At 40.5% G+C, this 60,948-nt stretch overlaps 3 protein-coding genes across 4 annotated transcripts; 2 read left to right on the plus strand and 1 right to left on the minus strand.

Moving 5' to 3' along the window:
- The first annotated feature begins 362 nt into the window (after positions 1–362).
- Positions 363–8,486, plus strand: bcas2 (BCAS2 pre-mRNA processing factor). Its single transcript, XM_061735042.1, has 7 exons — positions 363–538; positions 4,926–5,018; positions 5,786–5,856; positions 7,239–7,400; positions 7,493–7,543; positions 7,630–7,710; positions 7,792–8,486. Exons 1-7 carry the CDS (start codon positions 446–448, stop codon positions 7,916–7,918), a joined length of 678 nt encoding a protein of 225 aa, XP_061591026.1. The 5' UTR covers positions 363–445; the 3' UTR covers positions 7,919–8,486.
- A 4,102-nt stretch (positions 8,487–12,588) lies between these two features.
- Positions 12,589–19,252, minus strand: otud3 (OTU deubiquitinase 3). Of its 2 annotated transcripts, none has more exons than XM_061735045.1 (8): positions 19,123–19,252; positions 17,143–17,442; positions 15,963–16,111; positions 15,334–15,446; positions 15,092–15,214; positions 14,453–14,585; positions 14,101–14,288; positions 12,589–13,265 (listed from the first exon to the last, which is right to left on the minus strand). In XM_061735045.1, the coding sequence occupies exons 2-8, from the start codon at positions 17,346–17,348 to the stop codon at positions 13,104–13,106; spliced, it is 1,074 nt and encodes a 357-aa protein (XP_061591029.1). In that variant the 5' UTR covers positions 17,349–17,442; positions 19,123–19,252; the 3' UTR covers positions 12,589–13,103. The 2 variants fall into 2 exon arrangements, with proteins under 2 accessions (XP_061591029.1, XP_061591027.1); XM_061735043.1 differs by having other exon boundaries at positions 19,103–19,227.
- Positions 19,253–30,321: 11,069 nt separating this feature from the next.
- Positions 30,322–59,746, plus strand: tmem240a (transmembrane protein 240a). The gene is made up of 4 exons (XM_061735046.1): positions 30,322–30,598; positions 30,981–31,087; positions 36,382–36,590; positions 59,202–59,746. Exons 1-4 carry the CDS (start codon positions 30,542–30,544, stop codon positions 59,354–59,356), a joined length of 528 nt encoding a protein of 175 aa, XP_061591030.1. The 5' UTR covers positions 30,322–30,541; the 3' UTR covers positions 59,357–59,746.
- The last annotated feature ends 1,202 nt before the right edge of the window (positions 59,747–60,948 follow it).

The following is a 60,948-nucleotide window of genomic DNA, read 5'->3' on the forward strand; positions in this document are numbered from 1 at the left end:
TTATTGTCTTTTACCCCTCCCCTATATGTGTGTACTGCAACAAATAAGTTTCCCCACTGAGGGAGAAAATAAAGGATATTCTATTCTATTCTATTCTATTCTAAACGCTACATTACATAAGAGCAGGATATTTATGTCTACATGATTGTAAAATTTAAAAAAAGATGAGGTTCTAGTGCTTTGTTTTTTAAATACAATCGTCAGATTGAAACAAAAAGTTTAAGAAAGCAAAAGCTGTAACCACACTAGCCATAACAGATTTTTTTATGCTGCAGTTTTACTCCTGTACAGTAGGGGGCGCAAACGACAGTGACACGTCATTGTTAAGGGTTTATTTTGAAAGTTGTTACCGGAAGTGCTTCCTTTAGTTAGCCGGCCAGGTTCTGTAGCACATGAGAGAGACGAAAATTAACAGCTAAGAAGTTGTTGAGAATTTATTTGAATAATGGCCGGAACGGCTTCAGTGGCTGGTGAAGTGTTCGTGGATGCGTTGCCGTATTTTGACCAAGGTTACGATGCAACAGGGGTCCGAGAAGCGGTGAGTAAAGGAGCCTTTCTGGTGGAGTTGCGTTAGCGCCTCACGCTTCATAGCACTGACACTTTGACACGTTTTAATTTAAGTTTTTATTGGATAATACAAATAGTCTGTATTCGTATAGTGGCTTTTTAATTGTTTTAATAGCGAGAGTGGAGTGGAGAGTGGATCCCTCATTTTTTTTAAATATAAATGCATTAATTCACCTTATTTTATTCTGAAATTCAGTAATCGATCAAATATTTATTTATATATATGGGTCAATGACGAATAAGGATTTTCAACAGGTCAATTTTAAAATAATACAAAAATATCTATTGCAGTAGTTCAAACATTAAGAATGTTGTGTACACATAAATTGATCTAAAAATTTTAAATTAAGTGATTTCAGAGTTTTTTGTCAAGATGAATTGGCACTAGCCTTAAAAAAGGTCATGTGGTGCAACCATTATTCATATTAAAATAAATTAATTTCCTTAACATCTTTTTTTTTTACAAGTTTTTAGTATTATACAAAAATGGTTGTTTTTTTAATGGTCGCGCCACATGATATTTCATAAAATGGACATCATCAGTCAAACTTTGTTTGTATATTATGATGGAAATATAAATACAAATGTGTTGCAATCTTACACACTACAAGACACTTCAGAAATCATGCCAGATAGGGCAGAAGATTGATTAAAAACATTTAGATCACGGCATTGCTTTCTTTACCAAAATGCAATGTAAATTTGTGACTCATTGTGGTGGAAAAAATATTTAAAATACCTCTGTATGTTTTCAACAACCAGGTGACTATATTATCTGAGTAAGACTTAAATAACACCCAAGAAATACAGACTCGTGACTGGCTGGATTTCAGTGACTTGTTATCCCCATTGCATGCAGAAGGTCAAATTTGCATCTCAGGAGACTAATGGAGGAATGACATTGAGAATTGACAACGCAGTGGTTTTATCAGAGCAGATATAAATGCTGTAGTCAAAACAATTTGTGATTCTCATAACAAATCCTTGCAGCTGCAGAGGACAGCTGAATCCACAATGGTCAAACCCAATAGTTTGTCTCTTAACAGGAACTGAATGTACTCGCAATGAATTCTGAAATGAAACAGAGTAAATGAATTGAAATAACAAAAATCTATTACATTCAAAGTACCCACACTCAAAAATGAAAACTTTAAAGGAGCTTGAGGCCGGATTGTGGCAGGATTTATGAAAAAAATCAGTATACATTTTAAGTTTTCTAGTAATAATGTCAGATGAAGCGTTCCTAACCCAAAAGAATGAGCCCTCTAGTGTATCTCTCCTTTGCCTTGAACAGGCTGTGTGCTGCAAAATGTGCTGCAATTCGGTCCCGAATTTCCCGCGCTGGGCTGCGGATGTGACGTCACATGACGCTGCATGCACGTTCTCCCCGTTCTCCCGTGCCGGCTTCACTGTTGGCTGCAGTACCCCCAACGGCCGTCGTGGTGAAGGGTGGCGCTAGAGAGTCTCATTTCTTAAAAGGAGCCTCAAGCTCCTTTAAGTTACTTGAAAAGGTTGCATCAAGGTGTTTCACACATCTGTATTTTTTATCAAATATTTTACTATATGACTTTGCGTTAAGTAGAAATAATCGTAACAAGAACTTAATGCAGATTTTTAAAAAATTGTACGTTTTATTTTTTCAAGCCCACGTTTTGTTGAAATACCATCTGAATGTATGGAAATCTAAAAGCAAAATCCCTGATGTGAAGTGAGACTCATAAATGAGCACTTGTAGCAGGCAAGCTAAACTGAAAAAAGCTGCAACTGGGTCTATAGACTGCAAGAATCACAAGCACCCACCAGATGGATGACACCCACTAATCTCTAAAATATTGACTTTCCTTTTTGAGTGATATTTGAGATGCCTTAAAATGTACATGTTTTCCATGTTTTGGGTTCACTTCCACTTCCTTGTGTCCTTGTGTCACTTTTTGATTATAGTAGAAAGTTCCCGGTAGGTGTAACATCATTTTTTGCTCTAATGGCCCTTTTCCACTAGTATCTCCTTAGCACGCTTCTACCCGCCACGCCCCCGTCTTGCGCTTTTCCACTACGGGCTGAGACGGGTGGAGCCGTGCCAAGCAGATACTTTTTCTGTAACCATTCTGCCGAGGTTCTAACCGGGCTGAGCTGGCACTATATCTGACGTCATCACAATACACGCCACTGATTGGTCGGGGGTGGGGCCGTCACAGAACATACACAACATATGACCAGACTAAGTGTAATTAAAAGCCCGTCAAAATAAGTTGCTCTTAAGCTTCTTTTTAAAAGATTCAATTAATTTAAGGCAACGTAAAGAAGCGGACATGTTCCACAACCTAGGGACCACTGCCCTGAAAACAGTTGCGTCTAGTCTTAAAGTGAGTGCATGGCACCACCAGCAGCTTTTGATCAGATGACCTGAGACTGAGAGGTGGTGGAGATCTAAAAAGTCTGAGGTGTATGCAGCAGCTTGATCACAGAAGGCTCTGAAAGTGGCAATGAAAATGTTTAAATGGATTCTAAAATGTACCGGTAACCATTGCAAAGAGATTAAAACGGGGGTTATGTGTTGGTCTCTTTCTTGTTTGTTAGGAGTCTTGCGGCAGCATTACGGACTGCTTGTAGATGGTTAAGTTAAAAAGGCTATTACAAGAGTTTTAGCGAGAAATAAAAGCATGAGCAATCATCTCCAGCTCTGAATTAGAAGGTAATTTCTAAAGTTTGGCAATATCTAAGCTGAAAGAAGCAGTTTGTAATTAATTATCTCGAATGACGTTCCAAGGATACAGCAGAGTCAAAAATAACACCAGGGCTTCTGAGGCTTTGCTGACTTTGACGAGCCAAACGCACCGAGGTGCTACTTTATTTCAGAGATTCTCCTTTCAGGGGCAATAATTAGGGTTTCTGTCTTCTCTGCATTTAGTTTCAAGTAGCTGTCACTTGGGATGGGCGGTATGGACTAAAAAAATGTATAACGATAATTTCTGGCATTTGTCCCAAAAATTTGAAAACCAATTCAACTCCACCTTTTTAACTATAAATCTATCACCACATTCAGTCTTTGGAGCCCCCAAAACACTGCTCTAAAAGAATACTAAATGCTACTAAACTGCACCAATTAAATTGAATTAATAACAACCAATTAAATTAGTACACCTGTACTGCAAAACTGTAATGACTCAAATGAAACAAGTTTGAAATGTAAGAATTCAACATTTATTCAAACTGTGTGGCTTAAACAGTGGGAATAACAGTGCAAACAGCAAAAGTACCATTGTCCTTCAAGTTTTCTTAGCTTATAAAATCACAAAGTAGAAAAAAATTCAACCTGATAAATAAAGAAACAGGACAAATAAATAAAAGTTCACTGAAAATAAAATGCTATCAGTGATGATCTCTTCTAATATAAATAAAATGTGCAAATTAACCTGTGGTTGGAACATGCCACAAATTAGATACTATTGCAATTTTTTTTCGTAATAGTAAAACTTTATATCAAAATGTAACAACCATTTCCTTCTGTTTTTGCAGACTCTGCACATAATAGACAATGTTTGCTCCTCGTCAATCTTTTTAAATCCAAACCAGTTCCAGATAACGGAGCTGGAGCCTCGTTTAACAGCGAGCTCCTCGCTCTCAGATCCGCCTTCCTCCACAAAAACGTCATCAACAAGAATTTATCGTTTTTACCGCGAATTTACAAATTTTTACCGTCGGGAATTTTTTTGACGGTATATCGTGAACGGTAAAATATCGCCCATTCCTAGCTGTCACACATCCACTGTTTGATGCTGGTCAAACACTTCATCAAAGATGACAACTTATCAAATTCTGAAGGTTCAAAAGATCAGTAAAGCTGTCATCAGTATAGAAATAAGAAATATCAGGATATTGCCTAATTATCAGACCTAAAGGAAGAATGTATCAATGGAACAGGATAGGACCCAGATCTGAACCTTGAGGTACCCCACATGACCGGCTTGTGGATTCTGACATGGTCTGGTATCCAAAGACACTGAAACTTCTCCCAGAAAGGTACGGATGAACCCAGTCTAAATCCAGACCAGATAGATAAAGGAGCCTGTTAATAAAAATATCATGATCGACGGTGTCAAAGCCAGATGTTAAATCCAGTAAAACCAGCACCAGCTGCCATCATGATGTTGCCAGAGACTTTGAGTAAAGCTGTTTGTGTGAAATGCTGCTTACGGAAACCAGACTGAAACCTGTCGAAACACTCTGAAACCTGTCGAAACACACATGCTTTTCTAAAAGAAAAACAGTTGAGTTGCTCTGCTACAATTTTCTCTAGAATTCTTGACACAAACAGGAGTTTTGAAACAGGCCTGTAATAATCAATGTTGTCCCTTCAGGCTGCGGCATTGGTCGAGGAGGAGACCAGAAGGTACCGACCTACAAAAAACTATCTGAGTTACCTTCCCACGCCCGACTTCTCTACTTTTGAAGTAAGAAACTCTTTAGATGTCTAATCCCCTGTTCACACTGGAGTGGTATTAACTCAGGACCTGCCGTAATTTAGAAATCACATCTCTGCATCAGTGTCATGTGCAGCACATTCATACAGGATAAGTAAAGTCTGTATTTTACAGTATATTACGTTCATTAAATCCTGTCAAGGCCTTTTGTTTTTTGTTACATAATCCCTTTTAATTAACACTAACTTTGACTATTGAATTAGAAGTGTCTGATTGGATAGTCGACAGCTTGACTTCAGTGAAAACACGTCAAATACTGACTGTTGACTAAACCTGAAATGAACGTGTAGGCTTGGGTACTTCAGTTGCCATGGTGATATTCTAATGCAGCTACGTGTGTCGGTACTCTTTTGTTCTAGTCTTCATGTTTTATGTCTCTGTCTGAAGCTTAATGTTGACCAATTACTTTTAGTTTTGCTTGTCAAAAATATAATATCTTTAGACTGTAAGTGGCTACAGACCTTTTATGATATAACTCTATCACAACTGCCATAATTACTTTGGGAAAGAGGCAGAAGAGGCAGCGGGAGGACTTTTTTTTTTTTAATTCCTACCTGCAAATCTGTGTTACTGAGATTTACATTTGCACAGTATTGAATTATCCCCTGACCTGAAACGTTGTCTGTCATTATTACAAAGGTACTGCAGGTCCCCAGGTATCTTTGGTCCAGTGTGACTGACTGTGGTTTCAGACAGATACTGAAATAACAGCCCTTCCTTTTTCTCTGTACCTTCAGACGGATATCATGAGGAATGAGTTTGAGCGGTTGGCAGCTCGTCAGCCCATGGACCTCCTGAGCATGAAGAGGTAATCCCCGCTCATCGCAGGAGCTTAGAAGAAGTCAGGAATAATCTTGAAAGCTATGATGTTCATTTGTTTTATTTGGGCTTATGATTAACACCCTGCTGACAAATGAGGTACAATAATACTTTTAGATTGATTTTGGGTCATGCATCTTGTTGTGTATCGTCGTCTTGAACCACCTGTGAGGTCATTAAAGTGCTGTTATTGTAGTTTTTACGAATGTTTTCTACTGTAAAGATTGTGTTTTCAAACAGAACAAAAAGGAGTGGTTATAAAATCAGTCTCCAGATAATTGTCAGGGTTTTCCGCACAATTTTTATACACGGTCCGAATACTCCTCACCGGTAACTCTCAAAACAAAAAAGTAAAAAGAGACGAGAAAGAGCAACCGGTTCCATATTTGATGAATCATCATTTCCGTTGGCCTCTGAACTTGTCAACTCTGTTATCAACATCAGCAGATGCTGAACAATGTATGTACCACACCAAGAACATGATATAGACTTACACAAGACGGAGTCACATTCGCCTGCAGCTTGGTTGTGGTTGTAGTTGAAGTGAAGGTGCAGCTGTAGCCGGCAGATATGTGACGTCACAGATCTGTGGGTTCTGGCCTTTCTAAGATTTGAGCCAATAAAGCAGCTTTTTCATTACTGAAATTCAATCCAGGATTGATGAAGAATCAGATTGATGAGGAGAATCAGTCAGTATTGATTACAGTCTTATGAAGTCCAGTCTCTACCAGAGTTATTCCCTCTTAACGTACACACACACACACACACACACACACACACACACACACACCAGACCACCATTATGACACTCTGTGCAGATGTCCAAGTGAAAACAGTGTGTTGCAATAACGCTGACTCGTCTGCTCTCCGTAGAACCTGTGACTTGTTTGGATCAATACACCCAGTTTATGTTATCATTTATATCGTTCTAATGTTATAAAAATAATATTAACACAGTTCGGTGCTAACCAATACACAGTTGATGAGTATTTGTTGCTTATCTACGAGTAAATCAACCCAAATCTTCTTGTCATCATCTTGAGCTTCAATCACAAAATGGGCAAATGATGTTAAGAAGTTTTCCAATCGTTTTTTTTAATGATTGATCAACCTTTTTGCTCTTTTTTTTTTTTTTTTTTTTTTTGAAGGTCAGTATGTCTTTTTTTTTTTTTTTTTTACATCTGAACTATTAAAACTGAAGTTCAGGACTCATGCATGTATACGACTTCTGATGAATCCAAATGCAATTGACAGAAAAATGTGACAAATGTTTACACTCGGTTGCCCCGGCAAAGCTAGTGTTTGTGGAGAGGCGCGTAAAAAGGTGTATGCAGTCTTTTTCACTTTGGTTCTGGTGTCATGTTTCTGCAGATACGAGCTGCCGGCTCCGACATCGGGGCAGAAGAACGACATCACGGCCTGGCAGGAGTGTGTGAACAACTCCATGGCCCAGCTGGAGCACCAGGCCGTCCGCATCGAGAACCTGGAGCTCATGTCTCAATACGGATCCAACGCTTGGAAAGTCTACAACGAGTACGGGCAGTCTCCTTCTCCCAGAGGAGTTAACTCTGTATAACGTGATCCTAAAGACTAACTGGCAACTCTTTTATCTTCTTCTTTTTTAGCAACCTGGCCTTCATGATTGAGATGGCTCAGAAAGAACTTCAGAAATTCAGGTGACATTTTACCTGATTAAAAAATGCTGTCTAACCTGCTTTTACTTGATTCACTGGTTTGTAAATTTGTTCACTTTGATTCCCAGGAAGAAAATCCAGGATTTGAACTGGCAGCGTAAGAACGATCAGCTGGGAGCCGGAGCCAAACTGCGAGAGCTGGAGTCCAAGTATGTTTGGGAAATCTCGCATGTATGTACTTCACTTAACTCGAGGAAGAAGGCTGATGGATGAACGTTTTCTCTTCACAGCTGGGTGTCGCTGGTCAGCAAGAACTACGAGATCGAGCGCGCCATCGTGCAGCTGGAAAACGAAGTTGCTCAGCTGAAGCAGCAACAGGGCGACGAGAACAAGGAGAACATCCGGCAGGACTTTTAGAGGAGCCTCGTCCTCACGGCCGTCGGGATGAGAATCCTCCGTAAGACTTTTGTCTGTTTGGACTAAGAAAGGAGGAAAACCGTGTCCACACCAAACCTTACACCTGCTGCACCAACCACGACGGACCATGCTAGATTTCTGGTAACCTATTTTCAAGGATTGATTGAGATTTTGTACTTTTTTCTCGATGATGGAAGACATTTATCAACTTCTTTTAGGCTGAACATTATTAAACATTAAAACACATTCACTCATTTCAGCAGTTTTTTTCCTGCTGTGACGTCACTGCAGAAGCTGTTGACAATGTTTTTTCTTCTTTTTAAGTCCTTTTTTTGTGCTGCTGACACATTGGCGATGGTGTTTAATATTTCATAAACGATTCTAATGATGTTGGAACGCAAATGTCGGTTAAGTTAAAAAAAAAAAGTCATTTAAATTTTTTGGTTTGTCGTTAAATTACACACAACAAATGAGTGTAGTTTCGTCAAGCCTGTTAAAGACTAATTTCTCTTTTTTTGTTTGACATTTTTGTTGTTTTGTAATGTTTCAATAAAGTAAACTTTTCATATTTTTCTCCTTTTGTGTGAGAAATGTTTTCATCTTGGAGAATGAAACGCTCCGGTCTTTATTCATCAGGATTATTGTTTTATAGTTCTGAGTTTGTGTTTAACGTACAGCAACAGGAGTCCTGAGACCACGTTGCGTCTGGAAGCCTCCACCCTCAAGTTATATTTCAGTTTGTCAGTATGTGGTGTTTTCATTCCTCCCAGGATCTGGAGGTGGTCCGTGGACGTTGGTGTAGAGGCTCATTCATACTGACCGTGGTAGAAATTCTCAAAAGTCAACTGGACTTCCTTCTTTTGGTTCTTGAAGGATTTCTTACTGCTCATAAACTGTTGATCAGTTCAACTTCTAGAAGTCTGGTTCTGGTCTCTTGTTCTCGTCGCCGTCATCGAGAATTTCGTTGCAGCGGGAGTCTCCAAAAATCTCCCAAAAGCCGAAGTTCAGTGAGGAGAGTTTCATTACATGACAAGGAACAAACTCTTACCCCCTTTCCACCAAACCAGTTCCGCGACTGGTTCTGGGCGTTGGTTTTAATAACTCTGCCCCCTCCACTTACTTAAGCGGTTCTTTCCTCTAGCCCAGCAAAGAGTTGGTGCTACCTTGGAACCGTTTTTTTCTGGCCCGGAGCCAGTTCTTTGTCAGTGGAAACAGAAAGCCCGGTTCCAGAACCAGCCCTGGAACCAGTTTGGTGGAAAAGAGTAGACTTAATGAACAAATACTGACTTTCAGTCTGCTGTCGGCCTTCACCCAGCACTGGTTTTTATTTATTTACGGGTCTGTTTTGGGTAAACTACCCCATTTCTGTGTGGCCTCATATCTCCAGCCCGGAGTGGAAACAACTCTAATCAACTTCTCTTCAGACTCTCCAAAATCCCCTCACAACTCCGTTTCCTGCACTCCAGCTTCAGCTTTGTTAACGACACAATCTGCAAAATTCACTAAGCTTTATTTCCCTGAATGAGTTCAAAACTCTTACAAACTGTTAAAAAAGCATAACTGTTATCCTTAAACCGGCCTTTAATCATTTTATGATGATTCAGCTGTTCAGTTCGCTCTTTCTTTTTGTCCTGGTGAATCTAAATGATTTTTATGGCGCCTTAATCGTACAGAAGGACTTTAGTATTCTGTGCCGGTGTGCCTCTTGGCTAGGTCTCCCTTGAGAAACATTTTATCTTGAGGGACCCCCTAGTAAAATAAAGGTTGAATGAATAAAGCAAGTTCTGTTACACAAATACACTTCGGTTAAACACATCTTGCTCTGCCCAGCAGCCAGTAGGACATAACAGCATCATGACCTTTTATTCTGGTCTAGATTTTCCCAGTGAGGTCTTAACGACGTCTTGATTAAATCTCATCTGGGTCTTGATGGAGTCGTAGAGGAGCCGGCTCTGATTAACCTGATGAGTATTCTGGTGGTGGTGGTTGTCATGGCATCACATCTACTCATTGCAGGCTGAAACGGGAGCCATCTGATGAGCTTCCTGGTGAAGGCCTTTATTAATAGTCCCATCTGATTATTCTAGACTTAATGAAAAGAAACGTGGTCTCAGGCAACATCCTACATATTTCCTACAGGTAGAGGTTTTTTTTTTTTTCCCTGCATCCCCGTCTGTCTTTATTGCCATTTTAAGTTTATACACTACACCACCACCGTGCCTGACAGTTGATGTGAGGTGTTTCTGCTGATATCTTTGATTTTCATTAAAAAAAATAGTGTTTACAGCTGAAAATCTCCACATCGGTCTCATCTGTCCTCAGGATGCTATGTTTTGTAGTTTTTTTTTTTTCAGATATAACTTTGAAAAGCTAAGTCATGCTCCTTGAGCTGTGTTTCTAGGTTCTGTTTTTCAAAAGACATGCATCAAATATATCCTTTTTCTTCCATGAAGCCCCTTTATGTAGCAATACCACTTCTGACCACACGGGGGCATGTGACCATAAGGTACAACTTTTCCATTGCCTTTTGAACACAAATAGTTTTAGCCAATCATGTGCCAGCAAATGCATTTAGGCATGAAGACATGGTCAAGACAGCAGCTACAATCCAAATCAGGAAAGGGAATACAAATGGGATTTAAGCAATTTTGAGCTGGCATGGCTATTGATGCCAGATGGGCTGGTCTGATTATACTGGATCAGCACGTTTAACCACCTCTAGGTGTGGCAGGAGCAAAGGCGGGGAATACAGAGTTGCGTGGAGGTTTTGTTAGCACAACAATGGCACCCTGGAGATTTTACCCAGAGAATTTCAAGCACCTCAGATATAAAACACAGTTTCATTCATGCCTGGCAGTGTTCCTAACATCAAGGGTCAATTTATTATTCTGATATTACACCTAGCCATAAAGTTTTATTCCATCCATTTTTCCATAACCGTTTAATCCTGTGCAGGGCCACGAGTAAAGTTTTATTCATACTAAAAACAATACACAACTAACATCACTAAAAAGTTACTTTCTGGGTAGAAGCCTATCACTATGAGGTAATGAGCAAACGGACCAACCCAAGATAGCAGTCGCTTACAACAGACTCATTACAAGACACACCAGAACCACAACATGCAGGGCAAATTAAATCCCACCATCAGCCGGGGTCCTACGCCCCTCAATCCCGCACCCTGTCCCTGCAGGGAATACAAGAACACAGGTCACAATTATATCGGCTCAAGGATCAATAATAAAAGTTTAAAATGCACACAGTCCAGCACCAGCACCAACCCCCCCCCCCCCCCCCCCCCCCCCCCCCTGCAAAAAGGAGAAAAAATATCCAGGGAGCAGCAGTTGTCTGGGTGAAAATTGGCTTGTTGATGTTGGAGGTATAAGGGCCGACTGATTCTACAACAGTAACTCAAACAATCACTTGTTACAACCAAAGTGTGCAGAATATATCTCTGGTTGGACGATACGGGGAACCTTGAGGCGGATGGGCTCCAGCAGCAGAAGACCACACCGGGTGCCACTCTGGTCATGATGAGTCTCAGTTTCATCTGTGGTTTTCAGAGCATGGTCCATCCTGTCTCGTCTTTACGGTTGGTGGTGGTGTAACCGTGTGGGGGATGTTTTCTTGACACACTCTGGGCCCCCAAGTAAAAACTAAATATTGCTCCAACTCTTCAGTACTTTCATTGACCACGTTATACTTGCTACTGATGCTGAGTCCAGCAGGATAACACACCATGTCTTGAACATGACAATAAGCTCAACAGGTCTCAGTCCAATAGAGCACCGTTGGGATGTGGTGGGACGAGAAATTCACATCCTGGATGCAAAGTTGACAATTCTGCAGCTGATATGATGCCGTCATGTGAATATGGATCAAACAGTCAACATGCTTTATTCCACTGTAAACGTTTGCCGGCAGCTCTGGAGATTTTTTGGCGGGGATCTGTTGAAGGAGCTGGTAGCCAAAGCTAACTTTGATTGACATAGCATGGGCGTGTCCCCATCGGCTTCCTGACCAACATGGCTGCTCACCGCACCAATAACAAAAGGGCTTCAAAACCGCTCTTCAGAGTCCAGTGGGTCACGTGACCGAGTACTTAGACCACTGTTTTTAAATCTATGAATGTTTCTAATGATGTGGCTGAGTGCTGAAATCACCAGACGATACCATGCTGAATGTCTTGTAATACCACTTTGTCCCACTAGAGGTGCACTTCATTGTGTCTTATGTGACCAGCAGACGTATTAACTTTCCTGTGCTATGTTGCCCCCGTGTGGTCAAAGGTGGTATTACTACATAGAGTGGCTTCAAGATAAATGTGGCCAGTATGAAATTGTCCCTTAAATTCATACATTTTATAGAGCAACAACAGCAACAAGGCAAATATTCTTCCAACTGGATTCAGTTGATCTGCACACATCCTATAATGATTCTGAATATCCGAGTTTGGAATATTATTTCATAATTTTATACTTTTGGAAATGTGTCAAATTCCCAAATTTGTGCAACATTTGAATAAGGCAATGAAATGATTTTTTTTAAATAAAAATGAAGCAACACAAAAGTGTCCATAAACTGTATTGAATTTATGTACTATCTTGAGTAGCACACGCTCATAAACATATCATCCTGGATAGTCTAATATATTATCTGGCTCACACAAATAACAGTAACTAATCATTTATTATGTCTTGCTGCACATGAGATTCACAATAACTGCTTTCCTGTTTTTGACCACAAACTGAGTGACCTGAATATCTGCCACGTCAACTTAACATGTGACAAACCAAAAGGCTTAAGTTCACAAGACATGTGCATGGTTGATCATGAAAAAAAGGAAACAAAAACCAAAAACAGATGTCTAGTATAGCAAACTAGATGAAAAGCATAGACAAAACAGGTCTGAGAACATTCTACATATACAAACCAAAGATCGATCCCAGATTAAAACCCAAGAGCAACGCTGAAAGTCGTGCTCCGTCACTCTGCAGCTGCAGCTTTCATACATCTCACTCACACAAGTTCGCAGGCACCTTTATACTGTTTGGAAATAAACTATAGGGCTTTCTTTAGGAAAAAATTATCCATTGTGATAGAATCACTGATTTAATGTGCAAAACGTTTGAGGGTAGCTACTGGTAGCTGAAGTAGCAGTGTGGCTCTTTGGCCAGACCCCAGTTTATATGCTGAGAGTGTTCAGCGCTGGCACCAACGTCACGGCCTCTGGCAGGTTCTTGTTCTGGTCCTGGCCTTTGCTCTGGAGGAACTTCTGTCGATGCCGCTCCTCCTGACGTTTTTTCTTCTCTTGTCGCTGCTGTTCTTTCCTCTGCTTGTTGGAAACCTGGGGAGAAACGATTATTATCATCATTGTTTGTAATTATTCTGCATTGTTATTACCCTCTTTCAAAAAAGTAAGAAATCTGTGTTTTAATTGAATACAATGATTAAACATCCACTGGATTATAATTTATGTAGATTGACAAGTAGTAGTAACCAGTACTCGAGTTGAGGGGGGATGAGGGGGGATGGCATCCCCCCTGAACTAAAAACGGTCAAAATCATCCCCCCTGTAAAACTGGCATCCCCCCTTTCCATCCCTTATGTCATTTCATCAATGAATGTGGTTTTACTGCTATTTCAACATTTAGAGTCATCACCAGAAAAATAACACCAGAAAAATAACTTATTTGACCATTTTCACCTGTTTCAAGTAAATTTTCACTTGAAATAAGTAGAAAAATCTTATTTTTTCTTATTTCAAGTGAAAATGTATTTGAAACAGGTGAAAATTGTTGTTTTTTCCAGTGATGAGTCTTGTTCTAAGTGTAATAAGATTTTTTTTACTAAAATGAGACATTTTAACTAGAAATAGGACAAATATTCTTATTTTGAGTTTTTGCAGTGATCCATTTTACTTATCCTGTGCAGGACAGAATCATATTGATAAGTTCAGAAAACAGAAGGCTGCATTTAACTGCTGCCATGTCATTCCTGCAGTATTTCTGCAGGTGTTTTGGTCAGTGCTATTATTTGTAATATATTATATTATTTGTAATCAGCACAAATTATCTGTCCCCATATTATAAAATCCACCATCCCCCCTGATTTTATTTTTTTTACAACTCGAGTACTGGTAGTAACCTAAAGCAGGTTAATTTACACTAGTTTGGCTCTACCTTGGATTTATGAACATTGCTTCCCTCTGCTGGCTTGTTGTGTTCACTGGAGTCTGAGGCTGCAGCTCTGCAGGCTGAGCAGGATTCGGAGGCGCACTGACCCTGGCAGGGTTCACCGAGCAGAGAGCCAACGAGCCATTCAGCATTTATTGTTGCAGCACTAAGCTGGAGCAGGTTTTCCTCATCACCTGAGGCAGGAAGCACACACAGCGAGCACGTTAGGTGAATCACTTACTGTTCAAATAACAGTCCACTTATTTACAGCCTGACATGTAAAGTATACAAGCTTATCAGAAAACTCCTGACAATCTTGTTTTCGCAGCAGCTAAAGGAGTAAAGTTCATGTTCTGACCCTGGATTCCTCGACTCTTGATGGAGCTCAGGATCACGGTTTCATCTTCAGAAGCTGCTGGAGAAGGTTTTTTCTGTCTGTCCCTCTGGCCGTCCCCGAACTCACGCTGATGGCCGTGTGAACTTTGCAGATTCTGAGAACAGCAAAGATAAACCCCCCCCCAAAAAAACAGCTGAAACAACTGCGCAGTTGATCACCCAGTGAAAATTAGACGTGAAGTGTTCTTGATATCTAGAGAAGTACAGAAGATATATGTCAAGTATCTTTAGGCACTTTCAGAGACGTTGGTTAATTTCTCTTAAAGCAGCACAAACAAACATTTGTAGTTTTTAGCTCAGCTAATCTCCCATAAGTGCAGAAGTCAAGTAACTTTTACGACACCACATTTCTTTGGCTTCTCTTCCACCATTACTTCTTTAGTCTGTTAACTGCCTTTACCATTATGCCCACAGTAGCTCTGCGAGTTAGTTTCATTATATAAAAGACATGGTGGCATAAACCAAAGCACAATTTTTGCTGATAGTGGGGAGAGACAGCCAGGGCTAGACAACACTAGTAATAAACATAAACATTCCTTCAAATGAAATTTTGTGCTGCTTTAAATGTTAGTTTATTAAATGCCCATAGTATATTATTTACCTCTATGCGGAGGTGAGCAGGACTCTCTGAGTTATCGCCAGTTCGCCTCACACTGTCATAATGATCTCCATAGCGATAGGCAATGTGCAGCTCTCGGCACACCTGCTTCTCTGCACCGTTTATCTGCAGAAAAAAGCACAACAAAGAAAAACGGTTTGGCTACAGAGACTCTGGATATCACATGGTTAACAGCAGATGATGTAATTTCATGCAAAAACCACCACTTGTGGCTCGGAGCTTACCTCCCACAGCGGTGTGTTCAGCTGATGGATGACCACCTTCACCTGTTGACTGCGAGCAAAAGCTACAATGGCGTCATTGCCAGCGAATGTCCCAGACTGGGAAAGGTTGGCCACTGAGAGAGGAGAGAGCAAGAGAAAGTGTTTTTAAAACCCTTTTATGATAAATAAATAGTATATAATCTAAAACACTAATTTATTCATCACTTTTTCTAAGTGGAATACATCAGGTATTTATAAAGGTGTAAATATGTAATTATAATTAAATGTGCATGGTTGAAATCAATTAAGAATCAACATTGGTGTGATATATTGCAAAGTGTCACCCTTTGTTAGAAAAAATAACTTTTCCTAAGAAGCCAGGGAAGGCGTGATTAAAAAAGTGAAACATTAATTGGGAACAACTGACAAGGATATATTAATCCATCTCAAAGGCAAACACAAACACCACCAGGGATCAATTATTGTTGCAGGTCAAAGTTGCATTCTATTAAAAACAAAAAATAGAGATCTTACCCCTTTTAGGTAAAATCATAGGATGATTAGCTCTCAAATCACAGTTATTTAAAAAAAATATATATATATTCTCTATGTGGAGTTAGACAGTTTTGCCGAAGCAGGATTCTTCTTACAGTGCTGTGCAAAGGGAACATCATCCTCAACAAAGGGTTCAAAGTCTTGTCGATGAGACATCATATACTGGACCGTCTCCTGGCGAAGTCGCAGGTGACCACGAGAGTGACCCTCCAACTGGTCACCGAGAGCTCTGAACAGGCAGTTCCTGGAGGAGACAAATCACATCACATTATTGCCGATTGTAGAAGGGAATTAATGTTAAGTTTCTCAGAAATTCATTTTCAAAATGTCAAAATCACAGGCCTACTGGTGCCTCTAATAGAATTGCTGGCAGGCAGACATCTGGGGTTTATCCAATTAGAAAATCCTAAACCTTGTGTCTAAAGAAACTAACTATATGGCTACTAATAGTGTGTGTGTGTGTGTGTGTGTGTGTGTGTGTGTGTGTGTGTGTGTGTGTGTGTGTGTGTGTGTGTGTGTGTGTGTGTGTGTGTGTGTGTGTGTGTGTGTGTGTGTGTATGTCTTGGTCATCCATCAGTGGGTGAGTTTGAATGTTTACAGCCAAGATTTGTATTTTCCAATGTCCCTGATCATCATGGCAATTCAAATATTAAATAAATAAAATATGTCATTTCAAAATAATGATTCATGTCAATGTGTGGAATATATTTGATGCCAAGTGAAATATTTTCTCTGAATTACTTTTTAAAGCCCAAACAACTCAACTGGAGCCAGGTTTTTGGGATTATTACATGCAGCACGAACTCAGGGAGAAAAAAGCCATTAACCAGGAACACAGTGTTAGGGAAAGTAAGAAAGTAGTTACAAGCCACAAGGTTTCTTAATCACAGGTTAGTTTAGGACTCAGATGCGTAGGATGCACAATATTCACATTAAAAGAATAAAGTGCTGCTCAAAGCTTGGTAAGCATGCAGATACATTGGAATTCTTATGTAGCTGTGGTTAAGGTGTTTTTGGATTCCCGCTCAGGGAAGAAGGCGTGAAGACACTAGTCAATGTCACACAATCAGCGTGAGGATTAAAAATAGCAATCAGTACAAATTTCTGACATACATATGCGCTCTCACAGGCACACACACAAACATGTACACATCTACACTGTAAACAGAAACTCAACTTTCACACTGTATCTTAGGATGCAGCTGCATCTTTTCAGTGTTCAATATAGTGTTCAGGAAATAAAGCAAGAAAAACAACAAATTGTCCCGCTCTTACCCATCTCCAGGGACCTCTCTCAGCTTGAGCCCCAGTGCCTGGAGCTGATTGGAGAAACTAACGAACTCTGCGCCTTCATCACCCTCCTGTGGGCGGTTCTTGCGGTCTTTGGCAATGGCCCTGCGTGCTGCCCGGTCATCCCTCTTGCGTTCCACTTCACCTTTTTTATTGCTTCGCACAGGTTTCGCTGTCTGTTTCCTTGACATGTTGGCTGCAATTGTGTCTTCAGGCTCACAACGCCAATGTCTATCTTTTGGAAGTGAGCTGGCACTTTCTTAAACACTGCTACTCATGTGAAACCTGTTTATAAAGACCAAAAAACAGTAGCATTTTTAAAGAACATAAAATACATGTCAACCAGTCCTAACTTAATATGTAAATAAATACATTAACAACCAACTATAGTTTCTCTACTGTCTCATTTTGGACTTAAAAAATATTGAAATTCTGGTTTTAATTTTTCTTCCAAATTTCCTTTGTCAAGTTAGCAGAGGGGAAGCCCCCCCACTCCCCTTAAAAAACATTTTTTATGTTAATTTTAATAAGTTTGGACTGTTGGACAGTTATGTTATGCCAATGTGTATTTGAAGAAAAATGGCAAGAGCTTTCTGTGAACTGAACTTTACTAAAACTGTGCATCGCTGGATGCAAAATAGTGCCCACAATTACAAGAACTGTATATGGAGCGCTTTCTTTACCAAATGAACTATGGGACTCCATCCAACAGTTTGCATAAGTATTTTCAAAACCAAAAAGGATGCATCATGATGCTGCATCTACGAAACGACATTAGCAACTCCTGATGGTGGAAATAAGTTGAATTGGATTTGAAAAATCATACATAAGAGCAACAATCTAGATAAAGAGCAAACAACTACATAAACAGGATTTGCAGAAAATACAATGAACGATAACTTGTATTGCGTAGATGTATAAATTATATAAACTGTATAAATGTTTAAAAGTATTCATTGTATAAAGATTTGCAGAGCTACAGAACATAAGCACCACCTGATGGCCATAAACATGTACTGATTTCTCCATTAATTTTCTATGGGCATAAAATATTCGTATATGTACAGGACTGTCTCAGAAAATTAGAATATTGTGATTTTCTGTAATGCAATTACAAAAACCAAAGTGTCATACATTCTGGATTCATTACAAATCAACTGAAATATTGCAAGCCTTTTATTATTTTAATATTGCTGATCATGGCTTACAGCTTAAGAAAACTCAAATATCCTATCTCAAAAAATTAGAGTTTTCTGGGAATCTTAATCTTAAACTGTAAACCATAATCAGCAATATTAAATTAATAAAAGGCTTGCAATATTTCAGTTGATTTGTAATGAATCCAGAATGTAACTGAATCCTGAATGAGCTGAATTTTTTAATACCTGAAAACATGAGAAGGAAGGAGAAGTGTGATGCCAAAAAGTAGCTAAATAAAAATATAATCTGGTGTGAAAAGCTGTGTAATAAAGCAATTTACAACACAAGTTCTTAAAAAACAATTTTTTCTTCATATAATTTTTAACACAACAGTTACAAAAAAAAAAAACGTATTTAAAAAGGTGCAGGGTAACACTTATCCACCCTTTATTTTGTGAGATAATATTTAATTTAGATAAATATAATTCTTACCTAACACGATTTTTTTTTCTCAAAAAGTTGGCAAAACATGACATTTTAACCCAAAATCATTTTAAAGGGCAGATTAAACCAGCTGGGACTTTAATTTGTTACAGATCCTGAAACAGAGTTTAATATTAGAGGAACAAACATTCCCTGGACATTTATTAAACTCTCTCAACATAACCGATACAAACATTATAATAACATATAAAAGCCTAAATGTGTGTGTTAGCCGCCGTGTTAGCATTTAGCTAAAGTAACGAAAACGGGCTAAGCGAGCTCCACTGATGGTATTTTAGACATGTGAAGAGGAAATGTGTACCTTAATGCAATGATACACACCTTAAGGAGACACCAGTTGACGAAGTATATAAAATATGACCTTGTTTCGGTCCAGAAAACGACTGTAATGATTAGTTTGCCGTTATTGTTTACAACCGAATTTCCGGATACGTATGTACGTCAGTCTACGTCATCACGTACGTACGGAAGAGGGAAGGGGCCATAATCGGCTGCGTCCGAAATCGCATACTTCCACCCTAATGAGTATGCAAATGAGTATGTGAGATATTTTAGTGCGTCCGAAACATTAGAACGTACTCAATGCTCTATCCATACTCATTCTGGAGATTTTTTTTAGTGTGCATTAATGGACACCAGAGGTGTCAAGTAACGAAGTACAAATACTTCGTTACCTTACTTAAGTAGAAATTTTGGTTATCTATACTTCACTGGAGTAATTATTTTTCAGAGGACTTTTTACTTTTACTCCTTACATTTTCACGCAATTATCTGTACTTTTTACTCCTTACATTTTAAAAACAGCCTCGTTACTCTATTTCATTTCGGCCTTTAAAAAAAAACTATCCAGTTAAATTGCTCCATCCGGATAGAGTGAATTTGGTTGTGGTTGTTTCAGATGTTCTTGTCCAGTTTTGTTCTTACATCCGTTGCCCTCAGATTCCTGCAACTAAACTTGGATGTACATTCCAATAAAGGTTAGGATAAATGATAACATGCCTTTGAAGTATGTTTTTGCACCATTACAATACTTATAGGCAACTAGTCATCATATCTCCAGCTCTCTGAAACACATGTTAATGCTCAATAGTACACATATATGGTTCTTTAATATATTTGCATTATACTAAGATGCATTCATTTTCAATAGCTTTTGTCCTTAATGGCTTTTTTCCCCCTTACATTACTTTTACTTTTATACTTTAAGTAGTTTTGAAACCAGTACTTTTATACTTTTACTTCAGTAAAAAACTTGTGTTGATACTTCAACTTCAACAGGAGTATTTTTAAACTCTAGTATCTATACTTCTACCTGAGTAATGAATGTGAATACTTTTGACACCTCTGATGGACACAAGCCGAGCAGAAACTTCCCACAATGCAATGCAGCGGCGTTTGGTTTCTAGTGATACGTATATGTCATAAGGATAATATTAAGTATAATAATATTATTATATAGTATTAATATTATAATATTCGTATATAATAATATTATATAATGTAATCTTGTTTCGGCCAGAATAAATGGGAAAGAGCGGAGCGCTGCTACCACTGCTGTGACAGGTTACCATGGTAACAACCACCCCCCCCTCCCTCCCTACGGCAGGAAGAGACGTGTGCGCTCTTAATAGTACGTCCGAATTAATGCACACTACTGATATTTATTCAAAAGTGTGCCGAACTTAAGTATACTTTTTAGTATATACTTTTTAGTCTGGCATTTCGGACGCACCGATACTCATTTTGCATACTCATTAGGGTGGAAGTACCGGTATGTGATTTCGGACGCAGCCATAGACATATCAGAGACGTTCCCTGAATTCCAATCTCCGCCCTAAACCCTCAAGCCCTGAACCCTCCCAGACTTAAGTGACATCAGCTGGAAGTGATCAAGTGTGAGAGAATGCAAGGGCTCCAAATGGTAGAAATAAGAATGGGACAGCACTTAGCAGAAACCGGAAACACGTCAGATCAAAATGTTACGTACCGGTATTATAAGTTTGGGAATGATCATCCTACGGATGTTTGAAAACAAAGTGGTAGCCTATATAAAGGAGCATACAATTCAACAAAGAACACAATTTAAATATGCGCATAGTACAATATGTATTTCCTTGTTAATGTAGTGTCTTTCTTTCAATCTACCCATACCAGCGCATCCAGTATGCCAGGCTCAATCGTCGAGTAATTTCATTTTTGTAAGAGCGTGTAAACTGATGGTATCCTGAGTTCAATATTCCAGCTCTGTTATGACCATCTAATATTACTTTCCATTTTGAGCATGATGTCATTTCATTTTTGTAAGAAAGCGTATAAATTGATGGTCACCTGAGCTACATATTTCAGTTATATTATTACTATTTACTGCAACGTTTTTCTTCAACTTGCTGAAATTGTTTAAATTTTGTGGTCATGAATAAATGAATAACCAAATTACTGCCTGACTTGTTTGTGTTGGATCTAAAACTATCTTGCTAGTATTTACATGTATGCATTTCTGTTAACATAGGAAATCTTAATTCAAACACTGTACTCAGATTAAAGAAAAGCAATTCTTGTTTATTCAACACCAGGTCAACTGAGGATTTGTCTAATATAAAATGAAAACAAAAGAAATTGAACCTCAAATTATGAATAAAAAATGATGAAAAAAACTACATGTTGTCCACCATCTTCCCAAAAATGTCAATTAACTTAGATAACTGGTCATCCCTCTTCTTTTAACAACAGTTAAAAGTTCAAGTTAAAACACGCACAGTTCGGTGCGTGTCACCGCGTACCCTACGCCGTAGGGTCTGCGTTGGTGTAACGCGGAACCATAAATCAGCCTTTTATTTTTTTTTTAAAGATTTTTTTGGGCTCTAGTGGCGCTTTATTCAAGCTGCAGATAGGAAAGGGGTAGAGAGAGAGATCGGGGAAGACATGCAGCAAAGGTGCGCAGGCCGGGATTCGAACCTGCAACCGCTGCAGGAGGAGTGTAGCCTCAGTATATGAGCCGCTGCTTAACCCACTGCGCCACCGAGCGGCCCTGCTCGAGGGTTCATGGGAATTTGTCTACTTGGGAACCAGTTCATGGGAACCAGTCTACTTGTGTTTTGTGGATCTGGAGAAGGCATTTGACCGTGTCCCTCGTGCCATTCCGTGGGGGGTGCTGAGTGAGTATGGAGTCCGGGGCCCTCTATTAAGGGCTGTCCGGTCTCTGTATGATCGGAGCAGGAGTCTGGTTCTTATTGCCGGCAGTAGATCAGACTTGATCCCGGTGCATGTTGGACTCCGGCAGGGCTGCCCTTTGTCACCGGTCCTGTTCATAATTTTTATGGACAGGATTTCTAGGCGCAGCCAGGGGCCGGAGGGGATCCGGTTTGGGAACCTCAGGATTTCATCTCTGCTTTTTGCGGATGATGTTGTCCTGTTGGCTTCATCAGACCGGGACCTTCAGCATGTGCTGGGGCGGTTTGCGGCCGGGTGCGACGCGGCAGGGATGAGAATCAGCACCTCCAAAACCGAGGCCATGGTTCTCCATCGGGAAAGGGTGGCGTGCCTTCTCCGGGTGGGTGGAGAAGTCCTGCCTCAGGTGGAGGAGTTCAAGTATCTTGGGGTCTTGTTCACGAGTGAGGGAAAGATGGAGCGTGAGATTGACAGAAGGATCGGTGCAGCGTCCGCAGTTAAGCGGTCGATGTACCGCATAACTGGATGTTATGTTATGTTATGTGATGTTACTCGATGGACTGTCGTGGTGAAGAAGGAGCTGAGTCGAAAGGCGAAGCTCTCGATTTACCGGTCAATCTAGGCACCTACCCTCACCTATGGTCATGAACTTTGGGTAGTGACCGAAAGGACAAGATCGGGGATACAAGCGGCCGAGATGAGTTACCTCCGCAGGGTGGCTGGACGCTCCCTTAGAGATAGGGTGAGGAGTTCGGTCACCCGGGAGGAGCTCGGAGTCGAGCCGCTGCTCCTCCACATTGAGAGGAGTCAGCTGAGGTGGCTTGGGCATCTGTATCGGATCCTCCTGGACGCCTCCCTAGGGAGGTGTTCCAGGCATGTCCCTCCAGGAGGAGACCCAGGACACGCTGGAGAGACTATGTCTCTCGGCTGGCCTGGGAATGCCTCGGACTCCCCTCGGAGGAGCTGGAGGAAGTGCCTGGGGTAAAGGAAGTCTGGGCATCCCTGCTGAGGCTGCTGCCCCCGCGACCCGGGAACGGATAAGCGGAAGAAGATGGATGGATGGATGGATGGATGGATGGATGGATGGATGGATGGATGGATGGATGGATGGATGGATGGATGGATGGATGGAGAAATAAAGAAATGGAGAACAAAATATATCAATTATCCAGTAAGCCTCAAGACAAAAGAAGTTCATTTCAAAATTCTAAACAATATTTATCCATCCAATGAACTGCTGAGGAAGAGATTTTGGTATTGACCACAATAGCTGCAGCTTCTGTGATTCTGAAATTGAAACTACTGATCACTTGTTTTTTGATTGCCTGTACACTGTAACATTCTGGGAGGATCTGCAAGACTGGCTGTCAACAAAAATTCCACCACTCAATCCTCTCACAAGGGAGAACATGTTTGGTATTACTGTAACATGAAGGACAATAAGTGTGACCTGATATTGAACAATCTAATTCTCCTTGCGAAATTTTTCATCCACATATTTAAATGGAAGAAAATGAAACCCCTCTTCTCTGTGTTTAAAAAAGACCTTGTGGCAATCATCTCAATGCTTTGAAAATATTGAGGAAAAAAACTGCATTGTCCATCCTCAGAGCATACAGTATGAAGAATTAAAAATATTTGAGGACCCCATATGTGATATTATTTCTTATCATTTATTTATTTGATTTATTTACTTATTTATTATTTATGTTAATTATAATTCACAATATTTTGTTTGTTATCTTCTATGGGCCTTGTGTAATTAAGTTAATTGTCATGGTTTCTATGCATTATTGTATGTAAACGATACATTTTCAATAAAAATAGAGAGAGCAAAGAGAGCATCTGTCTGTCTGTCTGTCTGTCTGTCGGTCTGTCTGTCTGTCTGTCTGTCTGTCTGTCTGTCTGTCTGTCTGTCTGTCTGTCTGTCTGTCTGTCTGTCTGTCTGTCTGTCTGTCTGTCTGTCTGTCTGTCTGTCTGTCTGCCTGCCTGCCTGCCTGCCTGCCTGTCTGCCTACTGTAGTCTACTAAAGTCTAATAAAGTCAAATCATACAACGTACTGTGACAAAGGAGAAAGTAACAGGTTGAGTTATACATTTTAAAGGAATCTTTCTTCTTGAAACCACCCCACTTTCTGCTACTGTTTTGTTGATCTACTCACCAACCAACCCTTAATGATGACCCCACACAATTGATGAATAAAATGTAGGATACAAGTGGGCTGAAAAGCAATTAATCACAGTTTTTTCTGCGTCAAAATTACTTGCATACATTTAGTATAAAAACAAATAAATAAGAACCCTCAAGTTATATAATAACTGCATCGGAAAGCAAATCGAAGCAGTTCTGCAACTTTAGTTGCTAAAACTTTATGAGGCAAAAAGAAAGAAGACATATGTCTGCTGATGGTGTGTGTGAACAGATGTAATGGCCTGAAGGCTACCCACGAGTTTGTGCTTGTGCAGAAATCAGCATCAGTCACCTGGGTGGAAGAAAAGAGCAGTCAGCCAAGGGTGACTAAAAAGCAGCATATCATATAATATACAGTATGTGCATATATAACACGCTTGTGTGCATGCATGCTTGCATGTGTGATCAGATCGGTAGGATAAAGAAGAATGAAGATTCATAAAAAGAATTAATGTGACGACGAACTTGTATTATTATGAGCATACAAAGAAGAGACTATAAACAAAGCTCTATACAACTGCACAGTCAAATGAAAAAGAGGGTTCCCCCTCCTATGATGTTTTATGTATCACGACTAATTTACTTATTTTGAAAAACAATCTGGTCCTTAATAGCTCTTAAATTAGGTAACTTCAACCTCCAATGAAGAACAGTAAATGAAATATTAGACCATGTCATTAGCTAATAAACGAAAACACAGGTAAAATTCAGAAGCTTTGTGTAAAAAAAAAAACAACTAAACATGCGTCACTGCCAGGTGAAAAAAGAAATCAAAAGCACTCGACTGACTGAATGTTGCAAGTGTGACTATCGTTTGAGTTAACGCAATGCCAAGTGAGAAAAACACAAGATCTTAGAGAAGCTACTGTTCCTTCACACCAATACAAGACAGGTTAATGCAAATGATGTGGAGTTAATTGTTCAGGAAAAACCTGCTAAACCTCTTTAACACGTTCTTACCAACTAAATGAATCTCCGGACTGAAAACTGAGTATCCAAGTTACCAAGAATAAGACTTGAGAGATGATTTAGGTTTTGGTAGATTTAATTGAACAGTTTCATGCAAAATGGTCAGAACATACATCAGGCATCTCAATGCAGAATGACAATGAAACAGAGGAATGAACTGATATTAAAACAAAGAGGATGATACATTCTAGTAGACAAAACATTGGTGTTCCCGCTGCTAATCTTTGTTTGGGAAGAGTAGTAGTTTGCACCTGTAGACGGTCTAGGCTATATTATGAAGCACTCAGCAGTTTTGTTTTCATCAAGTATGGAAAGCACTTTTTCCCATCACAGCAATTATCTACAAATGGAAGAGATTGCTTATAAGTAGAAAATATTCAACATCGTGACTGATCTTCTTAAATGTGGACAACCCAGCAAGTCAAACACAAGGTAAAACAATACAATGTTTAGACCAAGCTGGAAAAACCCACAGAACACACATGCTACCAAAGAAAAAAATGTCACCATCTCTCAATCTGGCCCTCTTTGAATAATAACAATGAAAAATAAACATTTATATTCGGAAAGACATTTATTTTTGGTAAAGATTATTGAATTAATGTTTCGTAAAAAAAAAAAAGTTGACAATGTTAACATTATTCACTATTTGTCACTATTTATTTCCGATTCACTGTCAGTATCTTTGAGAACTCATGTGGGTTTCATTGCTTAAAAACATCACAAAACATTTTTTAAACCAAACATGGCAACATTTGCACAAATTTGTCAATGATGTGAAAAAAACACTCAGAAATTGTTCACAGGAACAGTCCAGCATCCACAAGTTAGCTTTGACTAAAAGCTTCTGAAATCATTTAATATTATAGTGACTTTTATTCAAGCAGAGGATATAATCGGCTGGTAAAGTGAACATTTTCTTTTGTGAAGTGGCTCTGGTACACTTGCCATTTCCACCGGTACAGAATGTACCAATCGCAAGAGGGTTGGTGTGAGTTTTATGTGACGACTCATACAGGAATGTCAAAGAGACACTATTCTAAACAACTAGGATGACTGCAGAATTGCTAATAACACTCTGAAACAAATAACTTTCACTGCAAAACCAACAATTTTTCCACCTGCATTCCTACACCACATTCTGTTTAGTCTGGTTGTTTCCCTCTTTCCACAACAGCCTTCTCTCTGATTGGTTGTATTCATGTCCAATGGCCTGTCGTTGTTACGGCAAAGTCATATCCATAGGAACCAAACTAATTCTTCCCATCAAAGAGGAAATAAAATTGGTGTGCCGCATAGCTCACTTGGTTGAGCAGCTTTATCACATGCAGAGGCCAACTGAAGTTTCCTTTACCTGATTTTAAGACCTTACCAGGGCCAGCTCACTCTGCTTTAGCTACAGTATATTCATTTTTACTCCCTCAGAAAAATGTAATATTGGTACATTTCCCAAGGTGTAGCTACTCTCTGCCAACACCAGTGAACAGCCAGGCAGCAGCTATTGAGATAGTAAACTCTTATAGGTACGTGGGTGTTCATCTCAACAATAATCTGCACTGGTCTGACAACACCACTGCACTTTATAAGAAAGCCAGAGCAGACTACCTGCTAAGGACACACATAAATTGTTTACAGGACAGACAGTCCAGCTTCCACGAATTAGCAGTAATAGTTGACTTAAAGCTATTGTACAAGCTTGTGAAATCGACTTTTGGATAGCATAGGAACACTCCTTAGGACCTTTTTTTTTGACTCTATCATCTTTTATAGCATGTGCTGAGGCAATAGCATCTCAGCTGGCATTTGGAAAAGGCTGGACAAACTATTAAAGAAGGCCAGCTCTGAACTCGAGATGAGGATGTTGACTAGATTCAGGTGGTGAGAGAGAGGAGGATGTTAGTCAAGCTGGCATCCTCGATGGAAAATGACTCTCATCCCATGCAGGAGGTTCTCACAGCGCTGTGCAGTTCCTTAGGCGACAGACTCTTTCACCCCAAGTGTGTGGAGAAGAGATATTGCAGTTCTTTCCTTCCTGCTGGGATCAGACTGTCCCACCAGCACAATCATACCAAACACACACACACACACACACACACACACACACACACACACACACACACACACACACACACACACACACACACACACACACACACACACACACCGCACACATACATGGTCACACCGCCACGTCATAAATGACTAATGTGCAATGTCCCTACTTGGGCAATACAAAATAGATTTTAGAGATTTTTATATATTAATATATATGTATTGCTTTGAAGTAAACACAGGCAATTTTTAGAATAATCTTCTGTCACATAAAACCTTTGCATAATTAAATTCAGACGAAATAATATTTATAAAACTCTACGATCTTCATAGAGTTATCATCAGATTTCATCTTGTTATAGAAAGTTCAATTTTTTTGTGATTTTCTGATACAGAACAGAATGTGACCATATAAAATGACAATTAAAGAATCACAAAATGCTCCTATATTGATCATGCAGAGCTGAAAATGAAACCCAGCTTGATTAATGGTGCAAACATGGGTACAACAAGGGTGTTATTGGCTTGTTTTCCCTTTTTTTTCGTTTATTTGTACCGCTAATTGATATATTTTTTCAGTTGTCAGAGTGATGACAGGCTGATCACATATACAGCTGACAAAAATACTTTCCAGTCTTACATTAGCTGCTACATTGCGTATTGTTGTGATCAATCTTTCAGTTTCTTTTTACAATTGAATGTTCAGTTCATCCCTATTTTATACAATGTAAATGTTAATTGCAGGCTAGTGTGCTGCTGCCCTGGTTGACAGTGTTCTTTCACATGACAGGTTGAAATGAAGTAACACTAGCAGCAGTGTGCCTGTGGGGTGACAGCAGCAGATGTTTTTAGAATCTTGTTCCACAGTCTTGTTTCTGGAGACCAGCTACTAATTATTTTATAGTGATATTTCAGTTTTAGAAGATCTCCAGCCAGTTTAAGAGACCACTTAGTCAGCATAAAGAATCCAGATTTGTTCTAATGTATGGTTGATGGTTGCTGTCCATGGTGCTGAAACAATGGGCATCACCTTCACAGTAGTTTACTTGGACATTTTTACTGAATACAATGTATTTATTCACTTTCATGAGTTTTATTTATTTACATTTAGTGTCCTACATTTCATTTCACCATGAGAAATAAACAAAATAATACTTTCTGGTCCCCCCTTATGAACCAGGTCCTGCTCAAGGTTTCTTCTTGCCACTGTTTGGCTTAAGGTTTTTCTCCCACTAGGGGAGTTTTTACCTGCCATTGTTTATGTAATAATTGCTCGGGGGTCCTGTTCTGTGTCTCTGGAAAGCGCCTATAGAGACAACTTCTGTTGTAATAGGCGCTATATGTAAAATTGAATTGAATTAAATTGAATTTCAGGAAAAAATCATCTCCGAGGAAGCAAAAAGTGCTCTGAATGAGATGTTATAATATTTTGGGACTGTGTTTTTTACTAATTGGCCATTGCCACTTGTACAATAATACCCGTACTTGTAAGTTTGCAAGTTTGCTTCACTTTGTTTCAGTTGACATTAATTCTTATTTTTCTCTGCAACTCAAAGCAAGAAGTTGTGTTCCAACATAACTACAGGTACAAAGAGGAAGTGGTTTAGCGGCTTTTAGGGGCCTGCAGATAACACTACTGGGTGAATGGGTAGATTTGTTTATATTTATGTACAGAAATGGGCAGTATTCGTATGTATGCATGTGTAATATATATATATATATATATATATATATATATATATATATATATATATATATATATATATATATATATATGTGTGTGTGTGTGTGTGTGTGTGTGTGTGTGTGTGTGTGTGTGTGTGTGTGTGTGTGTGTGTGTGTGTGTGTGTGTAAGTAGATATAGATATAGAGCATATGCAGTTAATAGAGACAGTATAGTGTAAATAAGTATATTTATATAAATATTTATATGGGCATGTGTGTACAAATATATAGAAATATTCAACTATGTGTATGCATGTATGTGTGAGTATAATTACGGTATATAATAATAATAATAATAATAATACTGTTATTTAGCAATGTGAGTACAGTGTGTGAGTATTTATAAATAAGGGTTAAAAGATTGGTGAATGGGGGTATAGGATTAAACAAGTTTACACTTCTTCCTACTCCTTTTTTGCACATGTAAATTAAGTTATCAAGTGCTAAAGGATGAAATTCTTTGCTTTGATGTTTTGTTTTCTTAAACTTCTCTTGAAGTGTTGTTTTTTTACATGTACAAAAAATAAAAAAATTAAAAAAAATCTAATCAAACTATGTGGCAAAAGCAGAAAATGGGCAATATCTGTCTCAGAAATAAAGTCTGCGTGTGTGCAACCCTGCATGCGTGGCGGCACTGCGGGGTAAGAAGGGTGAACCCGCTGGAGAAAACACTCTTCAGCCGGAGTGTCACGTTTGGAGCCGGCTGTGGTGAATCTGCAGGTATCCGCCAGGCTATAAATAATGAGCATCTAGCCTGTGGGCCTGTGCCATAAAGGCAGCTTGCAGCTCTCCCCCCCTGATACCACCCACTATAGGCTACAACACTCGCACACACGCACACGCGCTAGAGGTGGGAGTGGATGCTGCTGGAGCTGCTGCTGGAAACCGGGATGGGATAATCATGCGCGTCTGGCTCCGGGCGTCGATGCAGCTGCCGTCGCTGGATACGGACCGGACTCGGGTGGCAGGGTGGGTCTAGCCGCAGACCGGAGCTGTTTCAGCCTCATGTGGATGTTATAACTGGTATCCGAGAGATGATGACGGCCTTGAGACTGAGAGGAGTCGCTGCGGCTCAGTGAAACGCGCAGGCGAGAGAAATCGAGCGTTTTTCCTCCGATGGAGGACAGGATTCACTAAAGAGGCGCAGAGCTGGTCTGGAGGAACTTGGATCAGGAGGAGGAGGAGGAGGAGGAGGATTCCGTGACATTTCTTAGAGGAGAATAAAGGAGGATTGTTTTCTTTAAGGTTTTTTTTTATTTAAAAAAAATGGTATTGGCATAAGAAGCTGCAGACTTGAGGACCGGGATCTATTTTGAATAATTAGGAATCGAGGATCAAGCAGCAGCAGCATCAGCAGCAGCAGCCGCATCCGAGCATCACCGGGGTGGAGGGGAGGGGGGTGGGGGGGCAGCTCTTGGATGGAGAGGGCGCAGTGAAGGCTGAGAGAGCGGCTGGCCGTGTGTAGGAGGAGACGGAGGGAGACCGGGCAGTTTAAAGGGACGGGGCGCCAGCAGCGGCGCGCCGGCTCCATGAGCGGCTCCTGCCGGGCGAGAGCGCGCACAGCCCCGCCGGAGCGCGGCCACTGCCGCGGCTAGAAGCCCCGGGCCACGGGACCGCGCTCACTTTGGAAGTTTTGATGCATATGATCACAACCACCATGATTTTTATGATTCTCGGTGCTTCAGTTGTAATGGTAAGACATCCTCCCCTCCCTCTTCTGCCTCCCCCAGTCAGCCACAATATCATTTTTTAATTTCCTGCACTGCACGGGGATATGTGCTATAATCAGAGAATGATGAATCCCCCCTTAAATGTGTTAATTTTGCTTATCAATGACATGCGGAAGTAGGTTAGCCTATACCTATAATTACCTGCTATCATAAATAAATAACCTAAGTCTGTTTTCTGGCAATAATGCCCTCTCTTTCTCTGGATGATCCACAAAGATGATGTATTTTCTGTATTTTTCTTTGTGATTTTTACAAGAGTGGTCTTATAAAAACCATTGGCTGTCTGTTTTAATAGCCTTGCCCATTGCTTGATGTGTCCCAGCTGACTGGCATGCTTCTTTGCAGGCGATAGCCTGTTTAATGGACATGAACGCACTACTGGATCGCTTTCACAACTACATCTTACCGCATCTACGAGGGGAGGACCGCGTCTGTCACTGCAACTGTGGAAGGTAAATGCCTCCATAATGTCTGGGATAAAGTGGATGCATTCTTTCTTTCCTTTATCATCATTTTCCCTTTTCTTTTCCCTTTTTTATTTATTTATTTATTTTTTTACTCGTCAATTCTTAATTGCTTAAGAGGCCTCGAAGATTTCTGGCGGTGAAGCTCCGCAACCCGACATCATCACATAAACTGGTGTTTGGAGGGTTTTGTTTTTTTTTTCTCTCTAACAGAGAGCTCGTGTTTGTTTATCGCCGTGAGCTTTATTAATACACCGAGTGAGAGGGTTTGCTGCATTTACGAAGGTGTGTGTCGGAGCCATAAATAGGTAATGAACTATGTGCGATATGAGGCCGTTCAACAACAATGTGAGCATCAAGTGCGCGGCGCGGTTCGGTTCGCACAGGCCTCGGTGTTGGCGACAACAGAAAACCTGCTGCTGGGCCAATTAGAAACACGCGAAAATCTCAAGTGAATATATGGGTTATTGTGGTTTAAGAAGGGGCTCAAGGTGCTGGCTGCACATGAGTCTTTACCTGCCGTTTGCTCTAACAGCGAGGGTGGGTTTGAAGTGTGGAAAAATAGCAGTCAGACACTCATTATTAATATATGAATTCGGGTTTAGTTAGAATAACTCTCCATTTTTCTTCAGCAGCAAGCAGTGGGTTGGAGCATTAGGCAAACACAGCCTCATATAAATGATGAGATCCAACTGTCTTCATCATGGCTTTATTTTATATAATAAAAATGGAGCTAAATGGACCCTCTTACTGCTCCCTTATGATTTAAGAGCGTTAGTTGCAGCCAGGTGCTGCTAATCATCAGCTCCTGATTAACTGATCATCAGCAGGTGTGCACACCTCCACAAACGCAGATGTTCTGCAAGTTTGATGCTTTCAGGTGCAGGTTAACACTACGCCAAGAGGGAAAGACATAAGCAACAGAGAAGTAACTATTGCCACATTAGTCTGGAAAGAGTAAGAGTTAGAGCCATTTCCAAATAATGTTGACCTCCATGTTATACATGTACTGAGATGATCTGTGGAAAGTATTCAAGATAGTTTTCAGTCCTCCCTGCAGTGGACATCAAAGAAAATGTTAAATATTAAACTCCATGACTGCACAATTAGCAAAATGCTGAACAAATATGGCCTTTCAGACTTGTTTGGAAGAGTTGTAGGCCTTTTCTGTCGAACATGAAAGTAGAAGTGAGATTTGCAAAATTACACCTGAACAAACTCCAAAACCTCTGAAACAAAGCCCTTCTATATGAGAATAACATTTTTTTAATGTTATATTTGGCAATGATAACTAAATCCATAAACAAATAAATATATAGAAAGATTACATTCCACCAGAAACACACCATATCCACTGTCAAGCACAGCAGTGGAGGGGTGATGATTTGGGGCTGTCTATGACATGTTTTGGTCAAAATACCAAAGAGACACAGGACAAAAACTCCTTTTTTAACTTGACTCCACCCCTCTCTCCCTGAGGCATGCATCTATCAAAGTCTGTGTTGCAACTTTGAGCTACTCGCTTCTGAGGACAAGTGAACGCAGCATGATGTGAAGCTGAGTGGCAGTAAAGATAGGAAGGCTGCATAATTTTACTCTGATATGGGTCTGTGATGTCACAATATAAAAAATAATAAGACTAATTTCATTACATTTCTTCAGGCTAAAGGAACATTTACGCTCCGTACATAGGTAAATAGGCACTGCTGCCTTCATATTTCAATGTGTATTTTACATTTCCTTGGTTGTTAAGTCAATTAATCCACTAGGAAGTGCAGAGTTCAGAGTTCACTTCCACGTTTTGAGGACAGTGTCAGAAAGTGGTTGGTGTTGAAATTGCAACACTACAAAGTTGTTTGCAACTGCATGAAAACACAAGAAGAAGAAGAAAAAGACAAAAAAAGAAGCAGTTTCATCAAACATGGCGACGGTGGAGGAGATCATGATAATGCCCGCTCTTAGAAAGAGACTTAAAAAGTAGACGGTGGCGGTCTGTTTGACCATTGAATACATCACGACATGTGGATGACGAATTCCTTTTCTTCTTCTCTGATTTGTTTCTTCTGCTGGTTGCATGTTAGCAATGCTGGTCAACGCTGCCCCCTGCGGTTTCCAGTGGTATTGCTCATCCTGCTGCGTCAAGCTATGGCCCCGCAATGGCCCTGAAAACGGACCAAATTACGCACGTAAACAACGCAGCAGACGGACGAAAGGGTCCATCTGTCTGTATATCCGTCTTCTAAAAGCCTAAATGGCCCTTTAGACTGAGTTAGACTTTGAGTTGATGGCTCTGATTACAGTTTCTTTAGCAGCATTAAAAAGGAAGTTCCACTTTTTTAGCCTATAAATCCAGAAATGGGTCATCATCAGTCATACTAGATTATCCTTGTTAAAGAGAGATGATCTGAGTCAAAGTTGGGGAAATGGACTGGCTCAGTGTGGTTCAATAGACTAATTAAGGCTAATTAAGTTAAAAAGTATATGTATGTGTATGGCAAGAATGGAGACAGCTTTAGTGGGGGATGCTGCATGGCTGCTTGTCTTGTTTTGTAATATTTAGGTCATTTTGTCATCCTTGGTGCTGATACTGTCCCATTTTTAAAAATGTCAAAACACATAATTTGCCTCTAGTTAGTTTAAAATCACAGATCTAACAAATCTCCATCCCTCTAGACAGTCAAACCTCTGCTCCCCGTGTCAGGTGACAGTGACCTCTGTGTCCATCACTGACCCGGAAACAATCCCGAATTAAAGTCAGAGATCTGTTCTCACCAAACAGAACAAATGTGGGATAGACGGAGGGAGAGAGGGAAGCTTGGCCTTTGCCTGGCCGCACTTCCATCCATGAGGTGTGGAGGTGTTGGGACGCCCACAGCGCTCACCTCATCAGGTTTGAGGACACAGTCGGTGTCATCTTATTTGGCAGCACCCAGGCTCTGATTTTGAGGCCAATGGATACAGTTGAACCCTCTTGGATGGAGGGAAGCCTGAATTTAACGCTGGTATCCAAGCTTTTCAACTAAATATTTCTTTATTTGCTACATGTTCTTCGTGAATTAAGACATCAATTTCTATTTTTTCTTTTTTTTTTTAAAGGCATGTGAAAAAAGCCTTCTTTGGGTTACGCGTACTTTAGCGAGGTTGTTTAATAGAATATTTTTGCCATTAATAGACTATGGTATTGGCGTTGCTTAGCTAAGGGAGGTCCAGCAGTGGGTGTTTCATCGTACATGCCGTACGTCTGGAGAAAGACAGACGCTGAGAGTGCTTACATGTAAGATCTATACTATCTCTTCTCATCCCCCTTTTGGCGCTGTCTGAATTTAAAGAGTTCAACTGTCACAGCACTGTATTTTAAAGAAACCTGCCAATAACGCAGCATTGCCAATAACAGGATTTTCTGTTCATGAAATTGAAATTCTGGAGAAAAATATTATTTCAATAGATGCCAAACTTACAGGAAACATCTTTTTCTTAACTTTCAATGGCAGTATAATATTAAAACAAGGTGTTATGTCTGCTGGAAATCAAGCAATGATTTTCCTGGTTAATGGGTTTTATTAGTTTTGCTGTACGGGTTTTATGTTTTAGGATTATTACTTTTCTGGACTACCTGCTTCAGCAGCGCCAAGTATTAAAAAAGTTATTTTTTACTTCACAGCAAATAGAGTTGTTCCAATTCTGATATTAGCATCATAAATACTCCCCAATTCTGCCTAAAACTAAAGGCATCTGTGAGTATTTACATCCATGCAACCACTTAATGTATACAAACAGACTTGTTATTCGTATTTATTGCTTGTGACGCCGGCTCGGGATGCTGCAGCGATAACAGACAAAGTTTTTCAAGCCGGGGTTCTGGATGAAGAGCGTCTGTTGGTCGTGGAAGTTGAGCATTTGGAGCCATGATATACATTAGATGAATGAGAAGCGTGAGTGATGCTCCGGCAACAATCATCTTACAGAAGTTAAAAAAAGAGAAAACAACTAAAAATATCTAAAATATGTTGCTTACCGGTACTCAGTATCAGCTGATATAGGCCAAATATCATTCCTAACACATTCATGTTTATAATTTGTGAACAAGAAGAAAAACAACCTGTTGGTAAATTAAAATGACAGAATATCTACGTGTCTGTTTTTGGGAGTTTGGAGAAGTCAGGGCATCTCAGTCCTCGCTGCTTCAATCCTGATGATTGACTCTTGCAAATCCTTCAGACTCAGAGCTGCTGCTCTACATTCCTGCAGCAGAATGACTCCAAAAACCTCCATCAGTCCAAACCTATTGTCAGCGTAATGTCCCAAAGTGCACCTGCACTCACTTCCAGCAGCCAGCTCTCTCACCTCCTGCTTTCTTTCCTCACAGTGTTATATTGAGGAAAGGGGGGTAAATAAATAAATAAAAAGCCCTCATCATCCCCCTGGAGAGCCGGTAATATCACTATAGTACGGTTGTCACATCAAGTGAAAGTATCCGTTTTACAAAAGCGCAGAACAGTGACGTGCTCCTGGTTGATCAGCAGTTGCTGCAATATTTGCTGTGCAGTGCTTTATGTGGAGTTATTATGAATCGGGTCCCATGACTGTAATAAAAAGTAGCAGCGCATTCCCTGATCCGTGCCAAGCATCAATGGTGTTCGGCTAACGTGGTGTACGTGTGATATTTCCTCTTTTATCATTATTATTCCGTTTACGCTTGACCTTCTGTGAGGTGTGAGCATGATTGGCAGGTATCATTACCATACTTGAGTAAAAAAAAAGAAAAAAAGTAATTCACATCAGGTCTTTTTTCTGTTTAGAAACAAACGAAAGAGGCTTCATGAGAAGCTGCAAGTTTCCAAACTGACATGGAAACGGTGAAAACAGCTTTCACTCATGACCACCGCTAATCGAGCATGTAATGTACTTTTTATCGTGAAAGATTCTAATTTTGCAGATAGGAAAATGGGAGTACATGCCTTGCTGAGAGGCATCCCACCAGAAGTTACTGGAAAAAAAAAAGAAATAAAAAGTTATGGTCAATCTTTTTCACGCTGAGTGCTGCTTCTGCAAATCTAAAATTACAAGTCAGCCATAAATGTTTTTGCAGAGTGCAGCCTGGAGACACCCAAGGGTCCTTAAAAAGGACTTCGGGGGTTTCCTACAAATTGTGGATTAGTGCAATCTTATTAAAATGTAGACATCTCCAGATAAATCTCTGCGTTATAAATGGTTGTTCAAAGTACAGGACGTGCAGGACGGCTAACGCTTGTGTCGTCTCCCCTGCTCTGTTTCTGTCCCAGGCATCATGTCCACTATGTAATCCCGTACGATGGGGACCATTCCTTGGTGGACTCTTCAGAGAACTACTTTGTGAGTGACAGTGTGACCAAGCAGGAGATGGACTTGATGCTGGGGCTGCTCTTGGGTTTCTGCATCAGCTGGCTGCTGCTGTGGCTGGACGGAGTCCTACACTGCGCCGTCAGGGCCTGGAGGGCGAGCCGGTACTACGGTAAGAAAGATCCAGATTTACATGGGCTATCTCTGAAAAGCACCTTATTTAAGTTTAACTCCTAAATTGCATTAAAAAAACAACAATCAAATATTATTTGGCAGGGGAGTTAAAGTATCTATGAAACCTTTGTTGTTTGGCCAACTTTTGCTTCTTTTGCTGTTGTTTACAGATTTATTTTCTTGGTTAACCCCAATCTTTACGATTCACACGAACTAGTGTCAACAACACCAGTTAAAGCAACCGAAATGTAACTGTGGGTTCAAATACCTACAATTATTTCACTTACCGGTATTTAATGGAAATGTCTCATGTAATGGCACCACCATTAATTATAGAGATAATTACCATATTTTGAATATATATTAAGCTCATTGTTTGTCAATCACCTGAATAAAATGGCAACAAAACAATTATTTTTAGATCTTGAAATGGAAAAAGTAACCAACTGAAGCATTTGTTTCAAACAAAGTGCAGCGTCCAGTTTTGCAGCAAAGATTTATTCCAGAAAGTCCTGAACTGTGCAGTTCCTTAAATGACCACTAGGGGCTGGAGCCTGACACTCATGTTAAAATGTCCAACTTTGCAGAAGAAGTAAAGGCATTTACAGTTTTTGGGCTCCAGAGCTACACTTGATTTCCATGACAACAATGCAGGAGGTTCTTTTGTTATGTAACTTCAGGTAAAATTATATAAAGCCATCTATGTATGCATAATTAAGGGAGAACTTGTTTTTTTAGTGACAGCTGCATTGCAGTCTGTGGTGTTAACGGCTAGCTCTGATCACATCAGGTTCCAAGCATTTATGGTGACATCTGAAGATGAGCTAAAATGGCAAAATCACTTTTATTTTAAAGGTGATATGGTTTATTGTGCTGTTGACTGTAATAACAGACTCCTGCAACCGGTTCTCGGAAGGACGAAGCATAAGGTCATGTGACTCAGTGGTTTCTGAGGAGCAGTTTTAAAGCCCTTTTTTTTTTTAACTATGGGGCGCAGCTATATTGCTCAGGAACACGCCCACCTCATCTCAATCAAAGTTAGCTGTGGCTACCAGCTCCTTCAGTGGATCCCTGCCGAAATATCTGCAGAGCTGCCAGCATATTCGTAAAACAGAATATATCGTTTTACATGTTGACTCAACGGCGAAATCGAAAATTACTGTCCCATTGAGCCGACACAGGGTTTGTACAAACTGCCGGTTGCTTCACTAAGCGCGGTAGCATGACGATTACAGATGAGGAAGTGATGAGGGCTAGACATTGGCTGAGCAGACTGTCAGTCAGTTATATTAGAGAAATAAATGTAATGTTTTATGTAAACTCTTCTCGTGTGGTTCAAAAAAATTCACCCCCCTCAGAGTTGTCATAGATATGAAATCAAGCAGTTGAGACCAAAGCGTATTTTTGAACCAGACTATAAATATGTTTATTTCTGCTCTAAAGTTGGACATTTTAACATAGGACTCAGTGGAAATTGACTGGCGTCTATTGTCAGCCTTAATCAGTCAGTGGAGGAACTGCAACGAATCATAGCTCCGCATGAGCCTCTATTCAGAAGTGGGAGGGTTGGCGCTTGGTGCCGGCTAATGCCTTGCCTGTAGCGAAGGGCCAAGCCTACAACCAGGGCCTGGGATGAACTTCAGCTGCTTACCTTCTCCCCTGGACTTTTAGTTGTGGTTTGCTGCCATCGCTGTTGCTGCCTGAGTCACTACGCTGGAGCGAGGCGAGGCTAGTAGCAGATTTGGTGTTGCTTGGTCAGAGCTCTGGCAGCCCTTATTTCAGATGTCACTACTGAAACAATCTGAAAAGAGGAATGATTCAACATTGTCTGAACACTGTCTCCAGAACTACTTGTCATAAATCTGTGGGTAATGTCACAGAGTTTGAACAGTTCTCTCATTTCTTAAAACTAAAATTTTGATGACAAATTGTGCCTCTCTTAAACTGAAGACCAACTTTGAATTGCCCATAGATATTTGCTTCAGTGACCCTTTCTTATATTAAATTTGATGGCATACATTAGTGTAATCACTTAACTATATTGGTGTACTTTGATAGGACATTAAGTATTCGCCTATGAGCCAAAATGTTGAGTTAGCATTGAACCAAAGAGGAAAGTTTGTGTCCCTCTGACAGCTGATGGCAGGGGAAATGACTCCCCAGTATGTTAGGTTGAATCACATTTCCACAGTTTTGATTAAACATCAGCTTACGTATAGTGTTTCTTTGTGTATTATCAGTGGCAGGACCAGAACACTTTTTATAGTGTACACCATGGTGAAACGGTTGTCTCCTTATTGTTTTTTCCTGGATTCCATATCTGATTTTTTTTTCTATTTCTTTGATAACTCTCTTCAACGTATGCAGGCTTAACTGCCATGTAGAAATACACCATGTAACTCTTCTAATGTTCAGGTTTCTGAATTGAACAGAAAGAAATGTTCCCTGAAATAACTGCATTTGGCATTATAAAAAAATGTATCCTGAAATAAGTCAACTTGACTTAAAAAGCTGCAAAGGTCCAGGATTGCTGTCCGTTTTTCCTATGTCACCTTTTCCTTTGCATAATTGATCCTCAAGCCTACGTAGAACAAAGAAAATACGTGGATCTGCTGTGAAATGTTAAAAAAACAGAAGTTGATGAATGTTGCGGATGTAGGGCATGCAGAAAAGTTTTCATTTTGTGGGGGGAGAATATATTTTTCATCTGCGTTTTTCGCTAATCTCTTATTACCTGTCATTCTTCTTGTCCAGATCTTCTTCTACTTTTTTCTCCACTCCAGCCTCTTTGTTCCTTTGCAGTTCCCCCCTGTACAAGTATGTTTACTGTTTTGCAAAAAGTTTAATGCGGCTTATAGTTGTACAAATACGGCCCAATGCCTTGATGCTTGATGTTTCACTTACTGTAGAACAATCTTTGCCGTCACCACAATACCAGAAAACTTAAACAAAAGCACCCAAAATGAATGAATCTAGCTTTACTCTCCATATTTATAGCATTGTCTTTTCCTGCCCTGCAGATGAGACCCCGTCCTCAGGTTGAGTGTCAGAGCTCTGGTGATTTATGCAAGTTCACCGGAGCACAAGTATTAAAAAGGAAAGGCCGTGCTTCATTTGGTTGTGCTTCCCGAGCGCTCGCGACGGCTGGGAAACGCTTTAAAGGGAGGGCAGGCTGGTATGATGTTCAATCAATATGAGTGAATTAGGTTAATTTATCAAAATGCAGCACAATTTCCACATGAATTCAGCTAAGACAAGACACAGGAAATATGTCTCCATTTGTCTGAATTATTTACACTGCTGTTAGTACATGTACAGTTTAGTCTTATACCTGCTTTCTCTGGTGTCACATCGGCGGAGTGTAAACAACATCTTACAGCCAGAAACGTGGCTTACAAGATGTTTAGCTCAACAATAAAGGGTTTCACCACTTTAAAGGTGACTGTTTTCTTCTTTATAAGAGAAAGCTGTCTGAGAGAATCCAATATCCAATATCCAAAAATTGTCAAGGACTCCAGGCGTAGAACATTGTGTGATGTTACTAAAAAGAAGTTGAACAGTTATTAAACTGCAGTGTCTAAGATATTGTGGATGGCTGCTGCAGACCTCCTACCAAAAGTACCTGGACTATCAAAGGTACTACTTCTTTACCAGGGTGTACATTTTTGTGCAGGCATAAAAACAACGTAATTGAGATCGGGATATACTTCTGCAGCACAGAGGCCATTAATGTTAGTGGCAACATCAGAATAAATTGATACTTTAAACCACTGTCAAGAGTCAAATATGTAATTCACTTAAACGATACTGTGGATAGGGTCCCCGCAAAGCAAGGCCAAAAAGTTGTATAAAAAGGACCGTTTGTGCAGGAAAATCCTTCCCAATCGCTTGTCATACGTCTGTACAAGTTCATGGACCCTGCTTGCATAGCACTGGATTTATGCGTCTGTATTTATGATGTAATAGTCAAGCGTTAGAAGCAGACTCCATGAACTCTCCCCCATTGGATCGTTTGGTATAACTGCGCAATATCACTGGTTGACTTGTGACAACGTAGCAGCAAGGAGAAAAGCATTCCTGAACAAACAGTCCTTTTAAATACACCAAGTTAATATCCCCTTGCTTCATCTGTAAGGACCGTATCCACACCATCGCTGTAGTGGAATGACACCGTTGGGTCTTATCAGAAGCTTGAACAAGCTAATTATTATGACGCCGCTACTTGCCCTCTGGGCTAATGCTAATGGTCATTGTGTTGTAAATGTAGGGTATATCACATTCTTACTTAAAATTGTGTCAGTTCATGTCATTTTAGTTATTAATGAAAGTCCCTTTGTTTTGACAGCAGTTCAGTTCAACTTTATACCCGAAGACAAATTTGCCTTATATATAATAAGGTGGTCTAGCGAGTCCATGGACCCAATATCAGTATCTGTTGATATTGGATAACTTGCATATAACTGCTTACCCCACTTTTAATGGGTCTTTAGTGCATTGCAAAGGACAAGTGGCAGAAACCATCAGCAGAAAAGTGCAAGAGGCTCCAGACGGTTCCATAGGAATGAGAGAAGATTGACAATAATAGCGTACAGAGTACATATTTTTTTGCCGTGTTCGTTCGTTTAATTTTCTTTTTACACATAACCAAGCATCTACCATCAAACTTGCGGGTTGAGCAACTCTGAGGGGGGTGATTTTCTTTTTAACACATTTATATAAAGCAATACAATTATTTGAATGAATGAATGAAGTTTATTCAGTCATGACAACACAAAACAACACAAAAAAAAACATTGTGCACAGCATTAACATTTCATACAAAACCAAAAAATGTGTTGAACAATATAAATTGCTTATAAAAGCCTATCCTATTGTACCAACTTTCTTTTTTTGGCTACCGACCTCCAGAAAACCAAAAAGAGAATAGAAAAGCAAAGAAACAACAAAAGGCAAAGAAACAATAGAAAAGCAAAGAAACATTTACAGATGGTCAATTACACTTATAAGCTTCAAAAATAGCTTTACAAACCATTTTCTTAAAAACAAAAAGAGAATGACATGTTTTTTAAATTTATGTTGGCATCATTCCAGAATTTAACTCCAGTGATGGAAACACATCTCCTTTTCATACCTTTTTTAGCTATTTGTACTGTGAAATTGCAGACACCTCTAAGATTGTAACGAGTCTCCTGAATTGAAAAGAACCTCTGTATTGGGTCAGGGAGCATTTTTGATTTTGCTTTGAACATAATTTGCATGATTTTAAAATAAAACAAATCATAAAATTTAATAACATGAGAATTTAGAGAGAATTTATTTCTCTTATGATTTATGACAGTTGGCTCAACCAATAGCTTTTCATTATCATCTCCTCATCTCTAACTGTGATGCTATCACGCTTAGTGAACCGATGGGGAGTTTGTAAAGACGCTGGTAGCCACAGCTAACTTTGATTGAATTGTGTTCCCACGCAACATGGCTGCACACCATGCAAAGAAAAGGAGGTTTCAAAACCACTCTTCAGAAACCAGTGGGTCACGTGACTTAATGGTTCATCCATTGTATTGACAGTAAATGTTATAGTTGCTGTTTATAAGTTTCAGATGAAACTGATCCAGTTAGTTTTTTCCGTTCTAAATTCTGTGCTTAAAATTAAAGAGCGGCAACAACTCTAATCAGGGATCAAGGTCCAAAAGCACCAGGCAAATGCAAGGGCCAAGTGAGGTTGTCTGAACAATGTTACTTATGCCTGAGTAGCTGTATGTCCCAGAAGTGTCAGTGATAAAGTCCTTCAGTGGTTACCATCGCGGCTATAAAAAGATCCAGGTCTGAAGTCTGCAAACTGAAACAGGTTCATGTGATGGTGCTGCACTAGAGATGAACATTTGATGTCAAATACAAACATTTGGCCATGCTGTAAAGTTTCTTTTCAAACAAACACTGTTATTCTCGATGCAGAACAAAATACATGAAAACTCATTCACTGGTTGCTGTCTTAAACCAGACTTGAATAACTGGGTGCTTTCATGCTACTCTTTCAACTCTTAAGGTTTTATATATTTACACATCATGATATCATCTGAGGGCTGTTTCACAAAAGTAGGATTAAGAAATCCAGGATAAGAGATAAATCCATCAGTTCATCCTGGCTTCATCTGTTTCTCAAAGGCCAAACTAGGCCCAGGAGGTGCGGCTTTGTCAAGCTAGGTGCAAGTGATCCAGGTAAATGTGCATCTACAGATTTCTTTGAAAAACCTTATTACTTATTTAGTGTGTACTTATTTTTATTTATTCACTATTTTCTGTATTACTTCCCCACCTTGCACTGCAACTGTTGCACAGCAAGTTCCCTCGGGATAAATAAAGCATCTTGAATCTTGAAATCGATCACAGATTCACGGATTCTACAAGAGATCAATCAGTGCGTACTTCTCACCAAATGAACAACATCTTTTAATGAAGGTTTATGAACGAATGAAGCACATACTTAAAAAAGAAAAACACTGCCGCTATTATAAAGGCACGACAAAGGGCATGGAAAACAATAGTGGATCACCTGAATGCATAAATAGCCTAAAATACACATTTTCTAACCACTTCTTTTAATGGAAAAAAAAACCATAGTCATATCATTTTAAGATTTAACTGACATTTTCTCAAAATAACAACTTTAAATTTATTAATGAACAGTGGAAGTTCATGATGTAATGTGTGAATCTGACAGCGGATGATTTCATGTTACTCAGGACCTTGGACAGCTCAGTGGGTGGAGCTGGCACCATTTACTGAGGCTATTGTACTTGTGCAGGCAGCGCAGGTTCAAGTCCCGCCTTGTTGCTTTTCCCTGCGTGTCTTCCCCCCTCCGTCTATACCAGGGGTCACCAATCCTGGTCCTCGAGGGCCGTTGTCCTGCAAGTTTTACATGTTTCGCTGCTTCATTGCACCGTGAGAAAAGTGACTGTGTCATTAAGAGAATTGTGCAGACCTCAATGACAAGCTGATGACGATGATTAATTAGAATCAGGTGTGTTAAAGCAGAGAAAACTCTAAAACATGCAGGACACCGGCCCTCTAGGACCAGGATTGGTGACCCCTGGTCTATACCCACCTACCTTAACACCTTTAAAAAATATAATAATAATATTACTCTTTTTTGTTACACATCTTATCAATATTTATACAGTGACTGGACCAAAGAGGACTTGGCAACAAGTCAAGATTAAATATAGGAACATTTTTCGGATCTGGAAAAATGTTGACTAAAATGTACAAATGACTTGTTCTGACTTAGACGATGCCTACGCAGATATTTCATCCCCGTATTTATTTTAGACATTAAAAACAAGGCTTGTGTGTCTAGCCAGGGGAGCGGCCCACCGTCCCCAGAATCCAGGCCAGCAGAAGAGCTCGCTCTTGATATAAATAAAGTTTTAGAGGGGATCCAGAGGGGGACAGCCACTGACTGTGCCCCCCCCCCCCCCCCCCCCCCCATAGAAACTTCCCCCTTCATACATGGTACATCATTCCACTATACTGAATATGCAACATAATCACATTTCTGTAGTATGATGTGGACTGACTTGCTAACATTAATCCATTAAGTATTATTCAAAGGCATATAGACTATTAGCACCTGTCCACATGGGTTAATATAAGTTTGGTTCATGGTGGAATGACTGAAATAAATTCATCAATACAAAAAAAATTCAATGTAGGCGGGGAAAGTTATGAAGATGTGCATATATTCTTTTAATGCCTAATGCCATCTTCTGATGTTGTGGCAAATAGTGGCTTTGCTAAGATTTTTGGCATCCCCAACTGCATGTAGGACCACTTGCGAAATATCTGAGCTCAACACAGATCACCTGTGTAACGGTGAGGAGGGCGTGGCTCTGAATTTAGGGACCCTCTGTATAGGTAGCGGATTGCATCCCTAGAAAAGCGGTAGCATTCATGAAGGTAATTGTCGGGAAAAGCAAACGGCACGGACCTGTCCCGAAACACTCTTTCTTGTCTGAAAGCCTCTCAATATAAGTGCTTCATCATCGACAACGTAATTCAAAAATGGGCAAAAATGTGACTTTTTAAAAAAGGTCCAAAACAGACACATAAAACAGAATCACAGAGAAAACACATTGGTTTCTGATCGGAGTGACTGACGACTGTACAGATGAGGCATCGGGCTTAAATAAACCTGGCTGTCTGCCTGGTCTGGAGCCGGCTAGCTGCACAGGATATATCACCATGGTAACTTATATGCTACTGCTTTTGTGAAACCGCATCCGGGCTTAATTCAGCCAGGATATCTGGAAAATCCCAGCTATATCCGCTATCCTGGTTTTGTGAAACATCCTTCTGGTTGTTACGATTTTTAAAAAACATATAAATACAACCTTGCATGAATAACAGCACATGGCTTATTATATCAATTAATTAATCAATTAAGAAAATTGCAGAGGGACCGTGTGAAAACACCAAGTATATCCTATTATTATTCAATTATTTAATGCTTTGAAAAAGTACTTGCTCCCTTATCGAGTTCTTCTGTTTTTTTGGTCTCATTTCCATGTTTCAGATCATCAAACAGATTTTAAAATAAGGCAAAGACCACCTGATTAATACAAAGTGCAAATTTTAAAAGGTGATTTCCTTTATTGAGGGAAAAAAAAGCTATCCAAACCAACTTGGCCCTATGTGGAAAAGTAATTGCCCCCTAAATCAAATAAGGTGCTGCATAACAACTACAATCAAGGGTTTGTGATAACTTGCATCAAGTCTTTCACATCGCTGTGAAGGAATTTTGTTCTCTTCTCTGTTTTGATTCAGCCACATTGGAGAGATTTTGTGCATGAACGTTCCGTTTAGGTTACAACATCTCACCTGGTTTTAAGTCCGGACTTTGACTCGGCCACTCCAAAACCGTAATGTTTTTTTTTTGTCTGTTTTTGTTTAGCCATTCAGAGGTGGAGTTGTGGTGTTTTCCAGATCATTGTTTGGCTGCATAACCTAAGAGCGCTTAGTTTAAGGTCACAAACAGATGGCCAGATACTCTTCCAGAGGATTTTGTAGTAGAGAGAGAAATGCAAGGTTGCATTAATCAAAGCGATTGGTCCAGGTCCTGAATCAGGAAAGCAGCCCCAGACCATCACACTACCACCACCATGTGTTGCTATATGTTCATTCTTGCAATGCTGTGTTGGTTTTAGCCAGATGTAACAGGATGCACACCCTCCAAAGAGTTCCACAGAATATTTTTCCAAAAGTCTTAAAGATCATCAGGATGTTTGTTTGACAAATGTGAGACAGGTCTTTGTGTTATTTATGATCAGCAGTAGTTTTTTTCCTTTCAACTCTCTTATGGATGTCATTTTTACCCACTGTGTCTTTCTTATTGTTGAATCATGAACTCTGACCTTAACTAAGACTACTGAGACCTGCAGTACTTTAGATGTTGTTCGGGGCTCTTTTGGGACTCCTTGGATGAGTCACTGATGTGCTTTTAGAGTCATTTTGGTAGACTGGCCACTTCTGAAGATTTACCACCGCTGTTCACTTTCTTCATGGCTATCACTTTGGTTTGTTGAGGTCCCGAAACCTTAGAAACAGCGTTGCAACCCTTTCCAGACTGATAAATGTCAGTGATCTGTTTTTGAATTTTTTAGAGATGGACGTGTTGCTTTTTAAGAACAGGTTTTTCAAGTCCGGTCCCTGAGAGCCAGTGTCCTACATGTTTTAGATATTTTCCTGCTTTAACACACCTGATTCAAATAGATGGATCATCAGCAGCTTGTCATCGAGGTCTGCACAGGTCTGTTAATGATAGTCATTAGTAATCAAGGTGTGTTTAAGCAGGGAAACGTATAAAACATGCAGGACAGTGACACCCGAGGACCAGACTTCAGGATCCCTGACACTAAGGCAGGCTGATTAAAGTAAAAATTAGCATTTTGTGTTTACACAGCGTATCTTTGTCTGATATTGACATTTATCTGGTGATCTGAACCATATTAAGTGTGACAAAAGAACAAAAACAGAAGAAATCTGTAGGAGGGGCAAATACTTCATCACAGTGCTGTAAAACTTGAAATAACTTTTCTGTTTGACTTTAGCAGCCTCTCTTCTCTGCGACTTGTTTTGGTTCATTGAGGTTTAAGGACATTCGTTTATACACGGTTCTCTCAAGGCCACAGAATCTTCAGGTCTGGACTTTGCAACACATTGATAATTTTTTCAGCTATCATTTTGTAGATTATCTGATGAGTTGGGAATCAATCAGTATATTCACAGTTTAGTCAAGCCACGATTAAAGCTTGACTTATTTAATTGGCCCAAAGTATGTCACACTCAGCAGCGATAGGTCCCGTTTGTTAGCTTTGGCTTTTCCTTGTTGACCTGTTATGCCACACAGGAAAATACAAGCTACATATTTGGTTTAATTGGTGGCAAAAAACTGGAAATATGGTTAACTGGGAAGAATTGTATCTCTGTACATTTTGTACGGTTCACCGTTCACTTTCTTCTCTGTACCAGTCTCTAGTGGTTTCTTCCAGTAGTCCAGAGGCGGTTACTGCAGAGTGTGTATGGGGTGCATGTAGCTCTGCTTTAGCTGCATTATCTGGGTGTGTTGTTTCACTTTGATTTCAGCCAGACTAAGATGTTTACATGCATTACAAAACTATCATTTCAAAGAGATGGATGCCATCCATCTGTTACCTATATCTGCTTATTCCAAATTCAGGGATTGGAATAGCTGGGATCTGCTATCCTATCCCAATTCACTTTGATATAAAGGTGAGAGTACACCTTAGACGGGTTATCAGTATGTGGGCCTGGACAAGGCCACATATAGACAAATAGTCCTACAGGCAGTTTAGAACCACTAATTAACCTAGCATACATGTTTTTGGACTGAGGGAGGAAGCCGGAGTAACCAGAGAGAAACCACCAAACAACCGTGGTGCCTAGGACTGATGTGGTAATTAGATTTTTCTGACATCATGTCAAACATACAGATGGTCTCAGATTTAACTCTAAAATACTTTTATGCAGAGTATACCACAACATCATGTATATCTTGTTTGACAACAATCAATCAATCAATCAAACAGACTTTATTTGTATCGCACTTTTCATACAACTTGTGCAACACAAAGTGCTTTACACAACTAAAAAAACTCCCAGATTCAACCAGCACAACATTTTATTACATTTTATTGATTGCACACATCAACACAACAACATGCACATAGACAAATGCCACTAATATTAAAAATAGAGCAATAATTGAGGAAACATCTTCAGCCTTTTGAGAAAACACATAGAAAGGCAATAAATAGATAAATAAGTAGCAGGTACATTTTGAAATTAGGATATGATAGTAATTAAGTAGATCAATGAATATATAATGTATTTGTACAAATAAATAAATAAAAGTACAAATGTGGGCAGAGTCAAAACAATATGTGTATTTATACACACATACATATATAGAGACAAATAAAATTACAATAAAAATATATTGTTAAATCATTAATTAAGAATGATAAAAGCCTTTCAAAATCACAGTTCCTCCGGTAGCTTGTTCCACAAACGTAGGCAGGGGATTCACCGTATGTTTTATTTTTTACTTCCCACCAAAAGACCTGAGAGTCCGAGGAGGGTCATAAAAATGACAAATAAGAAGGTAAACTCTAATAAGAGTTTTATAAACTAGTACAAGGATCATAAAATCAGTGACATGTCAGAGTTAATGCGTCTCCCTAGGTTTATACGTATGCTGAGCATTATTTTTATCAACCTGCTCAGGCAGCAACAGGGAAAAGAAATGTTGTCCTCTGGACGTAGAGATCGCCAGTAACAAAGTTGTAATTGCTTCAATTCTTAATTGTTAACTAAATTTAATCTTCCACTTAATGTATAGTCTCAGAAATTGGGAATTTTCTGTCGTTATTGATAAACAGAGGGGTGAAAGTAGACTGGAGGAGCTACTTCGATGAAACTCAGTAAGAGAAGAGAGCAGCTTTCTCTGTCATGAGGAGTTAGGAGGACCTAAATGCAGGAGTACAAAACAAAAGTCCCGCATTGAACAAAAATCGCTGCACTTGCAGGAAAACAAAGAAAATGCCCAAATGGGTCTACTAGAAAAAAAAAACAAAAAAAACACCCAACCAGGTGGAAAAGCAAACAGACGGGTTAAAAAACAGGCAGGGCCAACAACAAAAACCAAAATAACGGGCTGGGCAGACCGGCGAGACAGTTCAGGGGCTCGGCCTCGGGGACGGGCGAAAGGCAGAGACATCCCAGGAGGCCACAGGGAGCAGGAACAGACGAGACCGGGGCTGGACCCGGTGCAGAGGCCGAGCCAGAAGCCAAGGGCCAAGTCCTTGGCCGGGTCCTGGGGGCCGGCTGAGGCCGGATCCTGGGCCGGGCCCGGGGCACCGGCTGAGGCACAGGAATGGGAACGCAGACAGGCTGGGGTGCATCCGGGACCACCTCGGGAGCTGGCTTTTTTTTTTCTTCTCACAAATTAAAAATCATATTCTGCTTTAAACATCTGCCGGCAGCTCTGCAGATATTTTGAGAAAGTCTGGCTGAAGGAGCTGGTATAGCCACAGCTAACTTGATTGACATTCAGTGGTCGTAACTAAAGTTCTGATATCACTAAAGCCTTCCACATTTACACTTAGATTAAGTCCTAACCATACTATCTATTTATCTATTTGTATGTATGTAAAAATCTAAGAAAATGCTGAGCTGGTATCGGATCATTTTTCTTCATAAGTCCTGACATAAAAAACCTACTTTCTCATTTCACATGGCTCTATTTGGTTCTCACCATCTGGTAGTGAATGCAACAATCCCACAAATTGTGTTTAAACCCAACTGAGGGCAATAGTTGATTCTTCATTTCCTGCCTTCTGTCAACATGCTTCTCTCTGAAATATCTGTTTCATTTTTCCTCCCATCTCCCCCCCGACAGATGAAGGATGCACCTTATTTTACTGAAAGAGACGGGACGCGGTGCATTTAATGAGACAGAACATGTGGCGTATAGTTCACCGACATGTGTGGCTGTCGTGTCAACAAGACGAGGGAAATAAATAGCTGAGCAGCTTTCAGACGTACGTGTGACAATCCCTCACAGCCCTCTCCGACGCGCCGGCCGCGAGACGGCACCCAGGATTTATCTGCTGGAGTTTTTTGCACCGCGGGATGCAGTGTTTCACTTTCTCACGGCTCGTCGGGGCTGTTTCCACTGCAGCTGGGTAAAACTCAGGAGGGAAAACACTGACGAAACCCTCAGCATTGCTTTGGCACGCTTTCAGCTCGGTTTGGAAGAGTACTGAAAACAGAGCAGCTGAAAACGGGAGGGAGGATGTTCTTTGTGGCCCTCTGCAGTATCGGGGCATGTCTGCAATGTGGAGGTGGCCTGGATCTTTACTTTTAAGAATAAAGTAGGTGTTATGTGACCTGGATACTGCAGCTGCAATGGAAAAGCTCCTCGGGCGCGATGGGGGAAGTATCTGGGCAGGGAATGACTGAAGTGGCTTTAATGCACTCTGATAGGAGTTTCTATCAAGGATTTATCTTATGCAGCTTAATAAACAGTAATCATTTCAACATAGCCTTTAAAAAATATAAAGAAATTAACTAAAGATAGGGGAACATCTGGATTCATTAGCGGGAATGTAACAGTCGGGGATATAGGCGCGTTTTTGGTTCGCTGGTAGGGAATGCCCCTCAATTGTGTGTGTGTGTGTGTGTGTGTGTGTGTGTGTGTGTGTGTGTGTGTGTGTGTGTGTGTGTGTGTGTGTGTGTGTGTGTGTGTGTGTGTGTGTGTGTGTGTGTGTGTGTGTGTGTCACGGTGACGTTGATGCTAGGTCAGACTCATTTAGCCTCCCAGAGATGAAGAGGGAAGGTGAGGCTGACAGAGCAGGGACGGGTGTGTGTGAGCGGGATGGAGACACACACATATATATCCACACACACACACACACACACACACACACACACACGTATATACACTCTTTCTCCTCTAGAGCTATAAATAGAACGAGAGAGCAGCTGGAATGGCAAGTGAGAAACACTCACACACACACACACACACACACACACACACACACACACACACACACACACACACACACACTCGGTACATTGGGATGCACATCGATTCACTGCTTTTTTCTTCTCCTAATTCTCCCCTTCACCCCTCCCTCTCCCTCTCCTTCCCCCTTTATTGAATCTACTCCTGACCATTTCCTTTACAAAGCTTCCTGCCGCAACAGGACCCCCCCCACCCCTTTTTTTTCCCACCCGTATTTGCAGTTCATTTTATATGTCAGTATTTCTTTGACAATGTGAAAAACTGAAGAAAAAAAAAGAAAAAGAAAAGAAAATCTAGGGAAATGATGAGTTGGCGTTCAGCATCAGCATCCCCCTCTGGAGCCCATCTGCTCCAAAACGGCAGAGCGGTTGTTTTTTCTCTGCGCTTCGCCTTCATTCCTTCTCTCTCTTTCTCTCTCTCTCTTTCTCCGCATCTCCATCCTTTTATCCTTTTATTCAAATGAGAAGAGAAACCCGTCTTCGTTGCCCTTTTTCCTTTGGATACCCTTCAGAGCAGTCCTTGTGGACAGCATGCCCATTCAAAGCTATAAATAACTCTCTCTCTCTTTTCTACCCCCCTCCATATGCCTCACACCCCTCTCTTCCCAGCTCCATCCCCGTCCCCCCTCTTCTTTTGCTCATCCTACGGCACGGCCATTTGCTACCGAGCTCATTTTCCAGGGCCCCCCCAACCACACTTCCCCCCCGCCGTTGCTTCCTTGGACCTCACTCCGTCTCGCAGGTTTCAGTTTATAAGCTGTCAAGCGCGGATCTATGCTCCCACTTTGCCCGCTTCACATTGCGCACACCTTCCAAACACGTGTCTGACGGACTTGCTGCTGAAACCCTGCGAACTCTCATGTGGTCATGTGGTCAGAGCCCCAGCTTTCATTTACTTTGACCGTAAAGAAATGATGCCAAGACAGTCTCCTGTGCTGCTCCCAGACCACAAATGGGTCAAGGCCAGTGCCATTGTGTACTTGATTTAACATCCTCATCCGGCACTTCGGTGTTTCGGTCTTTTATCTCTCCTCTGTCATTCTGCCCTCGCTGCTCCTACTTACCAAAATTACTGTAGATGTAAGAGCCGTGTCCAAGCTGGTGGGGACAAAATACCGGCTCGGAGCTAATAACTCACTTTAATGCAACACGATGTGGACGTCACGAACGTAAATGCATCTCATGTGGAGTTTTGGCATCAGCATCGGCGTCTGTTTTAACAATATGATGCACAATGGTGACAAAACAGTAATGGAATCAAAAACTTGCCCCTCCATGGTCTTTAATTTCAGATTTAAGCCTCATAAATGTCATACAGGAGTTGTTTTGTTAGTGCTTCACAAAATGCTTTGACATTGTATTGATCTATGTAGGAATTTCCACATCTTTTAGTGTGAAAGAAACCCCCAAAATATGGAAAATCCTTCATGTGACTCTAAACAACCGATTTATGCTGCATTTCACTGAGACCAGGTTGAAATATTGCAGTGCAAGAACCCATATTGGGCTAATTTACAGGTTAATAATGTAATCTTGCTCTGTGATGCACTGCCAGCGAGTTTCAAGCTGTACTCCGCCTTTCACCTGATGATAGCCGGGATAGAAAATGAATGAAAGGACGGATGGATTCATGGATAATTTCATTTAGCCGGACAGCTAAATGAGGTTTACATGCTTTAATGTATAAATGTACTTTTCTGCTGCTCTATTTCTGACCTTCTCTCTCCTCAAACTGCTAATATCTGGTTTGAGGCATCCAGAATTTGCTGCTAAGTGGACATTTTTTCAATACATGATGTGTTTAAGTAACCTCAGAAGAGTTATGGATGTTTAAGGGGGGCTCAGGCCATGTGGTAAAATTAAAATAGCTATTTTTGTTGTGGACTTTGAAGACCTTTTAGTTGCAAAAAAAAAGAAAGCTACTGGAGCATTTGCCATGCTTTTTAGTGAAACGACCATGCAAAGAATCTTAATCTTTTTTAATTACATTAAAAAAAAAGTATCTATTAGGAGGCTGAAGGGGAGATGACTGTCCTCAGTTTGACATTTATTTTAGTTTGACGCTGTCAGTTGCTGTTTTTTTAGGTGTAAGAAAACACTATAGACAAATCAAATTATTTATAAAGCAATTTCCGTGCAATAAAGGTGCTGCACACGCTTGAAACATCATTCCATCACCTTTTATCACATGTCTCTTTCCCATTATACCATAAAAACCAAGTTGGGAAAGCAGTTTGTGGACCGTCATGACGCTCATGAACTTTTCCATTGGAGATAATAAAAAAGAAAAAGAGATCAGAGAGAGGGAGGAGTTTTGTGCTGAAATGCCTTCATCCCTCTAAAGTCATGCATATTAGAGAACAAAGTCAGGGACACAGATGCTCTTAGGCTCATTTGCCTTTACACTGAAACGGACGCCGCTCAGCGGAGAAACCAGTCCTCCGTGGTGCTGGACGTTGATAAGCCTTGTCCTTCTCTAACTGGATTTCCAAACAAATACCCGAACTAAGTAGGATTTTGTACCATTGTGTTGTCTTGATCTCATGAGTGTGTTGTCCAGATATAAAGCTTTGGGGGGTTTTCCATTGTTTTTTTCTTCTGCACAATACAAGAGAGACAGTATTGCTCATGCAACCGAGAAACGCTCTTAATTGATACTTGGAAGTAGGAGTTAAGGATGAGACCGGCAGAGCGTGTCCCCGTCCCCGTCACCGTGACATTTTAAGATTATTACATGAGATGTGTCGTATCAGTGGGGCTTTACGCTGTGTTGCAGTTTTAGATTAAAACATTGGCATTGAGACGCATCGGTGCAAGAAGATTTCAATGCAAATGAAGGAGTTCACCATTAGGAAGAAAATAACAAGAAAACATCAGTCACTAAATCAACAGTTTGGTGCGTTTATAACGGGGGGGGGGGGGCAGTTGAGCTCAGCGCCATCAAAGGCCTGGAAGACTACAGAAGTGAAGTGGGTGATCACAGAATCCTTTTATCGGTGGATGCCACATTTTTGTAAAACCTCCTAAATTAAACGTGAAAGTCAACACATCATTTTTTTCCAGATCTACTGTTGTTGTTCATGATGGTTAAATCATAAAAGCTCTGCCAATGTTAAAACACTTTTGGACCTAAGTCAAATATGCTTTTAAATTTGATCCCAAATCCTCTCTTTTTCTTTCTAAAAAGGTTGAAAACTACCGTGTTTATGTGGATGTATCATATTTTAAAGCCTGTTGACAATGTAAACTCTCTTTGTATTAGTCACTAAAACTGGCAAATGAACATTTTGGAGCAGAAAGTACAACATCTCCCTCGAAAGTGTATGAAATCAACATAAATTTATCAAGACAGATTATGTAGAGAAGATGCAACACCAAAACATATGTTTAAAGACACTGTAGGGTGCAATACCAACCTGGCCACATGGGGCAGCATATCTCAAGAAAGTTCATGGCAGTTTCTCAATATGCGTACTATATGCGTCAAGGTATGGTCAATATACCCGGATTTGTTCTTGTGCTGCCCATTTTATCGAAGACGCATCCAGTGGAGACTTAGTGTGTGTACTTTGGACAGCAAAGAAGTAGGCAACATTTGAACGGGATCAAAAACACAATTACATGTTATGCAAGACTTTAATACAATATCTGTCCTTGTCTTAGGACAACTTTGATGAAGTGTTTTTGATCCGTTTCAAATGCTCCATCAACAAGCAGAAGTAGTAACCGAAGAGAAAGGGCTAAAAACACAAGGTTATAACTTCAGTTATATGGCGCAGAAAGTTCTTCTATCTTACAATTTGTGGTCAAGACTATAGGCAAGGCAAGGCAAGGCAAATTTATTTATATAGCACAATTCAACACAAGGTAATTCAAAGTGCTTTACATTGACATTAAAAGCGGCAAGACATAATAAAAAATAGGTAAGAATAAGAAAAGAAGTAAAATAATAAAAAGCACAAGCTGTTAAAAAAAAAATAAGGGCAGTAGAGTACAGCAGGTTTAATTTAAGAGTACACTTCAGTAAACAGTAATGTATACTTGAAACTATCGACAGAATCTACTTGAAACAATTTTTCTGTTAATATCCGCAGAACTCTATCAATAAGGCAGAAGAAATTCATAAGGATGAAACCTATTTTGATTAAAAAAAATTAAAAACACATGGTTGTAAACAGTTTTGGCTCGTTAGTCTGTGGTCCATGTGAAGTTTTCTTCATTTTCCGTGTTTATCTATATATTTAACTGAATTCAAAAGCACATTCTCCTGAATTGTACTTGGTATGTCCAAAGTCCAAGTCCAAACTCTCAGTATTCAGTATATCCTGAAGTGTCAGACCCCGACTTAAAATACATCAACGTGTGTGGAGTGGTACACAGCAGCTCTCTGGGCCCCCCTGTGGTCAGCAGGGTTAGGTTTCTACACCCATGGGGGCCCTGTAGGAGAGACCACAGGGCTCCTCAGAATCATGATGAATGAAGTCCAGGATCAGTAACAAAATCTTTTATTTTAACAATTAAAATATAAAATAAATAATAAATAACATAATTATATTAATCCAAACTTTACATACATACTGACTTATTATGTGGCTATGAATGTGTTTAGAAGAAAATGGCTGAATTCACTTTACACTAACTTTAATGTGCAGTAAACTTGCTTGGTGGATGACTGGGAGTTTGGGATAAAGTGGCACTACTTTTTTATAATGTAACACGCACAGCTTAATTCTGGCTAGTAATGTGGCCCCATTACCCTGCATTCACACTGAAAGCGTCACGGGCATCATAGGCAGCCGGCTGCCATTCAGTTTCTATGAAAATGCGCGTTGAGAGGCAGCGAGAGCAGCAGAGGCAGCAGAGGCGTCGTGAGCAGCCGGAGCAGCGCGTCAATTTGAAGTTGAAAAATCTCAACTTTGTGCAAATGAGCAGCGGCGACGCCGAGGCAGCGTCCAATCACAGACCGGGATTCCCGAAGCGAGAACCCTCAATGCAGATTGTACTTTCGTGTACACACAAACGTACACTCATTCACATGCGTACATGCAGAGCCGGATTAACGCAAAGGCAGACTAGGCACGTGCCTAGGGCCCGACAGGGGGGGGGCCCAGACAGAGGGACAAAAAAAAAAAAAAAAAAAAAAAAAAATATTTTTTTTTTGTCTGCACACATATTAATGGTTGATAACATGCCGGTATTACTGCATTATTACTATATTTAGTATACATACATATACGGATACATACGCAGAGGGCCGCCGCAAGGGATGTGCGAACCGTGCGACCGCACGGGGCCTGGCGCCCCAAGGGGCCTGGCGCCCCAAGGGGCCTGGCGCCCCAAGGGGCCTGGCGCCCCAAGGGGCCTGGCGCTATGGGCCGTTTTTTTTTTTCCCCCAATTTTTTTTGTTTTTTCCTTATAAATATCAACAGTCACGTTCCATTTCAGACCTAAATGTGTACTAGTCTGTGCATATCAATAAATATATGTGCAATGATGACGCGTGTCTGTTGTTCAATACAACTGATCAGACCAAGCGCAGACACAAGCTAGTCTGATCCAGACGGTGGAGTTGGAACAAACTGTCACACAATGTCGAGAGAACGAGACAGAATCAGGAAATTTCCATCAGGGGATGAAAAAAGAAAAAAACAAAAGAAAATGGAAGAGTTTAATGCCTCTCTGAAAGGCTCGTTTGATAAATTTGTTACAAAAATCACCGATCCGCCCGGGTCTCCAGCAGCCGTGGGGCCCCGCGTCGCGGCAAGCCCAGATGATGATGAGGCAGGGTAAGGTATCCAGTATTTTGCTAATTGGAGAGTTAAAATTGCGCATATAGACACCCGATCCGACCCGAAAAACCGCTCACGCGCTAGGGCCCCCCTGGCCATTTCACACAGGGCCTCGCAAATCTCCCAAACGACTCTGCATACGCATACACATACATACATATACACATACAGACAGCACACTTTGTCTTACTGCAAATTTTATTGGTCTTTGTAGATTTGACTTCTTATTTAACTATTCAATTTAATCAACACATTTAATTAAGATTTTCTGCAAAATGCTCACAATCGATAAGATAAGGATAATTTAATAGCATTTAATAGAGCGGTGTAATAACGTATAAATAATAAAAATCTAAAAATAGTCTGATAGACTTTTTAATATACAACACATGACTTATTTTGGAATACAAAGAACCAACTTGACTATGACTATGCTATGTAAAATGTGAATTAAGTTTTATTAGTAACTTTGGTAAGTTTAAGATTTCATAAATAACATCGATGGAGGGGGGCCCAAAAATCACAGTCTGCCTAGTGTAGTCCATTTATTTAATCCGGCTCTGCGTACATGAGCAGAGCTGTGCACTAACAAACTTATTTTATCAGGAATTAATATATTTCATCCAGTAAACTGACATTTTTGCTGATTTGACTGCCGTTTTTACCTGAACTGCTCATGTGAAACACGTTAACTGATGGTTGAGGAGCTGTATGGTCCTAACGATTTCATTTGCTACATTGATCCAACGCAAAATAATTAAAAACCGTGCTTATTAATCACAAAACACAGGTTAAACATCATGACCAAATCCGCTCCGACCCGGTGTGTCAGTGATCAGCGCAGACAGACTTCAGCTTCAAGCCTGAATTATGGTTCTGCGTTAAATCGACGGCGTAGGATACCTTATTACTGAAGTTGTTGTTTTTTACATATTACTGAAGTCACCACTATTGCACTTTATTTGCTAAACAGTTTGCACTCTCATTTTAATGTATATTTTTCGTGATTGCTGTTATTTGTGTGTTATTTGTGGACGTGTGCTGCTGCCTTTCTTGGCCAGGTCACCCTTGTAAAAGAGGTCTTGACCTCAATGGGTCTTTTTATCTGGTTAAATAAAGGTGAAATAAAAAAATAAAAAAACGGTGTGCGTCGCCGCGTACCCTATGAAGTAGGCTCTGCGTTGGTGTGACGCGGAACCATAAATCAGCCTTCACCGGGAGCAAGGGCTCGCTGACGGTTGATGTTGATCCGCGGACCAAACTTGTTAAGGAGCATCAAACTCACTCTTATCTACGCGGAAATAACACTAAAATATAAAGCAGGCGTCCCAAACTGTGATCTATGGTGAAATAGGAAACTGAAGATGTGCACGCTATATGTGTAGGCTATATACACTGTTCCCTCCACTTCTGCAGTGCAGCTTTAGCCCCGCCCACTGCAGCCGTCGACAGTACATGCTGCTTTCAGTCTGAACGCACCAAGCAGCGAGATACTGGCGTCAGGTGATTTTTGAGGCTTTCAGTGTGAACGCAGGGTTAGGGAGATTCCTGACTGTCATTGCAGTGTCTATGGGGGTTTCAAGTTGTGTTGCTGATATGGAGCGATATCAGCCTTCTGTGGGGGGGGGGGGCTACTATCAATTAGCCCAGGGGTCGGCAACCCGCGGCTCTAGAGCCGCATGCGGCTCTTTAGCGCCACCCTAGTGGCTCCTGGAGCTTTTTCAAAAATGTTTCACCTTTTTTTCCTTTTTTTCCCCTTTTTCTTCTTTTTTTCTTCCTTTTTTTCTTTCTTTCTCTTTATTTTCTCTTTTTTTTCTCTTTTTTTTCCTTTTTTTCTTTCTTTTCTTGTTTTTTTTGCTTTTTTCTTCTTTTTTTCCTTTTTTTTCCCTTTTTTCTTCTTTTTTTCTTCCTCTTTTTCTCTTTCTTTGTCTTTATTTTCTCTTTTTTTTCTCTTTTTTCTCTTTTTTTCCTTTTTTTCCTTTCTTTTCTTGTTTTTTTTTATTTTTTCTTCTTTCTTTCCTTTTTTTCCTCTTTTTTTCTTCCTTTTTCCTTTCCTTTTTAATCTCGACATTTCGACTTTTTTCTCAACATTTCGACTTTTTTCTCAACATTTGAACTTTTTTCTCGAGATTGTACTTCAACATTAATCTCAACATTTTGACTTTTTTCTCAAAATTTTGACTTTTTTCTCCACATTTTGACTTTTTTTTCGACATTTCTCCTTTCACCATTTGTCTTCATTCTAAGGTTTATACAAGACCTTTCATTTTTTGTGGCTCCAGACATATTCGTTTTTTGTGTTTTTGGTCCAATGTGGCTCTTTCAACATTTTGGGTTGCCGACCCCTGAACTAGCCAGTGACAACTTGGAAAGGGCCCCGTGTCTGATGTGTTGTCGTTGCAGTGTCTAAAGCAGTTCCATTATTTTATCATTGATGTCAGCCGTCCTTCGGGGCCCCCTTCAGCTCGGGGCCCAAGGCGACTGCCTGGGTTGCTGCACCTCTGCTGGTCAGGAGTGGTATTGCTACATAGAATGACGTAAAAGCCTTTAATGCTCTTTAGTTCGTTTCTGTTGAAAAGTTTCTTTGGCAAAAAAAATGTTCTGGGTTTAGTATTTGATAGTGCTGACAGTTGTGACTCCTCTGTCTCCGCGGTTGATTCCCTGTAACGTCTCATTAACACTCCTCCCTGCTCCCTCTCTCCTCGCCCCTGCAGATACTCCGTCCTGGTCGTGGCTACCGCAGTTCTGCAATCTTCGAGACCTCCGTCGCCGAGCCCAGCTCAGACAGCTGGAGGACTCCAGCGGCAACATGGTCCACATCAAGCAGAAGCTGTACCACAACGGCCACCCCAGCCCACGACACCTCTGACTCTGAAAAACAACCAATGAAAAAAAATAGCAACCAGAAGAAAGTAAAAGTTAACTTAGATGTCCAAAATCCCTCTAAAAACCTTGTTCTCCCCTCCTCCTTTCCAAAACACCAAACCTCTTCTCCCCTCCCGCCCCCAAACTGGTCCATGGTCAAATGTTGCCTCAGAGACTCTGGAAAACTGCCCTTCTGCTGGTCATGACATGCCCCCGGTACCCTCTTCTGACAGGACCTTCTTTTGACTAAACCCTGTCGCTGTCAGCACTTAAAAAAACAAAAAAAACAACAAAAAATAATCCTAAAATGGAACAAGATGACAATTATTTGTTGCCACTGAAATCTTAAGTCTCTGTCCACCTGTAGGACAAAGAGTGTGTGGTGGTGGTGGTGGGGGGAGGAGGGAGGGAGGGTCTTTTTAAGCGTGTTTTTGTTTGGTTATTTTCCTTTTTCCTCCCTGTATAAAGACATTTTCTGTGTTCATTGTTAAACTCGGCATGCTCTTTTAGAACAGGGTAAGATGTGGGCAGCGCGTGAAATAGGGGATGCAAGACAGGTGTGTGTTTTCTTTTTCTTTTTTTCTTCTTTATCTGGGGGGGGGGACTCCGACGGGCTCAGGTGGGGTGAGTGAGATCCGCGGGTGGGTTGGGGTTTTTTGTGACAGGTAGATCGCTGCTTATGTACATAGTTATAAATATGGGGCAGGTGGGTCTTTAAACTAAAAAGGGTGGTGGGGGGGGGCATGGAGGGATTTTTGTGTGAGTCGTTGAATAAAATGAATAAAGACTTGAGTGATGGACTACGTGGGTAAAGACCTAGTGGAAAGAACGGAGAGAAGAGTCTGATTGGAAACAGGATGTACAAACTGGATGTGAAACCATGTGATTTCTGCTAAAAACACAGATTAATTAGCTTTGTTACTTAGTGATTTAATTGAATGTATTAATTTTTTCTGTATATACGTGAGGGGGAGCGTGTGCAGCGGCGGTCGGGGTTCTCTTTGCTCAATTGTCACTGTATATTAGATGCGGGAGAAGAAATAAAATGCCAGCCGAGATGAGTCAGTTAACACACACACACACTCACACACACATCCACGGTTCCCCACACTGCTCAGCAGCACAGTTCAATTTTCGTTATCCAATTCCTTCTCACTTATCAGGAACAACCAGCCTATCGGCAGAGAGAACCCCCACCCGGCCAACCCCACCCCCCGCCCCCCCTCCTCGCCCTCTCTGTCCAGACATTGCTGTTGTGAGGATGAAATGTCTGTTTTATTAAAAGTGCCACTGAAGCACAACAGTGACCTCTGATGTTTGATTGTGTGGCTCGCCGGTTGTGTGAGCGGCGCGCCTCGCGGCCAGAGGTCATCCCACCGCGCCGGTGATTATACAGCCCCGGTCCTGCTGACGGCTCCGCTTTGGTTTATTGAAATTCAAGAGGAAATGTAGAGAGCGCTGTCGAACAACACTTCTGAAGTGACTAACAATGCCAACAACGTCCTCGTGGAGCCCAGAACAGCACTCCATTATTATCGGGTGGCGCATAATTACGGGTTCCTGGGGGCAGCCGGGGCATTTGAAATGAATGGTTTT

This window comes from Cololabis saira, chromosome 12, assembly GCF_033807715.1.
Source record: "Cololabis saira isolate AMF1-May2022 chromosome 12, fColSai1.1, whole genome shotgun sequence".
NCBI lineage: Eukaryota > Metazoa > Chordata > Actinopteri > Beloniformes > Belonidae > Cololabis > Cololabis saira.

Coding starts and splice junctions, on each gene's coding strand:
- bcas2 (XM_061735042.1), top strand. CDS start 446: ATGGCCGGAACGGCTTCAGTGGCTGGTGAAGTGTTCGTGGATGCGTTG. Junction 5,019..5,785: donor CCGACTTCTCTACTTTTGAA/GTAAGAAACTCT, acceptor CTGTACCTTCAG/ACGGATATCATGAGGAATGA. Junction 7,711..7,791: donor CTGCGAGAGCTGGAGTCCAA/GTATGTTTGGGA, acceptor TTCTCTTCACAG/CTGGGTGTCGCTGGTCAGCA.
- otud3 (XM_061735045.1), bottom strand. CDS start 17,348: ATGTCAAGGAAACAGACAGCGAAACCTGTGCGAAGCAATAAAAAAGGT. Junction 16,112..17,142: donor AGAGAGGTCCCTGGAGATGG/GTAAGAGCGGGA, acceptor TGTCTCCTCCAG/GAACTGCCTGTTCAGAGCTC. Junction 15,447..15,962: donor TGTTCCCTTTGCACAGCACT/GTAAGAAGAATC, acceptor CTCCTCTCTCAG/TGGCCAACCTTTCCCAGTCT.
- tmem240a (XM_061735046.1), top strand. CDS start 30,542: ATGCATATGATCACAACCACCATGATTTTTATGATTCTCGGTGCTTCA. Junction 31,088..36,381: donor TGTCACTGCAACTGTGGAAG/GTAAATGCCTCC, acceptor TTTCTGTCCCAG/GCATCATGTCCACTATGTAA. Junction 36,591..59,201: donor GAGGGCGAGCCGGTACTACG/GTAAGAAAGATC, acceptor TCGCCCCTGCAG/ATACTCCGTCCTGGTCGTGG.